At 42.7% G+C, this 72,089-nt stretch overlaps 2 long non-coding RNA genes across 3 annotated transcripts; one reads left to right on the forward strand and one right to left on the reverse strand.

The window, feature by feature from the left end:
* Positions 1–1,106: 1,106 nt before the first annotated feature.
* On the reverse strand, positions 1,107–38,258 carry LOC139036469 (uncharacterized). 2 transcript variants are annotated; one of them, XR_011489222.1, is made up of 4 exons: positions 38,061–38,258; positions 24,283–24,340; positions 23,232–23,401; positions 21,567–21,632 (listed from the first exon to the last, which is right to left on the reverse strand). It is a non-coding gene; the product is annotated as an uncharacterized lncRNA (long non-coding RNA). The 2 variants fall into 2 exon arrangements; XR_011489223.1 differs by lacking the exons at positions 21,567–21,632; positions 23,232–23,401 and adding an exon at positions 1,107–1,355.
* A 17,377-nt stretch (positions 38,259–55,635) lies between these two features.
* LOC139036470 (uncharacterized) lies at positions 55,636–63,990 on the forward strand. Its single transcript, XR_011489224.1, has 3 exons — positions 55,636–55,839; positions 56,219–56,454; positions 62,608–63,990. It is a non-coding gene; the product is annotated as an uncharacterized lncRNA (long non-coding RNA).
* The last annotated feature ends 8,099 nt before the right edge of the window (positions 63,991–72,089 follow it).

The raw sequence follows: 72,089 nt of genomic DNA on the forward strand, positions 1-72,089 counted from the left end.
AATAAATAAATAAATTTATATATATATATATATGTCTTTCACTGTACCTCTTTGAAATAGTATTTTTAAAAACTTAGAATGCTAAAATGCCTTCTTTAAGGCCACACAATATCTCTGTGTTGGATACAGAATAAAAACAGGGCTTTTAGACTCCTATTTCATAGGTCCACTTCCCAAATTATATTTCTGAACTTATTTTCCATGAAATTGGAGTTCTGTACAAGTGTCTACCAAATAAACTCTCTCTCGTTATCATTTGAAGTGATTACCTTGCTGGCTGATGAATAAGAATATTGGCAATTTAAAGAGGCAGAAGTCAAAATAATTATTGACATTAAACTGAAGATTGATAATTATTAATGTAATAACCCTGAAGAATAGAGAGCAAATCAATTTATTAGCACTCATTTTTTTTTGTCTCATGTGTCAATTCTTAATATTTATTTGCTTAGAATTAGTTTCTTATTTTTAGTATTATCTTTTTTGTGTTTATTTTAATAATAAGGTACCTACACATTCATGTTTACCTTTCCATTTTGCCTACTGCTCTAGAGGATCTTCCAAAACATTTATTATTAGCATGGTGACAGATCCTCCTTAAGGTAATGAGGGATCATAATTTAGAGTAAAAATGTAAACAGGGACCCAGTGTCTGAAGAGACAGTTAAAGAACATTTGGGGCATATGAGCAAGTAACAATGCAGCAAAGAGTTTCCTTTTGTTTTACTTAAGGTATATATCCTAATCAAGAGTTTTGTAGGTGATATAAATATTATGAACCCAGAGTGTGTTATTTAGTATTTAGTATTCTGAGCTGTTTTTGTAATAAAATATTCTTTGAGGAGGGAGATCAATTTAATGCAAATATTTCTGACAACTCAAAATATATTGTACCCAGATGATATTATCTGGGTACCTAATCAACCTTATGTGTTGGAGACTTGTAAAGATTTTGTTAAAAGAGACAAATGGTGCTGTTATAATTTAAAGGCATGTTTAAATCATGAAGTTTACTTTATTCCTCATCTGCCAGGTAAATAGAAATATCCATTCACAACATTTTGAGATCTCGATTTATTTAAAAAAAAAAAAAAGACTGAGCTAGGCAGAAGTAGTAGTTCCTTGCAAAGGAGCTTACATACACACACACACACACTCCCCACAGTTATCCACGCATCACTTTAAATAACACGACTCTGATTCACATCCACACTTGTGTGACGATGGAATACATCCCAAGCTGGGTTGACGCATCTCTTCCTTGGCATATTTGCTTTGAAGCAGAGAGAGTCATCGCGGTATCTGTCTTGTGGCTGAAGCTCAGAGGGGTTCATTGTATTTCCTGTCGTGTGGTTCTGCAGAAGGAAGGAGAGAAACAAACTGGATACGCATAGGGGAGAAGAGTGGACAGAGAAAGGGGTCTCGCCTCATCCAGATTCATGCTTCCCGTGTTTCCTGAGGTCCAGCTGCATCCCCATTCTTGGGTTCTGAAATACATATTGACATTCTCATAATATTTTTTCCCTTAAACCATTTTGAGGGTTTATTTTTGTAAGACAAACTTTTTAGGAAAATGTTAGTATGTATTTAGATGTATTTTAGTATATCCAAAATATGTGCTCCAACTGGAAAGACTTGAAGACTTGTCTGAAAGCAGATGAAATGTCAGTTTATTCAGCAGGCAATGTATTTAGAATGCGATTATGAAGTTACCCTATTTTTTTTTAATAAGCCTAATAAACAGTAAAGTGCATTAGAGGCCCTTGTCACAGCTTGGTTGGAAAAGAAGACAGAAAACACGCAAAGGCAGTTAAAAAAGCTGTCACATGGTGGAGGGATTTTCTTCCCTGTGGCATTTTCAAATAATAAAGTGGATGCCTGACATTTGGGAGGAAAATTCACAGGAGATGTATCTAGAAATTCTTCAAATACTCCATTCCTAGAACTCTGCTCTAAAACATACGCTTCCCAGCTTCTTTGTCAATGTAATGGAATTGATGATATCTGTTCCTGGATTTACTGTGTGGACAGAATGAGATTGTGTAGGGAATGGGGTACAAACACACCCAGGGTGGTGGGGACCCCTGGAGACCCGAGGGTCTCCTGCTTCAAATCAAGGCCCTGTCATAGGACAATTAATATTTCCTTCATGTATGGTTCACAAAGAACTGAAGCATGAATGTTCAATCTGCCCCATGATTTTAGCATTTAGGAAGACTCTACATATTCTAAGCGTGGGGACTGACCCACTTGGTGCTGTGTACTGCCTCGCTCTAAGTGGGGGCATTCCCAGACGTGGGGCTGACACAGGTCAGATGCAGTTGACAGGAGTCTGTCTCAGAGCATGGCACTGGGTGCATCGGAGGAGGGCATGGTTCATGGACTGGCATCCGAGGACCACTTAAGAGAACTGCAGTGAAGTGTGTTGAAGGGCTCCATTCTGCTAATATGTATCAGCAGGAAAATCTATGTCCTTATGGCCTTTCCACTTATACACCTCCTTGGATATTTTTATTCATCAACATGTAACCGGATATCCCTTCTACCTCTGCATTCTGAAAGTCAGAAATGGAGAAATTGTTTTCTGGAGTCCACTTTAAGAAATTGTTTATTTATTTGGCTGCACCAGGTCTTAATGTGAGATCTTTCAGTTGCAGTATGTGGCATCAAGTTCCCTGACCAGGGATTGAACCTAGGCCCCTTGTATTGGAAATGTGGAATCGTAGCCACTGGGAAATCCTGGAGTTTACTTTTATAATTATAGTCTTAAGTCCTTTCTGTGTATTGAATGTATGACTTTCCAAAGGGTCCCATATATACATTTAGCTACATCCAGAACCTTGAAAATTATATGGTATGATTTTGTATCTATTTTGTACAAATATTCCATTGGATTTCATTTCCTTCTAAAAGTTCTAAGGTCAAAAGTGTTGCAAAGAGTTTGTTGTTAAGTGTTCTGCAGGTAGAACAAAACTAGATTTCTATTTTGATGCCTTAATCCTTCCACAGCTGTGTGGGACCCAATTTCCAGTAGGGAAAATGTCACATTTAATATTAGAGGATCATAGCTCCCCCTCCTGGAACTGTGAGGTTTTTAAGTCCTGCTTTGTTTTCTATTCTTTTCCTTGCAGCTGATGCTCTGTATCTAAGTTGTGTCCGACTCTTTTGTGACCCCATGGACTGCAGCCTGCCAGGCTCCTCTGTCCGTGGGATTCTCCAGGCAAGAATACTGGAGTGTGTTGCCATTTCCTCCTCCAGGGGATCTTCTGAACCCAGGGATCAAACCCACATCTTCTTCACTGGCAGGTGGATTCTTCACCACTGAGACACCAGGAAAGCCAATTTCCCCTCACTGGGTTAGACTCAACCCCTTGTAATCACGAGGGGAAACCTTCCAGGGGTTCTCAGCCTTCATTCTTTAGGCCATTTCTGATGAACTCGTCAGAGCCAAGAAATTTCACGTGGCATGTGGTCTCCCAGATGTCTGATCTCTGTGATGACCGAAGTGTTCTGTATGTTACTATCTGATGTAATAACCAGTAGTCACTGGGAACAAGTGTGCACTTAATGCTAATCAACTGAGCTGAATGAACTGGTGCAACTGAGGAACTGAATTTTTAGTTCTATTTAATTATAATTGTGCTGTGCTTAATCACTCAGTCGTGTCCACTCTTTGCGATCCCATGGACTGTAGCCCACCAGTCTCCATGGGATTCTCCAGGCAAGAATACTGGAATGGGCTGCCATGCCCTCCTCTAGGGGATTAATTTCACTTTAATCATCTATATGTGGTTAGTGACCACCAGATTAGATAGTACTGTTTGGACACTAATAACGTCTCTCCAGTATTTGCTTACCATCAGCTGGAGAGTTGTCATTTTAACCACACTTAGCAATTTCCCTGACTGGTGGGGACAGGAAGCTTGCACCATGCTCTGCAGAATTACCCTTTATTCTTTCTACTGGATCACTTCACCGCACCTGCCTCCTTAGAGCTCAAGCCACGGCTGGGTGGCACATACAGCTTAGACTTATTTTCTGCCTCATGGCATGGATTTGCCCTGGCATCATTCAAATAACAAGGCCAGGTCTGAATTTCTCAGGTGTTGTTACCTGTAGGAAACTACTGCCCTGGTTTGGGTGACATGTTTCAAGCACAGCCGGATCAGAGAAAACAAGTAGAACATGCGGCAGTGGGCATCTCGACTTTACTGTAGTCTGAACCAACTGGGAGAAACATACACTCTAAGAAAACCCAGTTGCCACACCCTCAGCCTCTCCTCCCAACTAGACTGTTAACCATAAGATCCCTTTATATGAAAATTCTGGAGCTTTCTCAAGTGAGCCTGATTTGCATGAAAATGGTTCACTAGTTTTCCTCTAAATAGAAAGTCCTTCTAAAGCAGAATGATGTAATAGATAACACGACTTTCCAGAGACATAACAATGTAAGAAGTAAGGATGTACCTGCATTTTTATGAAACAGTGACTAATGTCCTAAAATAGACCCAAAGCCCATGATGGCAAAGACTTCCTTCACAGGTGCTTAAAACACGGTAACAGCATTACTTAATATTGAAAATTGTTCTGAGACAGTTCGAATGGAAGACATGGTGCAAAGAAGGTTTATTGCATTATATGGTATTGATCCAGTCTTATTCTATCACACACTGAAATTGTGCATTTGATGAAATAGATACATTGTACTGAGAGATTCAGGAGAGCTGAGAGGTACTTTGTGAACAGATGGACATTTCAAATTCAAACTTTTCCTTTACTCAGATGGAGAAGAAATGGGATCATTTACAGGATGAATAAAAGGAAGCAAAAAAACCAGTGTAAGGCTCTGGGGATTGTCATTACTAGTTTCTGACACAAGAGGGAAGCAGAAATTAACTCAAGATTCTTCTGTATTTGTTATCCAAATTATCCACACATAAGCATTCTTCATATAGTAAAATAGACAAATATAAGTAAGATGGCTCAATGCTCCCATGATGAGAGTTGGTTATTGTTTGAACATCAGAAAGAGAATCTACAATACCTGTTTTTGCTGCCAGGGGGAGATTCTAGAAGGCAATGCACACATACTTATGAGAATAGAAGTCAAACAAATGTGGACTCATCATGGCTCAAGGTCATAGTAACTGGGTGACCTCGGGCAAATTCCAGCTGTTCTGAAATCTGGTTTCTTTACCTGTAAAACTGGGATATATTCACTCTTCCCATAAGCCAGAACTGTTGCAAGAGTTCCATAATATTCTGTAGGTGGGGGGCACAAGTTTCAACACAGGTAAAGTTCCCATAAATGGTAGCTTCTGTATTTCTTTTTTTACAAAGTTCATATTGGTCACCATTCTTGTGAGAATTAAACAAAAGCATTTCTCTAGAAAGTTGGGTTTTTTTTTGGTATTGTGTACAGAAACTGGTTGCTGTCTGTGTGTGTGTGCATGTGTTGGGGGGTACTTCCTGTTTCTGGGGAAATTAACTTTCAACCCTCTCACTTTCCGACACCATTGCCACCTTCACTATTTTCTTCTCTCCTCAGCTGCTGGTAAATGAGAAGAAACCTTTCAATTTCAGGTATGAGTGTTTATGTGTAACCTGGGGGCTGGGGAATCTGGGGGCATAAGTCTCTTAAACATATAAGCCACAATTTGCATCTCAAGGAGGAAGGTGGAAAAATTTGGATTTGGTGACATAGAATGAAAAGAAAGAGATCTGAAGCATTCAGAGTTTAACCAAGTTGAAAACACATTTCACAACTAAACAAAAATGACCAAGCCATACCATTTTAAATGTGAAAATTTTCATGCTAAAATAAACTTTGTCCAGTATTATATCGATATTATTTATGATTATCCTCCCCATTTGAGAAAATTCTCTGTTTACTATAGAGTATAAATCAAATTTGGGCTTCCCTGGTAGCTCAGTCAGTAAAGAATCGTCCTGCAGTACAGGAGACCTGGGTTCGATCCCTGAGTTGGGAAGATCCCCTGGAGAAGGAAATGGCAACCCACTCCAGTATTCTTGCCTGGAGAATCCCATGGACTGAGTGAGGAGCCTGGTGGGCAATAGTCCATGGGGTCACAAAGAGTCGGACATGACTTAACGACTAAACCACCATCAATCAAAAGTGCCAAAAAATCTCCAGAGGCAATGCTTCAAACATGAAAACAGTAATTGTTTTAAAGTACATTAAAGCCTATTCAAACAAAAGATAACTGTGAATAATTATTTTCTCTAGTCATCAGAAGAGACTCTAGAGAGAGCCCATAGTTGGCAAGAGTTGACCCTATATGCCCACAAAGAAACACTGGCTACTTCATGTAATTGCAATGAATTATACTGAACTTCCTTAAAATTCTACCAGGAAGCTTTCTATATTCACCAAGAATTAGTGAGACTTTACTCATATTCATTTGTCCTATGATTTCCTTTGCTTCATATATTCGCACATGAAAAGATAGGACATTTCAGCAAAGAAACAAGATAAAAAATCAACTGGAAGTTGTAGAACTGAAAAAATACAGTAACTATAATGAAAACTTACTGATGGAAGGAGAAGTCAAACTTCCAATCAATGAACTGGAAGATAAAACAGAATAATTGTATAAAAAAAAAAAAAACACAGAGGGAAATGTGACCATAGGTCTGACATTCGTGTCGTCAAAGTCCTAGAAGGAGTGGTGGAGAAACAGAGTGCTGCTGAAAAAGTATTTGAAGAAATAATGGCTTAAATTTTCCCATTTTGGAAAGAGACATAAATCTACAGATTAAACTAGCTGTGTGACTTCCAAACTGGTTAAACCCAACTGAATTCTTGCCCAGATGTGACTGAATTTCTCAAAACTAGAAACAAAGTGAAAATGAAAACAAGGAGAGAGAAATAGCACTTATTAATAGGAAGAAATAATTCAAACAGCAGTGAATTTCTCATCAGAAACATGGAGGCCAGAAGGAAGAGTGCATGATTAGTAAGAGCATTCAGTAAATGTCGGGGGAACGAGGTAAATATACAATGCAGGTTTGGGGTTCAACCCCTGGGTCAGGAAGATCTGAGCATGCACCCACGCGCAGGGGTGGAAAAGAGAGCCATGACATAAAGCTCACATCTTGTACAAGAATTAAGACAAAATGTATCATAAATGCAGATGAAAATGTAACGCTAAAGACATTTAGGAAAAAATATGTGAAAAAAAGACTTTGGGACCTAGGGCTAAGTGAAGACGTCTCAGATACAACACACCAAAAGCACATTCCATAAAAGGGAAAAAAAAGCAAGTTGGGCTTTATCAAAATTAAGTCCTCTTCTGCTCTGCAAATTACCCTGTCAACAGGTAGAAAAAACAAGCCTCAGATTGAGAGAAAATTTTTTCAATTCTCATCTCTAACAGCAGTTTCATATCTAGATCTCTAAACAACAGTACAAACAACCCAAGTAGACAATGGGTAAAAGACATAAAGTGCCATTTCATTGAAGAGGATATAAGGTTGGTAAACATGAATATGAAAAGGTTTTCAAGATGATTAGCCATTAGGGAATGCAAATTTAGACCATGATATCATTAGAAACCCACTAAAAGAGCTTAAAAAAATAGTGACGCACAGAATGCTGGTGAAGATTCAGGTAAACAAGATCTCTCATATGTTCGTTGCTGGTGGAAATGTAAATGGTACAGCCACCTGGGAAATTCTTTGGCAGATTCTTTTTAAGATAAGCATAAGCTTGGCATAAACACCGTAGTTATACTCCTGGACATTGATCTCAGAGAAGACTTACATCTACACAAAAACTTGTGTGCAATTATTCGTAGCAGTTTTATCTTTAACAGCCCACAACTAGAAACAACCTTGATGTCTTTCCACAGGTAAACAACTAAATGAACTGTTTCACCCCCAGGTGAGGCTGAAAGAGGAAAGCAAAAAAGCTGGCTCCAAACTCAACATTCAAAATACTAAGATCATGGCATCTAGTCCCATCACTTTATGGCAAATAGATGGGGAAAAAGTGAAAATACTGGCAGATTTTATTTTCTTGGGCTCCAAAATCACTGCAGACAGTGACTGCAGCAATGTAATTAAAAAGCACTTGCTCCTTGGAAGAAAAGACATGACAAATTTAGTGTATTAAAAAGCAGAGGCATCACTTGTCTGATAAAGATCTATCTAGTCAAAGCCATTGTTTTCTCCTGTAATCATGTAGGAATGTGGGAGTTGGACCACAAAGAAGGCTGAGCACCAAAAGAATTGATGCTTTTGAATTGTGGTGCTAGAGAAGACTCTTGAGAGTCTCTTGGACAGCAAAGAGATCAAATCAGTAAATCCTAATGGAAATCAACCCTGAATACTCATTGAAAGGACTGATGCTGAAGCTGAAGCTCCAGTACTTTGGCCACTGATGCAAAGAGCTGACTCGTTGGAAAAGACTGATGCTGGGAAAGACTGAGGACGGGAGAAGGGGGCAACAGGGAATAAGATGGTTGCATGGCATCACTGACTCAATGGACATGAGACTGAACAAACTGCAGGAGATAGTGAAGGACAGGAAAGCCTGGCATGCTGTAGTCCATGGGGTCTCAAAGAGTTAGACATGACCTTAGCAACTGAGCAACAACAACAACACCCACCACAAGAATACTGCCCAACAGTAAAAGGGGATTAGCTATTGACACACACAGCACTGTGGATGGATCTCATGGGTGTTATGCCAAATGGAAAATAGCAAACTGAAGGTCACAGTCGGTATAATTCCATTTATATAACACTCAAAATGACAAAAATGTAGGGATAACGGCCAAATTAATGGTTTCTAGGGATTAGGGATGATGGGGATCAGGGGCATGTGTTTGACTGTTCAAGCAGGAGAGAGGTCTTTGGGGTGATCTGATCATCCGGAATCTTCATCGTGATGGTGATGTGAACTTATACACCTGATACAACAGCTCAGAATTATACACCCACATTGTTCCAATGTTAACTTCCTTCTTTTGATGTTGTTCTATGGTATGTATGATGTCACTATTGGAAGCAACTGGACAACCCATATAGATAACCTCGATATATACTCTTTGCAACTTCCTAGGAATTTTCAATTATCTCAACATTTTAAAATTAAAAATTTTTTAATATATTATTTTTTAAGAATTTTTAATATATTTTAAAAATTTTTAATGTATTATTTTTTAAGAATCAAGTATTATAGCATATGCTCTTCTGTATTAAGCTTTTAAAAATATGTATTTATGCCTTTATTTGACTGTGTGGGATCTTTAGTTGAGGCATGCGGGATCTAGTTTTCCCTACCAGGGATTGAGCCCTGGCCCCCTTCACTGGGAGCATGGAATCTTAGTACTGGACCACACATGGAAAGCTCTATAAAGTCATTTTTTAATGGTACAAATATTTTTATTTGGGAAGACGGGGAGGGAGGCCCCAAAGAATGGAGCCAAGAGCTCCACTGGGAGCTTCCCATGCCATTCCAGTCTCTGGGTAGAACTTTTCTAGGGACTGCATCTCAAATAAGACTTACCACAAGGTGATAGAACTGAATAGGGCAGCCTGCCACAAAACCTGCCTCACCCCATGTAGGGTGTTGGAGAAAGGAATGGATTCTGAGTGAGCGATCCAGTATTGCCTGGGTGTCAGTGGTCGTGGATGCCACCTGGGTGTATTACAGGGTCTAACCAATGACCTCAAGAACTGCTTTCTCTATGCCCTTATCTCTTGGTTCCCAGCTCACGGCATTCAAGCCAAAAGTGTCCTGGAGGGGAGCTCAGACAAGGTGAAGTGAGTTCCTGGTGTCAATCTACCTTTCATCTGATAGAGCACCAGTATTTGGAGTGGAAAGGGTGGGTGAGCTGGGGGGATGCAGAGACCCATCCAATGCAATGTCCACTGAGTCTCACACTTTGGCTGAGTCTCTTTGCATCTAGAGCAGAACTGGGCTTATCTTCTCGAAGTTCAAGTGGACCTTTGTGCTCACATAGTTTAAACAGAACAGGTCCCGGTCAGAGGGATGGGGGCCGCCATCACTTAGAAAGAAGAGTTGTGTCATTTGTCAATGTCACATTGGTAAAGCAGTGAGAATGTTAACTCTAAACCGCTGGGCAGTCAATCTGGATGTGGAGGGCAAATGCGGTAGAAAGAATGAAGCTCCAGGGGTATCTTCCCGAGGGTGTTCCCTAACCCTTCTCGGCACTTAATCCCAGAGATGGTGGAAAGTAGAGCCTGATGGGGTTGGCGTGCTTTGATGGGGAATTACACTGCTTTCCAGGTAAACAGGCCTGGAAGGAGAAAGGGAAGCAGGGCAGACAGGACTGGTGCAGCAGACTGGCCCGGCTGTGGACCGAGACAGACCGTGTGGGGTCTTCCACGGTCCGGTCCACTTCATGCAGGCGTCTGCACCACGGAGGTCCGGCTGCAAGGTTGAAGAGGCCCGGGACAGTGACACAGCACCCCCCAAAAGGCTTGTCATGATGGGGTGAACCCCTGGGGAGGCAGGAGTCTGGACACTTCTGGACTGGCGTTTGGAGCACGAGCCCCCGCTCGTCTGGAACACTGCTTCCGAGTGCTCCCTGGGGAAACTGAGGCAGAGAACCAGTCCTAGGGGTTAAATTTCTATTCCCAGTCTACGTTCTCATCTTGTTCTTAGTTCAGCGGCAGAGCGCAGGCAATCAACACTGTTAGGGTCTGAGAAACAAGACTTTATGGGCTTTGCTTATCACCATCGGTTATCTCGGTTCTTAGTCATTGTTCAGTTTCCCTCTCCCTTGGGAGAGGGTTTTTTCAACAATATCAAAACACTTCAAATAGATAGAAACACTAGCAGTAAGAATTCCCATCAAATTCCCTTTTTTCTTTCACTCTGGAACTCAGCGTCATCATCTAGTGTAAAAAAATATGCTGGCCCTGCTGTTCTTGCTAGTTATCTCTTCCTTCTACTGCCTCCTGCTCTAAAGAGGAGAAAGAAACGATTCTGGAAACTCTAATTGGATGGTAGGTTCTTTCCAACCCAGGCCAGAGGTAGTCATTAGTTTTAGCGACTTATGGTTCAATAAAAACTATCTGTCGCAATGCAACAAGAAGCTCTCTCTTTCAGGGAACACAATTTTTTTTTTTATTCAAGCTGCATTCTCTTCCAAAATATCATGTCAATAGAAATAAAAGCACATTCCTTAAACAACAAAAGAAATGGTGGGTATATCAAGCTTTTTGCCCTGAGATTTTTGTATTCACTCTCACATTTCTTAGTTGACACACACCCTATTGAGCCAAAAGCCAGAACAAATAGTCCAGAATGATCGTGGAATCAAATCTCAAATGATCTTATGCCTCCACCAAGCACTGTTTAAAGGTTAGTTCTAAAAATATCAGACACTTTGACAGAAGGCGCGTGGGCTAAGTTGTTTCAGTTGTGCCCAGCTCTCTGCGACCCTATGGACTGTAGCCCGCCAGGCTCCTCTGTCCATGGGATTCTCCAGGCAAGATTACTGGAGTGGGTTTCCATGCCCTCCTCCAGGGGATCTTCCTAACCCAGGGATCGAACCCATGTCTCTGACATCTCGTGCATTAGCAGGCAGGTTCTTTATCACTATGCACATCAAACTCCCTCCTCTTCTTGTCTGTCATTCTTTGACTTTTTATATTATACTTAAAACCCTTTTTGTTTTGTATTGGGCTATGGCCAGTTAACAATGTTGTAATATTTTAGGTGAACAGCAAAGAGACTCTGCCACACATATACATGTATCCAGGCTGCCACATAATGCTGAGCAGAGTTCCACGTGCTATACAGAGGTCTTCTGTTGGTTATCCATTTTAAATATGGCAGAGCGTACATGTCGATCCCAAACTCCCTAACTATCCCTTCTTCCCATCCTTCCCACTGGCAACCATAAGTTCATTTTCTATGGAACTCATTATTATCTTGGCTTAGACGCCTGGGAACAGTCAGGATCTGTTTTGTTGCAGAAGGAATAACAGCATAGCGCTATAGAATTGGGTGTTCCTGACCTTTGAAGCAGATTTATGAAACAAAGCAAGCAAAAACTGTAAATATTTAACAGCACATGTTACCAGTTTTTGGAGGGAAAGATGATAAAATCTCTAAGGGGTCATTAGCTTGGGGATGGTCATGACCTTGCGAACTCAGCTCCATCTAGTAAGCGACTACTTGGTAAATTTGTACAGAGAGCCTCCACCTGCCCATATCTGCTCAGTGTCAATTTGATCTTGTCGTGCCTATTTTGTATTCTGCTTCTGGGTTTTAAAAAGTTATTTTAAAAGCACAAACAACAACAATTGCAGCAATTCCTGCTTTTCTTTTTCCTCCCTCTTGCTCCTGACTGGCACCCACCTCGTTGTTGGCTCACGTCTACCTTTTCAATTTCTGGCACATGTGTGTTCTGCTCAGTGCCAGCTTCAGGTCAACAGATGTTGTCATGAAAAACAAGAACTAGAAAATTAGGAAAATCTCCCTGCTTTGCAATGCTTATTAGCAGGAAACAGCAGCAATACGCTTTATATTTTTTTAGTAGCGGGTTCTTGTGGGCATTCTGCTCACAGACTGGTGCATTCTTAAGCTTTCTTTTTTGAGTGTGTTATTTTTGTAATGGAAAAATCATTTAATTTGGAAATCATAATGACCTTTGTATCCGCTTCTCTTTAGCCTGTTCTCTGCGATAAAAGTCTGACACAGCATATGCAAGTGTATAGAAAAGCTATGGCTGTTAACAACAAAAAAAAAAAGCTTTCAGAGAAAACACATTTCTGAAAAATTTTAGCTCTGCAGTTTTGAAAACATCTCAAAAGTCCCCTTTGCTAAACAGAAAATTCTTTGAAAACTGGTTAATGGTCTCAAAACAGTTTCAGACACATTTACAGGAAAAATATTTGGTTCCTACCCTACAATAATTTCTTCATAAATGAAAAGACTGAAACGTTCTTTAAGTCCAGATTCAAATAATTTCAAAAGCAATTATCCTTTTGCTCGGTAAAGGGGATGCTTAAGCTTTTAGAAGAAAGCTTGCCCCAGAAACTTGTGCAACTGTCCTATCCAACTACGAATTTCTAAAAGTAAGATGCCGACCATAAAATATGTCTGATTTTTCAGTGTGAGGCTGATGTTATATAGAGCAATACAGTGTATGGACCACCTGATATCCAGGTCCGCAAAAATAGCACCCAGTTTACAGAGCCGGCCTTGGCCTCTCCCACAGGCATCGCCCCCAATCCCTCGGGGTGTCTCATTTCATGATCCTACTCTCATTCGTTCCTGTTGGACTGTAATAAAAGGAAAACAGATTCCTGGCCCTGGGAAACTATTTCTTGTTTCTTTATCTGCATAATAAGGGGTTTGAGCTAAATCCTTTCCAAGACCCTTACCAGATATAAAATTCTGATGTTCTTATGTTGCAACATATAATTTAGGAATTGTTCAATGATACGCATGCCTTGGAAAGTTCAACAAAACCTTGACACAGAAAGTCAGAATGTGTGGGGGTGTGTGTGTGTATATATATATAAAATGTATATATATATAAATAAAAATGTATTTTTAATATATATGTATATAAAAGATGGCATAGTGAAGGACGGGGAGCCCGGCATAATGCAGTCCATGGGACTGCAAAGAGTCAGACATGACTTAGCAACTGTAAAAAAACAACAAAATGGCATATATATACACACATATATTTTTATATAAAATTTATATAAATATAAATATATTTTGGTCTTCATAGTCCATCTTTACTTATCATTCTATTACTCTCACTAGAAGCTCAATACTGTGGATGAGAAATTATTTGATCTTCCATGCTGTGCTATGCTGTATTTAGTTGCTCAGTTGTGTCTGACTCTTTGCGACCCCCATGGGCTGCAGTCCGCCAGGCTCCTCTGTCCATGGGGATTCTCCAGGCAAGAAAACTGGAGTGGGTTGCCATGCCCTCCTCCAGGGGATCGTCCCAACCCTGGAATTGAACCAGGGTCTCCTGCATTGCAGGTGAGTTCTTTACCAGCTGAGCTACCTGGGAAGCTGGGAGCTACACTGATCTTCCATAACTCACTGAAAATAGTTTTATTAAATTTTCTATATTATTACACATATTTGATTGTTTGTTGTTTTTAACTCTATATTTGAAATTTTTTTTAAATTATACAATTTTTAAAGGTTACTCTCTGCTTACAGGGGCTTCCCAGGTAGTGCAGTGGTAAAGAACCCACCTGTCAATGCAGGAGATGCAAGAGATGCCGGTTCAATCTCTGGATTGGGAATATTCCCTGGAGGAGGAAATGGCAACCCATTCCTGTATTCCTGCCTGGAGAATCCCATGGACAGAGGAGTCTAGTAAGCTACAGTCCTTGTGGAAGCTCCAATACTTTGGCCACCTGATGTGAACAGACAACTCATTGGAAAAGACCCCGATGCTGGGAAAGATTGAGGACAGGAGGAGAAGGGGGCAATGGGGGATGAGATGGTTGGATGGCATCACCAACTCAATGGACATGAGTTTGAGCAAACTCTGGGAGATAGTGAAGGACAGGGAAGCCTGGTGTGCTGCCGTCCATGGGATCGCAAAGAGTCAGACACAACTTATCAGTTGAACAACAGCAACAACAGCAAGTAGCTCAATGGTAAAGAATTCTGTTGCTAATGCAGGAGACCCAAGTTCGAACCCTGGGTCAGGAAGATCCCTTGTAGAAGGAAATGGCAACTCACTCCAGTATTCTTGCCTGGAAAATTCCATGGACAGAGAAGCCTGGTGGGCTACAGTCCATGAAGTTGCAAAGGGTTGGACACAACTGAGTGATAGGACACACACATTCCACTTATAATTATTACAAATTCTTGGCTATATTCCCCTTATTGTATAATACATCCTTGAGCCTATCTTACACCCAACAGTTTGGATATATTGTGAGTGTGGTTGCTCAGTTGCTTCAGTCGTGTCTGACTCTTTGCGACCCTCTGGACTGTAGCCCGCCAGGCTCCTCTGTCCATGGGACTCTCCGAGCAAGAATACTGGAATAGGTTGGCATACCCTTCTCCAGCAGATCTTCCTCACCTGGGGATCGAACCTGTGTCTCCCTGGTCTCCTGCATTGCAGGCAGACTCTTTTACCCACTGAGCCACCTGGAAAGCCCTTGGGTATACTAAATTGTGTATAGTAAATGATGTAGCTTTTATCTTCGGTATTGTTAATGTGAGTAACAATGATAGCAGCAACAATGATAATTACTTTGTTTCTCTAACTTTGTCTTCTACAAATAGGAGATCATTCTCTTGCAGATTTCTGAGGCCTCTTACAACTGTTTGTTTTTACCTTTATGTTTATTTCTCCTTCTTTTTTTCATGGTTCATACTCTTTCTCCTACTTCATTTCCTTTTCTTTATTTTCTCATTTGCTCTCTTTGTTTACTGTGATGTTTTCTCTTTCCTTGGATCCTACTTGAGATTTTGAGAAATCATTTGTGATATATCTTGCAGGGCTCTGTGGGGCTCCTGGCAGAAGGACTCTCTGTGTCCCCAGTTTCTTTGATGATAGGAAACAGCCTTTATTTGGCCTTCATGAATTCAACCTTCCCTGAATCCAAGAGTCAGATTCAAGCAGTTGGTAATTAGGGAAGGAAGGGGCTGGCAGACCAGAAGAAACTGTCAAGAGCAGCCTTGGGGCAAGGTTCTGTTTTCCTATCAAAGGATACACACAATATATTCTGCAGATACTGAACCCACCCCCGCTCCAGGGAGGAGAATTTAATGATTAATGACGAGGTGCTGCCCACAAACATGTAGACCCCAGAGCACATGGACCTGAGGTTGGTGATGCTGATTCCTACTTACCTCACCACCCACCCATCAGAAGACTGTCTACCATCTGATCACACCCTCTGAACAAAAACTATGAAACTTTCCACTCTCTTACCCAAGTTGGGACACACGGTTTTGAAGGCATTTACTCACCTTGCCTGGCAAAGACAATAATACTACTCTTTTCTACTTCACCCAAAACTCTGTCTCTGAGATTTGATTCAGCACCTGTGTACAGAGAAGCTGAGCTTTCAGTATCAGTTGTCCCTTGGATAGAGTAAAAAACTACTCTGAGAGTTCTGGCATTTTGGGGTTTACAGAAGAACACTATTTTCCACAGTGCTAAATTACAGCCACTAAAATGGTTGGTGAATCTGTGCCATCTCCTGCTCATTTAGTTAAAATGCCACCTTAATTGTGCTGGGTTACCATGCATTTTTTCCTTGCTACTCATCTGAGTGTTTATTTTCCTGTCATTTCCCCCTACAAACCTCCTCTTGCAAATAGATTTGACATTTTGTGAGCATTTCATTCTGCTTGAGGCCTGATATTTACAGGAACAAAATGGTGCTTGGAGAAAAGCTTCTTGGGTTTGTAAATGAGTTTATTTATATCGTCAAATCTGGATGACCCAAGGATACATAGTCTGGATTTGGGAAACATTTCACCTTTCACCTTTCTCTCACCCGGTCAAAGCTAGAGGGTTGTTGGGCCATTAGAATGGGTTTGCATTTCATGAATATTCACATGGTTAGTGTCAGGAAATGTAAGCATGGCCAAGGGGGAAGGATAATCTGTCTCTTGGGTGACTCTGGGGAAAACAGCTTGAGATTCCTTTTTTTTTTTTTTTAATGGTGCTCTCTGGGTCTAACAGCTAATTCTGTCATTTAATGAAACAGGCCATCACAAGCCAACAAAAATAGAAAAATAACTGGAAAATGACTAATTTGTGCTTGCATGCTCAGTTGCCCAGTTGAGTCTGAATCTTTGTGACCCCATGGACTATAGCCTGCCAGGCTCCTCTATCCATGGGGTTTTCCAGGCAAGGATACTAGAGTGGTTTGCTGTGCCCTCCTGCAGGGGATCTTCCTGACCCAGGGATCCAATCTGCATTTCCTGCGTCTCCTGCATTGCTGTCAGATTCTTTACTGCTAAGCCACTGGGGAAGTCCCTGGCTAATTAGATGATCTTCTGATTTTTGTAGTTCAACAGTATGAATACAGGGTAGCAATACATAGATTAATTGTATTAGGAAAAGACAGCGAGAAATTTTGACATTCAAAAAAAATCGTGAATAGTTTTTTAGAATAAACTAAAATTGATGTCTAGATGTTCTCTTCTTATATAAGCTGCATCACCGAAAAGAATTTTTAAACTGGACTTTCTTAGAAAATTTCTCAGTAATACACTTGGTAGTAGTGATGGATGGATATGGAGGGGGATAGTAGTGAAAATTTAATAAAAATATATTCATTGGGATCTTCCTTTAAAAAAAACAAGGATCTTCCTTTTTACCTTATGCCTATTAAGAAAATGTTCCGATGCCTAGCAACTAAACAATTACTTTTGTTTTCCAGTCTTGAGATGTATGTTGAAGACTAGTGCCACGATCACACTAAGAAAATAATCTCTCTGAGATAACAAGTATAAGGGACTTCCCTGGTGGGCCAGTGGTTAAGACTTCACCTTTCAATGTAAGGGGTGTGGGTTTGACCCCTGGGAGCTAAGATTCCACAGGCCTCAAGGCCAAAACCCAAAACATAAAACTGAAGCAATATTGTAACAAATTCAATAAAGACCTAAGAAATTTTTTAAAAGGAAATAACAGGTTTAAGATGTTACCCCTCTGACCCTCACCGAACTATGAAACTGAGAAAGTTGTAAGGAATTCTGATACAAGAGGCATACTCTTCTCCAGAGGGTACCACTTCCATCTCACCAGTACAAAGCACTTTTTCAGTTGACTTGTACCTATGACATAAATGTAATAGGTCCTGAAACTATTGGAAACTCAAAGTCAGTATTGACTGCCAAGTTGATTTCAAAATCCCTGGTGATTCCAGGCTTCCCAGGAGGCACTAGTGGTGAAGAACCTGCCTGCCAAAGCAGGAGACTTAAGAAACCTGGGTTCAGTCCTTGGGTTGGCAAGGTCCCCTGGAGAAGGGCATAGTAACCCACTCCAGTATTCTTGCCTGGAGAACCCCATGGACAGAGGAGCCTGGCAGGCTACTGTCCATGGAGTTGCAGAGAGTTGACCACGACTGAAGGAGCTTGGCACACATGCACGCATGCACTGGTGATTCCAGTCTCAGAATGCAAATTGCAGGAGCTGGTTTAACAGTGGATACCTGTGGTTTGTATTGTCGGAAACCTCCTTGGCAGCATCTTGTTGTCATTCAGGCACCAAAGCTCAACTTTATGGGTCTGGAAAGGCCAACTTGCCCCATCCCGTTATCAACTGACACCAACTGCTGTTTAAAGGTTATGAAAAACGACAGAATGGCTTCTTTCTCAATCGTCTCTGGCCTTACTAACACGTCACTCAACCTGAACACTCCTCCCTCAAAATTACACAGAATGTTTGCTGAGTGCCTTGCCTGCCGTCAGGCATTCTTTCCTTGTGAATTTAGCATCGTTTCTGAACCATCGCTGCATCTTGTTTCATTCTCCAATGGAGGAAGGATCCTGGGTCCTCAGAGCACACAGCTTTATCTCACGAAAGGGGAAGGGGAGGTGGGGGGTAGTGCCTCTGGGAGATGCTGCTGTTCTCAGTTAATCTTGAATTGAGAGCAGTTGCCTGGGAAACAAAACCTCAAAAAAAAAAATCTCATTTTTGCATGCAGCTTCAAATCTTCAAATGACAGGATGTGCATTTGTGTTGAAAGGAAATCCTCTAAGTCAAAAGGCTCCTGAAGACCAGGTTTATGATCTGCCCAAGCTGCCTCAGCACAGCATGGATACTATCACACTGCTAATCAAATAGAACACACTTAGGTTAAAAACAGAGATGAAAAGGTTGAGATGCTCTTTTCTGGTCACATGAGCTGAAAGGCATCACAGAGCCACAGAATGGATGCTGCAATGCAGTGAGTGGCCCTGTTTTGGGAACTTACCTCTAACTGGTAATTTATATCCTATCTTAGGGTGTGAGTTTGGACTGTGTGTCATAAACATACCTGCCTCCCAGGCAAAGCTTCTTCAACTGTACAATGGAGGGATGGTCTGGTCATCAAGTTACTACCTTTCCTTACCCCTCCTCCTAGAGCTAATAATTACCTGGACCTGTAAGGTAATTTATGACTAGTTTATGACTGTTGATCAGTGTCTTTTGTGTTTTTTTTGACCAAGCCTTAGTTGTGGCATGCAGGATCTTTAGTTGTGGCATGCAGGCTCTTAGTTTCAACATGTTGGATCTAGTTCCCCAACTAGGGATCAAACCCAGGCCCCTGCATTGGGAGTGCAGAGTCTCAGCCACTGTGCCATCAGGAAAGCCCTTCTCAGTATCTTTCAACAAACATTTACTGAGGATTCATGTCACCAGTGTAGGGTTGGAAGCAAATTTCTGTTACCCTTTTAGGTTCTATCCCTGAGGCCTGTGGATTAAACTCACAGCCTAATGGGAGAAAAGATTTATTTTGTTTGCACATGGGAGCTTCATAGAGAAGAAGTAAAAACCAAAAGAAGCAGATAGGCTGGAAAGTTTATATACCATTTTAACAAAAGGTGATAAATGATAGAGAAGTGACTAGACAAAGGAAGAGGATTTTGGGCTTCTGGGGATAAAACATTGTGAAAAGGTAAATATATGGGGGAAAGTAATGGGAGATGCAAGATGAGATGGTTAGGTAGCATCACCGACTCAGTGGACATGAATCTGAGCAAACTCTGGGAGATAGTGAAGGATAGGGAAGCCTGGAGAGCTGCAGTCCATGGGGTTGCAAAGAGTAGGACATGACTTAGTGACTGAACAACAATGATATTCAAGGACTGTGATTTAAAATTAATAATAATATGATCAGGGACTTTCCTGGTGGTCCAGTTAAGAGTTTGTGCCTTCATTGCAGACGTCCCAGATTCAGATCCTGGTTGGGGAACTAAGATTCCACATGCTATACAGAGTGGTCAAAAATAAGGAAAAAAATTTTAATAAAAATATTTTTGAAAAATTGTCTGGTCAAAGAATATAAGGAGCACAGTCAGTCTCAGGCAACTTGACAAACAGCAAACTGAAACACATAATTTGGTCAAACATGAAATGTGAGTGGTTTCAAGACCATCCTCTGTTTTCAGTTTACTTACTGGCTGCTCTCTGTTACGTGAAAGAATAGGGGTTGACGGTGGTATCTGTGTGCAGTGGGGGACAATCATTGTGGAACTTGGATAAAAGCTCTTTCAAAGGACTTCTTATATTTAGTTGATAAAATAGTTCTAATTTGCCACCATCAATAGTATAATCAAGGATTACCCACACAGAACCTTTCTAGAGAAAGCTGGAGAAGACAGCAGGACATGGAAGACAGCTGATTGTCTGGGCATCTTCACGGATCAACGTTTTGAGCCTCTAAAAAAATAACTGCTGGGAGATTTGCTGACACAAGGGAAAGTAAGGCTCTCATGTGAATGTGAATGGAAAGGGTAAATTTCACGATCATCTTATGGTTGCCAAGAGGAATTAGTCACTCATATGGAGTAACCTGGCTTAAAGGAAGGATTGGCAAATGCCTTTTTAGGTAATAACGAAGTCATCGTGGAGATCTAAAATGAAAAGTAATAAAAATAATAAAAACTGCTGAGTGCAATAACAAGAAAATGTGAAACACGGGTAAAATGTCTCTCATAAAAAGATGCGTAACACTGTACTTCAATAGAATAAAAATTCACTTTGTACAGAAAGCCAAGTTTCATTGCTGCTGTCAAGGGAAGTGACCAAAATATTGGTTTACCAGTTCCCTATGGGTTTTCCTGGTGGCTCAGAGGTAAAGAATCCACCTGCAATCCAAGACCCCTGGGTCAGGAAGATCCCCTAGAGGAGGAAATGGCAACATACTCCAGTATTCTTGCCATGGACAGAGGAGTCTGGCAGGCTACAGTCCATGGAGCAAAGAATCAGATGCAGCTGAGCACGCATGCGCCAGTTCCCCACAGATCAAGAAGGCTTTTTTCCCATAAAAGTGATCCTGGCCCTGAGAAGTTGAATTTGCAAAAATTCTGCAAAAACATTGTCCTGATGTGGGAGAGTTGAGAAATTAGGGGGGTTAAAGTTCTTAAACCCAGCACACTTTCTGGTGAAAACAGATGGGGTCAACACAATCCTCTCTTCCTATCTGTGAAAAATAGTATGAGTTGCAAATTCTACCCCATGTAGGCTACTGGTGACTTTTATGTTAATATTCTTAGTTGTTGTCACGTAGAGTATGGAGGGTTCTGTAACTACAGTGAGTCCACAACCTCTAGGCTTGATCTTCTGTTTTCAGATGGGGTTGCCTTAGGGTCAGAAGGGGCTTCCCCGGTGGCACAGATGGTAAAGAACCTGCCTGCAATGAGAAAGACCTGGGTTCGATCCCTGGGTTGGGAAGATCCCCTGGAGAAGGGAATGGCTACCACCCCAGTATTCTTGTCTGGAGAATCCCATGGACAGAGGAATCTGGTGGGCTACAATCCATGGGGTCACAAAGGACATGACGAAGCAACTTTCACTTTCACTGGGGTTAGAAAGAACTCAGCTAATTGCATAAACTTAAAGTATTATACTTACTACGAAACCACCAGTTACATGTGGCTAGTGAGCATTTGAAATGCAGCTATCCAGAATCGATATGTGCTGTAAGCAAAAAATAAGAAATGTTGAAGGCTTGGTATGAAAAAAAAAAGAAAGAAAATATCTCAACATTTAAAAATATTTGTTGCATGTTGGCAATACTTTGGACATGTTGGATTATATAATGTATTCTTAAAATTAATTTCACTTGTTTTTATAGAAATGTGGGTTTCATAGGTGTGGATTAATTTACAGGAAAACAGAAGCAGAGACAAGTTGCTGGTAGCCAGCGGGATGAACAAACACTTGGGGAGATTGAGCAGGACATCTCCCTAAAACTGAATGTTTCTGTGGCGTTAGACAGAGGGTGAGAAAAGCAATGCCTAGTGCAGTTGAGGGAAGATGACCCAAATCTATACTTTCTCCCTTAGGTGTGATCTCTGGCCTGATTATATAACAGAGTCACTTCTTCATGTTGTAACTTTTATGATGATCAGATAATGTTTGCTAAGCACAGTGAGCTGCTTGGACGGAAATGAGATAGATGCCTTGGAGTGTTGTCCATTGACACGGCGACCAGCCAGCAGGTATGATTCTGTCTCTGTACCAAACCATTTCCATTCAATATAGTGTATTTGGCAACATTTCTGTTTTTTAAACAAATTGGGAGAAAAGCTGGAGTCTAGAATATTTGCCCTGATCTGAAATAAATGAAAATAACACTCAGAAAGTACATTTTCTTTGGTGTGGATAGAGAGTCCTTAATGAGGTGTTTGCTTGTGTCTGATTTCTCTTTGTTTTTTTACTGGGTTCATTTAATTAGAGAGAGCCTCTCAGCCTCAGAGAAGCACCACTGAAATCTTACAAAATCTCATACATCTGTTTAAGGCTGGGTGAGCTGTTTAAACTGAGATGCAGCCTCTGTGCTTATGGTTTTCACTGAACTTGCCTTAGTTAGTCCACGTTGCCATCACAAGATAGCAAAGACATCTATTTTCTTAGAGTTGTCATATGACCAGCAATCCCACTTCTGGGCATATATCTGGACAAAACTATAACTCAAAAAGCTACATGCACCCTTGTGTTTCAAGCAGCACTATTCACAATGGCCATGATACGGAAGCAACCTAAACGTCCATTGACAGCAGAATGAATAAAGAAGATACAGTGCATATACACAAGGGAAAATTATTTAGCCATAAAGACTGAAATAATGTCATTCGCAGCAACATGGATGGACCTAGAGATTATCATACTAAGTGAAGTAAGAAAGAAATAAAAACCATTTCACACTTTTATGTGGAATTTAGAATATGATGCAAATGAACTTATCTATGAAGCAGAAACAGACGCACAGACACAGAGGACAGACTTGCGATTGTCGAGGGGGAGAGGGGGTAGGGGAGGGAAGGACTGGGAGTTTGGGATTAGCAGACGCGAGCTATCACATATATGATGGATAAGCAACAAGGTCTTACAGTCCTAACTGTGTAGCACAGGGAACTATAGCCAGCATCCTGTGATAAACCATAGTGGAAAAGAATATGAAAAGAATGTACTTTTCCTATTATTTTGCCATACAGGAGAAATTAACACAGCATTGTAAATCAACTGCAGTTTAATAAAAGACATTAAAAAAAAAAGAGACAACTCTTTTCTCACAGTTCTGGAGGTTGGAAGTCCAAGATGAAAGTGCTGGCAGGGCTGGCTTCTGGTGAGGTTCCTCTTCCAGGCTTGTAGATGGCTGCGTCTCACTGCATGCTCACGTGGCTTTTCCACTGTGTGAGTGAGAATCCTTGATGCCTCTTCCTCTTCATAGAAGGATGCCAGTCCTATCAGACCAGGGCCCCACTGTTATGGCCTCATGAAACCTTTATTACCTCCCTGAAGGCCCCATCTCCAAATGCAGACATGGGAGGCTTCAACATGTGAATCTGAAGAGGACCCAGTTCAGTCCATACCAGGGCTGTTCACAAATGTTGCATTTCTCCTACTGGGGGTTCGGAAGGATTGCACATCTCTGCTTGCTCTCTTGGATTTTTCTTCTTGATTTCTTTTGTTACGAAACTGAGCTCTTCTACAGCATTTCTGTGATTTTGTAATTCTCTGCCAAGTATTTATTTTTATGCTTCGTATTATGATTATTGGCATGCCTGTCTGTTACCTCTTGCAGAGTACAAATGGTCTTTTGGTTGTTTTATTTAACATTATATGTATGCCCTCTACCTTACAAGTGCTAAATACACATATGAAGAACTATGTTAAATGTGACGTGTTAGTCATAAACTCAACTAATACCTCACTCTGAAATAGATATGGATTTAGAGGTTTATGTATATATACATAAGTATATAAATATTTATATTTACACATATCTTGTATTTGCAGATTCTAAGGTACCAAAAATGATCACGCTTTTCTGGATCATTCAAAGCAACACCATAATTCTGCAGAGAGGCAATTTGCAGAGCCAGCACGCTCTGAAATCCCATTCAGTAAGCCAGGAGGAACCTGTAACTTCCTTTTAAGGAAAGTCCTTGCTCTCACTCCAGTCCACAAAGATGTGGCCCCATTTATCTGACATTGTATATGCTGCTCTACCTAGAGCATCATCATTCCAATATGTCTGTTTTCTGAGTGACCCACCAGCTACAACTCGAAAGATGGGATTTTTGAAAATCAATCCTCAGGGGTAATAAGTGCAAAAACTCACCTGCTCTTGATTGAAGCACATTGGAACAAGGGTTTCCCACACTTCACAGTGCTGTACCCTGAAAAGCCAGAAGGGAAAGTCAGGTGGATAATTTCCATGTCTGTTGCTATGACAACTAACCCAGCCACTTCTGTGAGGATGCGGATGATTATACCAAAGCAGGGATTCTCAACCTCGAGTCCCTGAGTCACGCTGCCAAATAAGCCCTCCAAGTCCCCCTCAGCAACAGGACTAACAAAATCAAGTTCACCAGAATTCCCATCCTGTTCTTTGGAAGCACCTGTAAGAGAAGCCATAAGTGACTCACAGATTAATGCTCAGAATCAGAATAAATTGCCTTGATGCATTATTATGGCAGGAGCCATCTGGAGGGGCCATACGACTCACAAGTCAGGCCCAAGATCACACTTGGGGAGCTGCTGACATTCACAGGAAAAAATGATCACTTTCTCACTTTCTTGGGATCTAAGAGCTCTAGGTGGCATCCAACATTTGGCCGTGGTTGCAGAGAGAGAGTTTAATTTCAGGTGCTGAACGCATGTGGTTCTGCATTTTATCTTCAATGTTAGGATAAGCTTGAAGCCTAAGAATACTGCTGCTTGTGATTCTAATTGCTCTGTGGTCTGATTTCTTAAAATGATGATCGAAGGATTTGAGATTATTGACAGAGTTCTCTTGAGAATTTATTTGGGGTTGAAATGTAATTCCTTCACTGTGTCTTGGTCCTTCATAGGTTAAAAAAAATGCCACCATTTTAATTTTATGAGGTTAGGCAGATCCTACTTTTTCCTCTTATGGAAAAAGCCAGTTGAGAGGAGGAACAGAAGTCACGTACACAATCTGCGAAGAAATGGCTTTCACTTTTACTTTGAAAACAATATTCAATTTTAAATGGAAAGGTTAAAATATTTCTGAAAATTATTTCAGTGTGTGTATGTGTGTGCATGCACACATGTGTGTATAGACAGAGAAAGACAAAAACTGGAATTCTCTGGTAGGTATAAGCACAAAGAATTTGGAACTGATATTTTCTTCTGCTTTCTTTTCCTGAGGTGCCAAATTTTAGCACACAGCTCCTTGCTCCTTAATTAATGATTAAACAAATTCAATTCATGATTTAACTTAATTAAACAACTAATGAATTTGTGTATGCAAGAATCATTACTGTGTGTCTGAGGCAGGCCTCTAGGGCACAATTGCCTAGTTCTCCACAGCTCAGGAAATCGTGTTTAGAGCTGAATTCACAACTCTTTGCTTTAAAAGCCACACCCCTGCCATACAACTTACTCACTCGATTTGGGGTTAGTTATATGTATACATCACTCTTTAAGTATAAAGGTAATCTTTCTGGTACATTTCCTAAGGGGTATCTATTCAGAAATGTATTTTCAATAGTGCGATCAGTTTAGTTTTGCTTTTTTTTTTTTTAAAGCTGTTTAAGCTCCTCATGGAAATGCTCATAGACAACTCATGTTGGAAAGATAAAACATAATCTTGCTATATTTTTAGGTATTCTTATTTATTCTGAAAGTACGGTCACATCTCACAAATCCAACTTAAAAGCCATTCTATGAAATAAAAAATTTAAAAAAAAATAATTTTCATTGTTTTCAAGTGGAGGCCTTACTTGGAACTAACTAGACACTGCTCTCTCTCCTGGGCAGAGGTGCTATTTTAGAGCTAAGAGAAGAGAGAAGAGGGGGAAAGTAACCACCACATATCAGAACTTGGTATCTCTTCGGTGGTTTAGCTCCATTTGCTCATCTGTGATACTTCTGCTTGGTTTTCAAAACCAGGACTTGGGGACTTCCCTGGTGGTCCAGGGGTTAAGAATCTGCCTTGCATATCCAAGCATGTTATTTTGTTTGTTCTAGGGTTTTTGATTCATTCCAGGTGTCTGATTAATAACAATAGAAATGATGATGATGGCAATGATGATGGCCCTGATAACGGTGCTGCCGTCATTTCCATTAGCCTCTGAGAGATCAGACTGTCATCTGAGGTATGTGCTGGGGCAACATGTCAAATGTTACGTGGCTCCTGCAGCTCCTAAGTGCCCCCGCCACCCGCATCCTCTACAATCCCGGTCAGCCAGACGACAATGAGACATCTGTTCATGTGAACTTGTAAATATCAAGGTTGATGCATAACACAAACGCTTCTGAAGCTCCTGTTCCTACACATGTCAGAGGGAAGCAGCCAGCAACTAGGTCAGGCAACAGATATTTTGTAAAAAGAACCTGCATTCCTGGAGGAGATGTACGTGCATTTCCCTGGCAAAGCATCCAGCGTGTTTCTGAACATACTCAAAGAAGGTGATGCCTTTCCCTGGGTGAGGTCAGCTCAGAATGAACAAACCAGGCTAAGACACAGTGGGTATCACATATATTTTTAAATTTTCTAGCAAAACCTACTTGAACCTGAAGTTTTAAGAAATCAATTATAGTCAGAGAAATCTACATCCATGTTGTATGATAAAAGCATGATGCCAGAGAAGGGTTTTTGTCGTAACTCACTCTCTTTCTAGTCTGGGCCCTTTGCACCAGTTGCACTTATTTTATTAAAAGGTGAGTATGTTTAGAAATTGTCAGTATCAAAAATGATAGGTGTAGCAACACCAGCCACTGAACAAGGCAATCTCTTTTTGAATGGATATGTGTATATGTATGGGACTGCCCTGGCTTCCCTGGTAGCTCAGCTGGTAAGGAATCCGCCTGCAATGTAGGAGACCCCGCTTTGATTCCTGGGTTGGGAAGATCCTCTGGAGAAGGGATAAGCTACCCACTCCAGTATTCTTGGGCTTCCCGGGAGGCTCAGACAGTAAAGAATCTGCCTGCAGTGTGGGAGACCTGGGTCCGATCCCTGGGTTGGGAAGGTCCCCTGGAGGAAGGCGTGGCAACCCACTCCAGTATTCTTGCCTGGAGAATCCCCACGGACAGAGGAGCCTGGAAGGCTGCAATCCACAGGGTTGCAAAGAGTCAGACACTGAGTGACTAAGCGCAGCACAGCACATGGGACGTCCCAGGCGGCGCTAGTGGTAACGAACCTGCTTGGCAATGCAGGAGACAGAGGAGACATGGGTTCCATCCCTGGGTCGGGAAGATCCCCTGGAGGAGGGCATGGCAACCCGCTCGTACTCGTGCCTGGAGAATCCCATGGACAGAGGAGCCTGATGGCTACCATCCATGGGGTTGCGGGGAGTCAGACGCGACTGAAGTGCATCAGCGCTCACACGTGTATATCTGAATCACTTTGCTGGGCACCTGAAACTAACACAACATTGTAAATCAACGAAGCTTCAAGATAAACTAAAAAATTAAATTTAACATGTTATGAAGTTCCCACTTAAAAAGAAGACAGTCTGTTTTTCTTGGTAGAATGCCAAAGATACCCCCAGACTCAGGGAGGCGGGTGTGAGAAGTTGCATCCTGTGCAGCCAGCACGTCCTGCAGAAAGAAGATATTCCAGAAACAACTTGAAATCTCTTATTTAACTTCAGAAGGTGTTTGGACATCTTGCACCTCAACATGATAATCTAGTGTGAAATTAAACCCATGTATTTTATCTTAAACTTTTTAATTTTGTATTGGAGTATAGCCAGTTAACAACACTGTGATAGTTTCAGGTGGGCAGCAAAGGGACTCAGCCGTAATATACATACATTCTCCCCCAAGCTCCCCTCCCATCCAGGCTGCCTGAGAATATTGAACAGAGTTCATGGGCTATACAGTGGGTCCTTGTTGGTTATCCATTTTAAATTCAGTAGTGTGTACTTGTCGATCCCAAACTCCCTGAGTATTTAAGATTTTGTTTTTCAGTGTGGACTGCTTTTAAAAAGTCTTTATTGAGTTTTTTTTTTTAATAATGCTTCTCTTTTATGTTTTAGTTTTTTGGCCATAAAGCATGTGGGATCTTGGCTCCTTGACCAGGGATGAAACCTGCACCCCTTGCCCCTTGGGAGGCAAAGTCTAAACTACTGAACCACCAGGGAAGTCCCTAAACCCATGTATTTTAAAGTGAATAGAGCAATCCACAAGTTGACAGGACATTAGAATGGCTATAATGGTGAAAAGAACCATGCAGAAGCCAGAGGTCTATACCACATAACATTCACACTGGCCATAAAACATTCACCCAAAACATTCACATAAAACATTTAAGTATATTACAGAAAACATTTTTTTTCAGAAATATAGCTCTGCGGTTCTCTGACTGTTTCTAAGCCTATTTTACAAACACCAGGTTTAGGTGATACTGTTTCTTTTTTAAGGACCCAGCAAGAGACTAACTACAGGCTGATTTTTACCAGTGGAAGGATGGAAGTACAATTAACCACACACAGGGGAAAATTCAACAGCATTTTAAGCCGAGTGTAGCTAAATTAACTTGGGACAGTGAGGAGAACTCTATTCTGAAAAATGAAGGTTTAGCAGTCAAAATGTTCCTGTTTTTCCTTCTCTTCCTATGATGCAGTTTCTTTCTTTTTTTAAATTTAGTATGTTTGTGTCTTCTTATGGAGATACAGTAAGACTGGCATTTCACATCCATGGCTCAATGTGTTTTGATAAGTACATGCACTTGTATAACTACCATCACATCTAAGATGGTGGGACACATCCATCACTCACCCTCAAATCCCCTCATGCTTATGTCTCTTGTGTCAATCCTCCATTTTTCTACTCTAAACTCTTGGCAAACCCTGCTGGGTTTCCTATCCCTACATTTTTGTCTTTTCCAGACTGTGAGAGAAACAGAATTGTATAGTATTTATGTTTTCTCCTCTTCCACTTAACATATGCCTTTGAGATTCATCCATGCTCTTGCATGTTTTCAAGAGCCATTCTTTTTAAATAGCTTCATAGAAAGTGAAAGTGAAGCCGCTCAGTCGTGTCCGACTCTTCGTGACCCTGTGAACTGTAGCCTACCAGGCTCCTCCATCCATGGGCTTCTCCAGGCAAGAGTGCTGGAGTGGGATGCCATTTCCTTCTCCAGGAGATCTTCCCGACCCAGGGATCAAACCCAGGTCTCGCGCATTGTAGGCAGACACTTTACCGTCTAAGCCACCAGGGAAGTGAATAGCTGCGTAATATCTTATTAAATGGATATACCACGATCTGTTTATCCATTCACCAGTAGATAGATATTTGGGTTGTATCCTGAAGTGTGAGAGGGAATGTTGATTAGCTGGATAGAACTGGTCTTGAAGCCAATGGCTGGGCTCAGGTGCTCCTGGTGTTTCTGCAGTTTGGTAGGCTCTGGATTCTGAGAAGTGCTACAAAAAAGCATCCTTCTTAGGCTCGCTACCACCCTGTGAGAGAGGACACCTAAATCTGCTGTTTCTTTTATACAAGAAAAATGAACATTTCAGTGACCTATTAAGAAAAATAAAGCCACAATCTTGTTTTGCATTTCATGAATTAGAAGTCCAGCGAGGGTGTGCTTCTCATTAGCATTCTACTGTTTCTTTAGAACTTTATTTTAATGAAGGATTTTTAAAAAGTTAGGGCAAGAGTGCTGACTTTTAAACAAACCACCCAGACATTTTTAATTAACTTTTTAAAAAGAAATACAGGAGAAATGACTAGGAAACGTTGGTGCCTGCTTCTGATAACCTGTTCATTTTTTGGATAGCTGTCCTTTGTTTTAATTTTCCAGTTTAAAACAGTGCAAGGAGGGACCAGTATGGGGATGGAGCCTGTGACTTGGGAGTCAGACTGACCAAGGTCAAATCAGATCTTATCAGCTATGTGACCTTGGGCCAGCCAGGCCCATGTCGGCTCTCATCCCACAAGACTGGGTGAGGACAGAAAGCTGGAAAGGTCAGTGCATTTTTTAGCGTAGACAATTTAATTATGAGAAAAAAATCTGCTTGGTCTCTTCCTTTATAGTATTAGGCTTTCGATTTATTGTTATCCCACTGCTTTGGCTAAGATGCATGGGACTATGTCTAAAAACCGTAGTGATGGCAAGCAAAAATCTTACCATTTAAAAGTTTAACAGGAACATGTATTTCACTTTTCAGTACTATAGAAAGATGATTTCTTTTCATTCCTAGCTTGCTGACCATTTTCATCATGGATGGGTACTGAATCTTATCAAATGCTTTTTCAGTATGAGTTGAAAGGATTATGGGAATTTTCTCCCTTAGTTTGTTATTTTGCATCAATTATATTATTAATGTTGTACATTCCTTGCACGCCTAGGATAAACCCAGCTTAGACACAAAGAGGAATGACTTGGTCATTCTTTTAGTAAACCATTAGATTTGATGAGTTCATAGTTTATTTAGGATTTTAGCATCCATGTCCAGATAGAGGCTCATTAAGTATACCAAAGACAAGTCAGCTAGGACACATAGGTGGCAATAATTAGTAGTTGCCCTATAAAAAGATTAATGGCTAAAAAAATACTCAAAAGTTAAATGAATTTGTCACCCTCAGAAGATGCAGACTTGATTTACTGTTGTCTAGAATCTCCAGGGTGTCTCCAAGCATTCTTGGCACAAGTGTGGTTCCCCTTTTGAAATAAGTCCTCACAAAATTTCCTGCGCAGGTTACTGCAAGTCAGCTTTTGACTATCAGTCCAGAAAAGGTCCAAAGATGATTCTGGGGTAAAGGAGCTCTCCTAAAGGCAGACAAAAAGTTAGAGTTCAGCCTGGAAATTAAAAAGATGAATGAGGAGATTATTTTTTAAAATCTAAGAATAGACATGGATCAAGTGAACATGGACTTAGGTATTGGAGCTTTGTAAGGTGGGGGCAGGTGGGCTGGACTTGAATTTAGAACTGGGTTCAGGGACTTCTCTGTCCAGTGGCTAAGACTCTGCCCTCCCAATGCAGGGTGCCAGGGTTCCAATCCTGGTCAGGGAACTAGATCCCACATACCACAACCAAAGATCTCACGTGCCGCAGCTAGGACCTGGAGCAACCAAATACATTAAAAAGAAAAAACAAAAAATGAAGAACTGGTTTCAAATCCTAGGCCTTTCACTTATAGCGATTCTTAAACAGGAGTTCCATAAATGGACCTCAGAGGAGACTGCAGTTCCAGAAATAACATGGAAGGTTATGTGTCTCTGAATTTTTCTGGGATTGGAATATCATTAAAGAGTGAAATGTCTCTGAATTGCTCTTTGTTGGACTTCGAGATTGTAACTCTAATCTTATGAACTTTCAGCTGCCTTGTCTATAAAGGGAGAATCATAGCCCTAATGACTTCAAAGACTAGATATGAGCTCAAATTATAAAAAGTCAAATGTAAATATCTACTGAAGGATATGTTTTGAGAATAAGTAATTTCAGTGTACAATAAAATCTTATGAACCATTTACCCTCAAAGCAAGTTTATAAAATGTTTAGAGAAACTGAAGCATCTCAACTGTGGAAAAGTAGAGTTCTTTCATAAAATTTATATATATATATATGTATATATATATATATATATGTACACACACACACACACACACACACACACAACTCCACTAATACCACCACAATAGAAAGTGAACTGGGGGGCTTCTCTGGTGGTAGAGTGATTAAGACTCCATGCTCCGAATGCAAGGGATGCAGTTTCAATCTCTGTTCAGGGAACTAAGATCCCACATGCTGCTTGGCGTGGGCAAGAAAATATATATATATTTTTTAATGAACTGGGCTGGACTGACCTTATGAAATGTACCTAAAGCAAGCATTTCAGGAAGGTCTCCTGATCTGCTAGAGAGCAGAATAAACAGGCATCCTTATTTAATGGAACATGGGGTAGAGGATGCTGGCCTTGCTGTAAGCAGGGTCAGCAGAAGGTAAGTTTAGTTTAGGGGATGTAGTTGATAGTCTCATTTTCTCTGTCTCCTTCATGCCCTCTCACATCTTTTCTGTTTGATCCAGGTGAAGTGGTTGCTTTAGGCTGTTTTAACTCAGAAGCTCCATCGTTGAAGGGTCAGTTATTTTTCTCTCTTGTCAGATTTTTTAGTTTCCTGTTGAATTGTATAAGGACTAGGTCACTCCACTCTATGATTTGGGAATATCAGATAAAGCAGTCCCCATGTTGTCTTTCATTGCATATAATGAGTTTCCCAAATGAATTCAATTATGAAATCCTGAGTACTCAGAGAGAACTAGCGTGGTGGTGATTATTAATATACCCACTACTTGAGAATTCCCAGGTGGTCCAGTGGTTGGGACGCTATGCTTTCATTGCCGAGGGCCCAGATTGGATCCCTGATTGGAAAACTAGGATCCCATGGACCCTGCAGCATGACCAAAAAATTAAATAAATAATAATATTCACTACTTTTGCATTCTTACTTTACAATTCTTCACACACAATTCCATTTTATAAAATAGTTTCCATTCCACTCCCCAAATAAAATTTACCATAAATGTGTCAAAGTGGAGTCATTTCTCTTATTTAATTATATGACTGAACAAAGGCAAATGAATACTATGTAAATTCTAAGCACAGTGACTATTTCACAAGTAAATTACAGGGTCAATAAAAAGCTGATTAGATATCAAGCCAATAGAAAACATTTTATTAGAATGTTTTATCCCCCCCCCCATTTTATTGTGGGCGTGGCGCACGAAGTTGAAACGTAATTAGTACTGCATTTCTCTGGAGGGAAAAGACCTATTTGTCTTCCAAAAGTTAAGTGGACCTTTGTATATTTGAGTTGGGTATGTGCGATTTGCTAGCATTTGTTGTTTTTCAGTCCCTCAGTCGTGTCCGACTCTTCGCAACCCCATGAACTGCAGCACGCCAGGCTTCCCTGTCCTTTACCATCTCCCAGAGCTTGCTCAAACTCATGTCTATTGAGCCGGTGATGCCATCCAACCAGCTTATCCTCTATCATCCCCTTCTCCTCCTGCCTTCTATCTTTCCCAGCATCAGGGTCTTTTCTAATGAGTTAGCTGTTCACATCAAGTGGCCAAAGTATTAGCCTTTGGCATCAGTCCTTCCAATGAGAATTGAGGATAGATTTCCTTTAGGGTTGACGGGTTGGATCTCCTTGCAGTCCAAGGGACTCTCAAGAGTCTTCTCCAACACCACAGTTCAAAAGCATCAGTTCTTTGGTGCATAGCCTTCTTTATGGTCCAACTCCCACACCCGTACATGACTACTGGAAAAACCATAGCTTTGATTAGACGGACCGTTGTCAAACTAATGTCTCTGCCTTTTAATACACTGTCTAGGTTTGTCATAGCTTTTCTTCCAAGGAGCAAGCATCTTTTAATTTCGTGGCTGCAGTCACCATCTGCAGTGATTTTGGAGCCCAAGAAAATAAAGTCTGCCTCCATTGTTTCTCCAACTACTTGCCATGAAGAGATGGGACCAAACTAGCATTAGGCTAAGTATTAGGCTAAGGATTTTATATAGGTACGTGCTTTAGTTAATCTTCTATTATTGCTCTCATTTTACAAAAAAAGAAACTGATACTTAAGAGAGAGATTTTATAAATTGCCTAAATTTTGCCTAAGAGCAGGACTAGCACTTGGAAGCCAAGGTCAGTTGAGTCCAGATTCTACATTCTGAGACTTTTTCGGAACACAGATACTCTAGTACAAACTCAGGTACCCAAATAAAGGATTTATGTATTAGACCTTCCAGATGCCTGACTTGCTGCAAAAGGAAACTCTAGAAACCACAGACAAAGCAAAACTAGTCTTGGTCTATTTCCTTGAAATTGAGCTCTATGTCTTCACGGAACCCAGTACCTATGTCCTTTCTTGTTCTTATTTCTGGATGAGTGGGAAAAGTCAGCCAATAGTTCACTGTAGCATAGTTACAGGAAATACAGAGCTGGACCCTAAACAACCACCTGACCTGCCGGAGTATTCAGAAACATTTGTTCCTGTGTGAAGCCACCCCAAACACTGATGGCCAAACCTGTGGATGGTTCCAGAACAAAAAGCTTGTGTCATATGACTTTGTTTTTTTAAAAGAAGATTTTCATCAATATCTAGGAAATTTTTGTTTGTGAAATGCATAGATAAAAATGTGTTCATTTCTGGATGGTAAGAACATGAGTCATGCTAAGTTACTTCATTCACGTCTGACTCTTTGTAACCCTTTGGACCATAGCCTGCCAGGCTCTTCTGTCCATGGGACTCTCCAGGCAAGAGTACTGGAGTGGGTTGCCATGCCCTCCTCCAGGGAATCTTCCCCACCCAGGGATCAAACCTGTGTCTCTTATGTCTCCTGCATTGGCAGGTGAGTTCTTTACCACTTGAGCCATCTAAGGGTTTTTTTCTGTTAATCTATATTTTCTGGTTTTTCTTTTTTTCCCAGTTTCAAATTTTCATTTCAAATAAACATGTTGTCCAGTTCTACATGAAGTGATCAACAGATTAAGGCAAGCACAATTGTGACCTATCTGAGACTATCCCCTTTGACAATACTTGAAGTTTGGGTAAATACTCTTCTTATCACTGTGTTTCCTGTGATGCCTGGCAGGACTGAGCTGAAAGATCTGAAATGTGCATTTGTTAAAGACTCTGTTCAGTCCCCATCTTATTTTTAGCTCTATCAGTGTGGAGACCAGAATCTTAATAGCTGACAGTTAGTGAAGTGTTCCAGATAAAGGTCCAATTTCTGAAGTAAGATCTTTGCTAAATGGTCACCGATAGAGCTGTATTTTCTAATTCTCTAATGTTTAAGTAGAGTCTCCCTGATTACTCAGATAGTAAAGAATCTGCCTGTGATACAGGAGGTTGGGTTGGATCCCTGGGTTAGGAAGATTCCCTGGAAAAGGAAATGGCTACCCACCCCAGTATTCCTACCTGGAGAATTCCATGGACAGAAGAGCCTGGTGGGCCACAATCCATGGAGTTGGAGAGAGTCAGACATGACTGAGCAGCTTGCACTTGACTAACCATGTTATGACAATGAAAGTTTAAAAAAAAAAGCCAACAAACAGCTATTCAGGGTCTTCCAGGGGTCATACGTTTCACTGGGCACTGAGAAGACAGATTCAGGCCACGGGGTGTAAACTCCTGTGGGTGCTAGACCCTCGGGTCTTCTTCGTCTCTCTTGACTTGCTGGCCTGGACTGATGGTCACCAGGGCCCGTCAAAACTTGTTCCATATGTGGGATGGAGAGAGACTATCAGCAACTGAGAAGTTAGTACTTTCTAGGTGCCGTGATAGAAATGTACACAGGTCAGAGTGTGTGGCTGGAGTGAAGAGTGGGAAATCCAGCTGGTGGGCGGGTGAGAGGGGATGTCTCAGGACTTGATCATGGAACTGAGTTTTTTTTTAAATCACTATACTTATTTACTTTTCATGGATTGATGATTGCTTTGCAATATTGGTTTGATTTCTGTCTTACATCAGCATGACTTAACCATGGGGGTACATAGGGTCCCTCTCTCTAGAATCTCCCTCCGACCTCCCTCCCATTCCCACCTCTAGGTTATTACAGAGCCCCAGTTTGAGTTCCCTGAGTCATACAACAAATTCCCACTGGCTATCGATTTTACACATTTTAGTGTATATGCCGGAGAAGGCAATGGCACCCCACTCCAGTACTCTTGCCTGGAAAATCCCATGGACGGAGGGGCCTGGTAGGCTGCAGTCCATGGGGTCGCTACGAGTCGGACAAGACTGAGCGACTTCACTTTCACTTTTCACTTTCATGCATTGGAGAAGGAAATGGCAACCCACTCCAGTGTTCTTGCCTGGAGAATCCCAGGGACGGGGGAGCCTGGTGGGCTGCCGTCTATGGGGTCGCACAGAGTCGGACACGACTGAAGCGACTTAGCAGCAGTAGCAGCAGTGTATATGCTTCCACGTTACTCTCTCCATTCATCTCATGTTCTCCTTGCTGAACTGAGTCTTTTTTTAAAAAAATATATATTTTTGATATCTAGATTTAGAATTTTTATTTTTTAATTGGAGGCAGATTGCTTTACAATGTTGTGTTGGGTTCTGCCAAACAACAATGCAAACCAACCATAATTATATGTACATCCCCTCCCTCTGAAGCCTCCCTCCCACCGACCACCCCCCGTCTCATCCCTCTAACTCATTACAGAGCTCCTGGCTAGGCTCCCTATATTATTTGGCAGCTTCTCACCAGCTAGGTATTTTACACAAGGTACTGTATATATGTCAATGCTACTTTCTTCATTTGTCCCACTCTGTCCTTCCCCCTGTTTGTTCACAAATCCAGTTTCTACATCTGCGTCTCCATTCCTTCACTGAAAATAGGTTTATTTATGTACATGTACAATATACAATGGAATATTACCCAGCCATAAAAAAAAACAAATCTGAGTCACTTCTAGTGAGGTGGCTGAACCTAGAGTATGTGATACAGAGTGAAGAAAGTCAGAATGAGGAAGACAAATATCATATATTAATGCATACATAGCATATATATATATGGAGTCTAGAATGGAGAAGGGAATGGCAACCCACTCCAGTATTCTTGCCTGGGAAATCCCATGGACAGAGGAGCCTGGAGGGTTACAGTCCATGGGGTCTCAAGGAGTCAGACACGACTGAGCGACTAACACACACACACACACACACACACACACACGGAATCCAGAAAACTAGCAGTGATGTCTTATACTGAAAAGTGGGTGGGGCAGGAGCACGTGATACCCAGAGGGTGAGGAAGGAAGAATGTAACAGACAAAGGAGCAGCGTGAAGCCTCAAGGGCTGGCCAGCTCAGAGTGGATGGGAAAGAGAAAAATGAGACACAGAAAATCCTAAAAGAAGCCTCTAGGGTAGTAGTAGGAAAAGTTAACTTGGAGTTTCTGCAGATGCAACGACTAAAGATTACATGCCAAAATAATTCTGGGTGCTTAAATAAAGTGGCATGTCGTTGCAGGGCAGGAGACAATCAAGGAACAGAAGAAAATACAGGAAGAAAGGCATTAAAGAGCAAATCCAAATTAGAGGCATTCTTTTAGAAACTCTAATTGAATGCTATTTCTATTTGCATAAAACAACATGTTATTTTAGGGTGGTGAGAGCTTTGAGTGGTTTTAATGGACTTTAACTTATCTATCTTTTTTTTCCTAAATAATTATGCACGATGTCATTGTGTCTTTAATAAAAATGTACTTAAAAAGGACATCAGAAGCTCACTAAATAAGATATATAGTTATACAAGGATTTAGTGACACATTTTTGAAAAGCCGAGATAGGGATTCATTTCTCAATAAATCTTTTTAACATCTGTCTAAAGTGTTAAGTGTTTAGAAAGATGGGTAGATGGAAAGAGAGATAAGAAGAAAGAGAAGAAGGGAGGGGGAGAATAAATTCTCTAGCTCTTGCTGTATAGAGACAATAGACCCCCCACCTATGGGCAGAAGCGAGTTTCAATACTTCTTAAAGAATTCTGTCTCAACAAATATTACTTATATCTGGGTGCAGCCTTGTCACTCATTGAGAAATAACTGAAAGTATGTGTTTAGAGTCAGAAGAGAAAGGGACTGTCTGATGGTGTAACTAACAGGGTCATTGAGAATTGGTTGTCAGTTAGGGTCTCACAAATAACATGTATATCAATAACAACCGTGCATCAGCTCACTGCTAACATGGTGAATAATGTTCCTCACTGGAATGAGAGTTTTACTAGCAAACACTTTTTTCCCCCCAAAAAATGACCTTCACAATACATACAGACTTCCTAAAGCATCTGAGCTATCTCCTCCCTTCTTTGGAGAAAAAAAAATGGTTCAAAGCTATTGGAATTTCATCTTCAGTGTATCTGCTGTAGATTCTAACTTCATATCCTTTTCATCTTAATTACTTTAACCCATAACTACATACTGTGTCAGGAGCCAGAACCTCTTCCGACGACTTCACATGCAGTCTCTTTGGCAAATGCAGAGCGTGTCATTTTCTGGATGAGTAACAGGCACAGAGCGCATTGCAATAGATGATTTTATGCCCCGGCTCCTTGTTTAATCAAATCAAAGCAGATATGGTTGATTACATGGACAAAAAGCTACTGAATAAACACATTTGTTCAAGAGTAACTAAGCATTAGATAATATTATGTAATGTGGAAGTAACTGCCTGGCTTAATGTTATGGTTTCCATGGCAACTACATCTGTGAAGGCTAAAGGGGTTCAGAAATATTGGTTTCTTTCGGCATGTTAAAGGGAAAATCTACATTCATGCAATGTTTTTGGTGTTTTTTAGAAGTCTTCCACTCATCAGAAAGTGATCTTAGGTATTAATAACTAAAAATAGTGGGACTACAATCTTAGGAAGAGGACAGGTTTGCTTCGCTTTCCGGTTCTTTAGGGATAGAAATGATGTTCCAGTTGGTAGAGGGAGAGAGATATGAATTTTACATGGGACCTGCTGTATTCCAAGCTTAGCTGCCCTCACATGTAGGGTCCACGTGCCGTGGATGTCTTTCTCTTTTCCAAAAACAAAGACAGCGATGGCGATAACAAAAGGGAAAGTCCCAGCCAAACGTTGAGCACTGCAGAGGGTGATTCCTGCGGAAAACAGGGAAGATTAATTGTGGGAAGGAGCCGGAGAGCAGGGTGCATTTTGTATTCAGTGGGGCTCCGCAGTAGAGCTCGGCCCCTTTATCTGCTGCAGCGGTGTGATTACCGAGAAGGGAGGAAGCAGGTGCATGGGCGACCGTCAGAGCCCAGCCCTGGCATTGTCCTGATTTTAGTTATTTCGTTTTAATCCCCCTGGGTCAGATGAGGATGAAGTTAAACACACAGATTCTTTTGAATTGCAAGTTACGCATTCATAAAACGTAGAGAAATCCAATTATTTCTTATCCTGGGGTTGAAGGGGAAATCCATTTTGGTGGTCAGAAGGAAGGGCTGGGCGCCAGAAGGGCTGAATTCCATCCTTGTCACATTTACCTGCTGTGTTCAAGCTCCAACGGGCTCCAAATGGCTCAAGTGTGGTTGTTCCCCCAAAGGCTGGACTTTTAATTATAGGAGATTTAGAGGTTTCTTCCTACCTGAAGATGTTCATTTACTATGGACCTTAACTTTTTAATTCCTCTTTGCTATCACACCCCCAAGAAGATTAGTATCTTCCTAAGGTGTGCTCACAGGGCTTCCCTGGGAGCTTGGTGGTGAAGAACCTGCCTGCCAATGCAGGAAACCAAGGTTCGACCCCTGGGTCAGGAAGACCCTTGGAGAAGGAAATAGCAACCAACTCCAGTATTCTCGCTTGGAAAATTCTTTAGACAGAGTAGTATGGCAGGTTACAGTTCATGGGGTCGCAAAAGAGTCAGACACGATTTAGCAACTAAACACCAACCAACCAGTTGTGCTTATAGGGTATGTGATGCTTCCATTTAATAGTTTAACAACTCTGGGAAAGGTGCATAGTTATTCTACACCTCAGATTTCCCTACATATAGAATGAGGGTTGAAACACCTGCCGGGCAGTACTATGAGGATTTACCCTTCTATGTGAAGTATAAAGCATATCTGTACCAAATACTCATTAATTCTTACAGCCCTTCATCATTACCATTGATCAGGAATACACCTTTTTCAGGGGATTCCCAGAGTCCATCAGATCTCAGTGTTTCCCCTCTAGGCTGCCAAGTAATACTGGACTTAGAGCTCAATGGAGAATACAATTAGCAAATTCACCAACATGGATTCTATGTTATCATCATGGTGTAGGGCGCATGTCAGAGAACTATAGCTCTTGAGCCCAAATGGGACCATGGCTTGTTTTATTGAAACACATCCATGCTCATTCATTTATGCTTTGTCTACAGCCTCTTATGTGCTATACAGCAGAGTGAAATAATTGTGATGAAGCCTTGGGTATTTATACTTGCCCCTTTGCAGAAAATTCTTGTGATCCTTGGTATAAGGTAATTATTTCCAAATTTACATGAAAGCGTTGACTTCTGTTGAATCCCTGAGTATGAGATTTATATAATTCAAATATCCCATTTCGTGTATTGTATCCCTCATGAAGCTAGAAGTTCTAGTTTCTAAATATTTTGGAAAAAAAATAGAACCATACATAAGCATAGGTGATGGAACTTGTAGCTGTTCTGCCAACCATTGGGGAAACTCGTTCTTTTTGTGGCAGAATGAACATTAGGCATTCATCATCCTAGCCGAGGGAGCTTAAAATCACCAGAAAGAAGTTGATAGCCTGATACATGCAGGTTTATTGATCTGAGGCAATGAGCCAGCTGGTTGCCTTAGAGGGCATTTTGCCAAATGGAAAAAAAAAAAATATAGAGGCATTTAGGACTCTGGGGAATGGAGGAGTCTCAATGCAATTTGAATGAAGCAGTGTTTTGATAGTCAAGATAGTGTCGTGTGTAGACCAACATCAGGTCTAGACCGAAAAGTGTTTCTGTGGAAACAATAAAGTTAAGGTAGATACAGAGCTTGGCGCATGTAGACCTTTTAATCTGAAGTCCCGCACCTGGCTGGTAAATAGCCACTGCTTCTCTGAATCCAAGAGTAACCAGGTTTTCCAGGCAAAAGTGGGAGCTTTACTCTTCTGATATGATTTGCAACAGTGGGAGGCTCTGTCTGTCCATGATCTTAGAGAACAAAGTGTCTTAGTGAGTCACTCCAAGAAGGAGTTGTAATGACTCATTCAAGTTTCAGTATGTCCTTGGGAAAAATTCTGTTTCCTGTCAACTTTGCAGCTGGTTGTGTCTGTTATAACAGCCTGATGAATGGCCAGCCAGGTTTTTCCTTCCTCAGTTTGTGAACTCTTTCTTATTTTTTCATCAGGGAGGTGATGCTAGTAGATGTGAAAGGTAAGGGGGTGCAGAAAGGAAAGCGAGAAGGAGATAAGGTGAGTCAGAGCCAGAGGAGAGGTCGATTCAAGGCAGATGGCGTCCCAAAGGAAGCATTCCTACAGCCTAGCACAGAGCCTGACGTTCAAAATTAGAAGCTGATACCTGAGAGGACAGTGTTTGAGTGAAGTGTCTTCAGCATAAAGATGTGGGGATATTCTAATGACCCTAATAGTATTAGTTACACTATCACATAGAATTTCATGATGCTCATTTTACACTGAACCAGAAAAGTGAAATGGAAGTGCTGACCGCCAACCGTCAAATGTATTATGAATTCTTCCCTTAGACAGTCACAGATTAATGTCGGGGTCATAATGTCATTAATGTCAATGTCACTTCATAGGAACAACTGTCCGTTGGAAGCCACTGGTCTGAGTAATGCCAGTGTCTCCATGGTTTTGGAGAATGGACTTTAGAACCTAAGAAGGACCCGATTCCTGAGTGTTGGGGTCTATTTTTTAATGTGTTTGTGAAGGACAGGATGTCCTCACTGCTGTGTCAGAAATGAGTCAGGAAACTAACCTTGTGACTCTAGGAACTGAAAGCATTGCTGAACGCAAACATGTTGACCCCTTGAGCCTCTGTTTCCTCCATGTCACCCTTGTGGAAAGGCAGGAAGTGAAACTGGAAGAAGCAGCCCGTCTTCTCCAAGCTCTCAGACCCTCATCCTCCGTAGGTGGTAGTTGGGTGTCTCTCATCTCCTGTAAGCTCGGTGGGTAGGATGGGTGGAGAGAAAGAAGCTTACCAACTTCGCCTGCTCAGAGCACCTCTTCCTTTCAGATCAGAGACTCCTTGTAGCCAGCACAGACTGTTGTTAGCAGATTCTCATTTCTCTGAAGCTCTTGACATTTATGTGCTTACCTTCATGCAATCTTTATTTTTTTAATTTATTTTATTGAAGTATAGTTGATTTATAATGTTGCATTAATTTCTCCTGTATAGCAAAGCAAAATATGTATATATATATATATTCATTTTCATATTTTTCCTTTATAGTCCATCACAAGATATTGAATATAGCTCCCTGTGATATACAGTAGGACCTTGTTATTTATCCATCCTAAATGTGATAGTTATATTTGGAGTTTGGAGAACGAAATGGCAACTCACTCCAGTATTCTTGCCTAGAAAATCCCATGGACAGAGGGGCCTGGCAGACTCCAGTCCATGGGGTCGCAAGAGTCAGACATGACTTAGCGACTAAAGAGAGAGAGAAAAATATAATAGTTTGCATCTGCTAATCCCAAAGGCCCAAAATATCCCTCCCCACACCCTCCCCTCTTGGCAACCACAAGTCTGTCTCTATGTCTGTGAATCTCTTTCTGCTTCATGAATAAGTTCATTCGTGTTATATTTTAGATTCCACATACAAGTGATATCATATAGTATTTGTCTTTCTTTTTCTGGCTTACTTCACTTAGTATGATCATCGCTGGGTGGATCTGTGTTACTACAAGTGACATTATTTTATTCTTTTTATGGCTGAGTAGTATTCCATTGTGTGTGTGTATATATATATATATGCTCTGTGCTTAGTCTCTCAGTCATGTCTAATTTTTTGTGACCCCATGGACTATAGTTCATATATATATGGGCTTCCCTGGTAAAGAAAGGTAAAGGATAAAGAATTCAGCTGGTAAAGAATCTGCCTGCAATGCAGGAGACCCTGGTTCAATTCCTGAGCTGGGCAGATCACCTAGAGAAGGTTTAGGCTGCCCACTCCAGTATTCTTGGGCTTCCCTGTGGCTCAGATGGTAAAGAATCTGCCTGCAATGCAGGAGACCTGGGTTCGATTCCTGAGTTGGGAAGATCCCCTGGAGAAGGGCATGGCAACCCACTCCAGTATTCTTGCCTGGAGAATCTGCACAGACAGAGGAGACTGGTGAGCTGCAGTCCGTGGGGTTGCAAAGAGTCGGACACGACTGAGCAACTAAGCAGAGGACAGCCCGTAAATATATACACCACATCTACTTGGGCTTCCCTGCTGGCTCAGAAGGTAAAGAATCCGCCCGCAATGCGGGAGACCTGGGTTCGATCCCTGGGTTGGGAAGATCCCCTGGAGAAGGAAAAGGCTTCCCACTCCAGTATTCTGGCCTGGAGAACTCCATGGATTGTATAGTCCATGGGCCGCAAAGAGACAGAAACAACTGAGCGACTTTTATTTTATTTCACATCTACTTTATCCATTCATTGCTGATGGACACTTAGGTTGCTTCTATATCTTGGTTATTGTAAATAGTGCTGCTATGAATATTGAGGTGCATGTATCTTTTCAAATTGTCGTTTTGTCCAGATATATGCTCAAAAGTGGGATTGCTGGATTATATGGAAACTCTATTTTTAGTTTTTTGAGGAATCTCCATACTATTTTCCATAGCAGTGTGCAATCTCTCTATTTTTCCAATTTTTCTCCCTCTAGCTTCCACAAGTATGAGTTACCTTCAGTCTGGAATATTCTTTCCAGCCTCTGTTCCCTTCCTCTTGTCCCCCCTCAGTACCACTTCTCCACAAAGGCTCCGGGCTGGCATGAACCTGTCCTGGCAGCATCTCAAGATCCTGAGGATTTTACTTGAATGATCTCCACCTGCAGGTCTCCTTCTGAGGCTGATGAGAAGGCCTGACAAAGGAACAGAGCTGGATGGTAGTTAAAACAGAAGAAACAGATTTTACCCAGGAACTACGACCATAGGGGAAAACAAACCTCAGTACAGAACCTGGGCTCAAGTCCAAGTTCAACAAGGACAGCTGGGGATTTATAGCCAAGGAGCAGTGTAGGGGTCAGGATGGAAAATTATTAAGACAAGACATCAGGGATAAGGAGCAGGGTTATGCTGGCTAAACAGGCAACAGGATTCTTGCTGAAGGCGGCCCAGGGTGATGAGAAGTCTGATCAATATGGTCAGACATGGAGGGTGGAGGATTCTCTGTGAAGCGATTTATCTGGATTCCTGCTCAAGGTGGGCCACCCTGGTCTAACAGGGGTGAGGCATATTTGGGAAAAGCCCTTGAGGAGCCTGACTGCAATCTGGTTAAGGAGGACGACTTTATCACATAGGGAACCAGTCCTCCTCCGGAAAATACTGACCCACGAGGTATCAAGAGAGATGGGCAGAGGAGACTGTGAGTTGCGGGTAAAACAGGTAACTTTACCCTGGGGAACCCAACGCGTGGTCTGTTGGAAAGTGGAGAGGCTTTGAATCTCTAGCACCCTGAGTCATCTTGTTCAATGGGAGTAGTGCGGCCAGCTCTTTGAGACCGGGTGAAGGAATTAGCCATGATTAGAAGCAGCTGGAAGCAGAGCAAAGCCCAGGGGTCCTCAGCGGAAGGAAGAGGCAGTCTTATGAAATAGAGTCCTGTAAGCTCAAGCTCATTGTTTGGCTAAAATAATTGTTTATAGCAGAAGACATCTATTCAGAGGAGGGAAAAAATCCTAACTGATGGAAACTCGTTAGCATCAAGCCAGGGAATAATAATGAAACCCAGGGCCAATAGCTGTGTGGTTTTCCTAGGAACCAATATTGCCAGACAGACTTGATAGTTTGTTTCTTGAAAAGAAATATGTATGTGAACTCTCTCTCTCTCACACACACACACACACACACACACACACACACACACACACCCCTGAATGGTCAAGTAGAACACAGCAGCTGTTACTTATTTGGACCTTACTAAAGCACTTGATAAAAATGTCTCATGAAATTTGACTTGCAAAACAAGTTCAAATTGGCTGGAATAGGAGGATTCCGGTGCAGATTGGACCCTGGCTCCAAAGCCAGAAACCTTGGGTAATGGAATTGATAAATAAGCGGCAGCAGATCTAGTTGCTGGAGAGTGTTTAGCGGATGCCCCAGGGGTTACTGTGAGCACTGAGTTTATTAAAAATCTTTATCAATGAGTTGGAAGAACCCGTGAACAGGATGCACGTGAATTCTGCCAGGAATACTAGGTGGGCAAGTGTTAGAGAAGGCAGGGAAGACCAAGTTCTGGTGCAGAGGGGTCAGCAGGGAACTTAGATGTGTGTATTGGAGGAAAAAGAAAGAAAGAAGATGGGATGCTTATTAACAAGGGGGTTTCATAGGGTTATATTTGGGAGAAGGCAAGAGCCTTAGAGGCATGAAACCACACATTATCTTAACGGCTTAAGGATTAAAAAAAAAAGTTAACAAGCTTGCCAGGACGTTGTAATTTTTTTCATTGCCACATTGTCTGTCAATGGAAGGAATGAGGGGGCCATGGATAAATGAGGATACTTTCATCCAGTGGAACACTCTATATCCTTTAAGAAGATGTTGTTTTTCAGTCACTAAGCAGTGTTTGACTCTTTGCAACCCTATGGGCTGTAGCCCGCCAGGCTCCTCTGTCCATGGGATTTTCTAGGCAAGAATACTGGAGTGGGTTGCCATTTCCTTCTCCAGGGGATCTTCCCAACCCAGGGCTCGAACCCAGGTCTCCTGCATTGCAGGCAGATTCTTTACCACTGAGCCACCAGGAAAGCCCCATTAAGAAGATGGCATACCTGCAATTAATGAGTCACAAGGACATCCACAAGTCGTAAGTGAGCAAGTTGCAGAAAACGATGACAAAAGTGATACAGATTTTGTTTTGAATAGACAAGTGTTGAGCATAGAAAGAGTCATACAAATCTATTAGTAGTGCTTACCTCTGTGTGTCGGAATCAGGGGACAAGGGAGAGAAACTCACTTCATGGATTTATTGCATGCTGGTGCTGCATTTGGGGTGAGAGAGTTGCATTCACACAAGTATGCATTGAATGGCTTCATTAAATAGAAGGCCTTTGAAAACTTAAGATGCCCTATCTAGGAAAGAGTTACTATGATCTTCTGTTGCCAGCTCTTCATATTATGATCTTCTGTTGCCAGCTCTTCAGATCGTTGCTGTCCAGAGAGATGGAAATCAGATGAAAAACGATGTGGCCTGGCGTGTTGAAGTGGTTGAGCTGAAGCTGGTCCAGCCAGAGCTCAGTTTCAGTTCCATTTTCCGAGAAGCTCCGTGACCTTGGTGCACATCTGTCTGACACACCCAAGTAAAGCTGCTTCATCGCAGGGTGTCTTGAGCCCAGTTTGGCTCAGGATGGCATTGAGTGTGTTGTAAGCTATACGCTAAAAGCCGCCTGGGGCTGCTTGAGAGGTGAATCAAGAGAGACAAAGCAAGTAGAAGTATCTAGGAAAGACTTATCTGTGCTGATGAGCTGGGGGTTACTTGGAAGTTTCACTTATTCCACTGAAGGGTTGGTTGCAATCATCTTCCAGTTGGTTGTTACCTTCAAATCTGCAAAATTGCCTTGGACATCACAGGAAAAACAGACTTTGCTCACAGGACCATCATTACATTTTGTTTTCAAAATGAGCTGGAAATGCCCACAGAAAGGCTTTGTCTTGCGATAGTCTGTGTAGTTTTATTCTGTTTGGATTTCCCGTCATCTGTAAAGAAAACAAATAGCTTCCTTGTGAGTAGTGTGTTTGGGGCAGTATAACGATCATCAGCTTCAGTTTCGAATTTCTTCTGCTCATCTTCCATTCCAGCCAGAGGTGCTGGAGGCTGACAGGGCCCTTTTTTTGTATATTGATTTCGATCCATAGCAACTGCCTGGTGAATGTAAAAATCTTGGGTTTATCATTTGCTAGATTTTTGTTGTGATTTTTTTTTTCCTCTACAAGCTGTTCAAGTGTTCCAGCCATAGAGCCCACATGGTCTTCTATCCCCTTGATGTTTCTTTCCTGTGGATGATGGTTTGGAGATGTTCTAAGGGTGTACCAGGATAATATACTTTCTGGAGTTACTCTGTATCATTCCTGCATTGATGCCTTTGCCAGCGAAAAAGAATATCCAATCTATCAATGTCTAAAAACCACTTAAAATAAATGGCCCCTTGTGTTTTGAAGTCATATGGGAAAACCCCAGGTTTCAAGTAACCAATAATAAATAATTACCCCTTTGTTAATGTATCCTGCTGATTCCACAATAAGACAGGGTTGATGGACGACATACCTCTGCTATGGACACGTTCATTAACGTGTGCTTGTCTTGCATTCCCTACAGGCGTAAGCTTCCAGAGGGCACACAAGAAGTGTGTCGTATCAACATCATATGAAGAATCTGGTGGGGCTTCCCTGGTTGCTCGGTGGTAAAGGATGCAGGAGACATATTTTTGATCCCTGATATGGGGTCCCACATGCTGCTGAGCAATTAAGTCTGTGGACCACAACTACTGAGCCTATGCTCAGAGCCCGGAAGCCGCAACTACTAGACTCTAGAGCTGGAAGCCACAACTACTAGACTCCAGAGCTGGAAGCCACAACTACTAGACTCCAGAGCTGGAAGCCACAACTACTAGACTCCAGAGCTGGAAGCCACAACTACTGAGCCCTTTTTCTGAAGCTACTAAAGCCAGCTCGTCCTAGAGCCTGTGCTTTGCAACGAGAGAAGTCACCTCAACTGGAGAGGTTGAGAGCCCTGCTCTGCTCAACTAGAGAAAAGCCTGCAGAGTAACAAAGACCCAGAACAGCCAAAAATAAATAAAATTAAAACAAAGAATTTGGTGGATTAAAAAAAAATTTACAGAAGCAATGCTTTCCCCCATAAACTTTAGCCCAGAGCTTGGTCTATAGATGGCCAATAAATCCTCGCTGAGCAACTCAGGATTTGGGGCTGGTGATGTGGGAGATTCCATTCGACACAGGTGACCGGGAGACCACAACAAACAGCACAAGATGAGGAGCTTCCCGGTGACGCTGATTACACGCGTGGCCCAAGATACCCAGGGGCTGGGGATGAGGCGTTCAGTTGTCAGTAAACAAAAAATAGGCAGCCACATTCTCAGAACAGTGCTTAGCTCCTCTTCACAGGCATCTGCTGGATGCTGAAGACATGTCAAGCCACCCAGGTGAAGGCCACCAGGAACACACCTGTGCTTAGATGAGGGGGGTTAATTACCAGCTTCAGGGAGAGAGACCACACCATGGAGAGCCGGGTGTCCCAGTACAAGAGGGTGTTAGAAAGAGCCTACTGTGAGATTTGGGCTCCTGTTAGGTGATCGAGGGGAGGGTCTGTAGGAACCAGGTTCCTTGTCGTTGCTGTTGGTCAGCTCCTCAGTTGTGTCTGACCCTTTGCAACCCCATGGACTGTAGTACCAGGCTTCCCTGCTGTTCACTGTTTGAGTTTGCTCAAACTCATGTCCACTGAGCTGATGATACCATCCGACCATCTCATCCTCTGCAGTCCCCTTCTCCTCCTGCCCTCAATCTTTCCCAGCACCAGGTTTGCTCTGGCCTGGGTATTACTGTGAAGCAGGGACACTTCTAGGAGTGGGAATCTCAATACACCTTACCTCCATGGAGAGCAGCTTAAAAAGCCAGGAAAAGCTGGAACTGCTCATGATGTACCAGTGACTTATTTGGAAGGACTGTGGGGTTGGCGTGTCCTATGTGATCTAATTTGGGTGGATGATCAGAAGTGGTTTATGACCAACGGGAGGATGCATGGCTGGGCTGGAAGCATCAGGTCAGCTCATGATGAAGCCTGAGGCCAAGATGTAAGATCATCACTAGTTCCCAGTTGCAGTGGGGGTGGGGGTTGCTTGCTTTCTCAGATGTCATCGAAGAAGTCAAGAAAGGAGCTGGAGACTCCTGCCTCCCCATTTTCCCACTCTATCACTCGGGCTGAGGAAGTGACTTAAGCCAGACAGCCCCAAACTCTGAGTCCCATTAGCATTCCCTCCTCCCTTCCACCTGTAAGATGGATGGACCCTCGGTCAAGACTGTTTGTTCCTTTGCACGCTGAAACACTCATCTCCTAGGACTGTCCTTTGTTAGAAGAGAAAAGGTCACTTCTCTAAATGGGTTTACATGAGCTGGCAATAAGAGGACTTTAAGATGTAGGCAAGTAGGTGTATATATTTTAAAAGTGAATCACACTTATGCCAGTTCACGGATACAAAAAGTCTTTTTTCCTTACAGCCACCCATCTATGTATCTTAAATTACTGGATGCCAAATGGGGTCATATAGCATTTCACTCTACAGCTCATTTTCAACTCTAATGTTGAGTGACATGTAAAGAAATTCTGAATGGGAATATATTTGGTGAAAAGAGTTCAAGTATTTTAAATATTGGACTATTTAAATACAGCAAACATCTGTAAATGTAGAGCATATAACAGGCACAGAGCAAAACCTGTGTTCATTGCTTCAGTTAGTCAACATGTTTTCTCCTCTTAGATCAATTACCAGGAAGGAGAGATGAAATAAATAAAAATCACCACCTGGAGACAACCACAGTTGATGATCTGGGTCTTTCATTCATTCAGCAAATACTTAGCAATACCATGTAGTAGATACATGACTAGGCTGGAGAGACACAGGCAAATAAAACAATCTCTGGCCTCAAGAATCTCATAGTTCCATGGGCAAGACAAGTTGAATAAGTAGGGAATTACAATGTAGTTGGTGAGTGCCATGGCAAATGTTGTCATACGGCATTATGGGGACAAGGAGGACACAACTCCCCCCCCCCCCCCATAGATGTGGGTGTGGGACGGGGTGGGGTAGAAAGGAAGCCCTCTTCAAGAGGGAGTTCTTTTTGAACAATCTAGAAATAAAGATAGAAAGAAGGAAAGAGAGAGTACATGATCTCTCCTTCCAAAAGTAACCAGGTGCAGGCATTTTATGGTGATTCTGATTCCATTGCACAGATGTCCTGTTACTGGCTCTGAAAAATTTGCAGGGTCTCTCTGTTGATCAGAATTAGGGATTTCCCAGGAGCACTGTTTCTATGACCCGTGTCCTTATATACTAAGCCGGTACATTGAAGACATAATCGTAATGGTTCATGCTGAGCTATTCAGGAAGAATATTAGGGATCTGGATATGACAAACAAGGGCCTTAGGATTCTGAATTTATTATGTTTTTTTCTAATAGAGCAGTTTGTTGAGTTGCTGGGCTGGGAGAGGAAGGGGAGACAGAAATAGCATGCACACGTTAACACACACACACATACACACACAAGTGACTTCAGAAGAATCCCACCCTCTTGTGTCTTAGGTCCCTTCTGCCCATTGCCCTCTTGCCCTTTTTCTAATTTTGCCTTTATAATTGCCACTGTTCATCAGGGTCCCTTTCCAGGATTCAGTCCCCAGCAGATGCCCTTTGCAGGCAGGTATTCATCGAGCTCCATTTGTCAAGGTGGAGGCAACCTCAGGGAGGCAGTGATTACAAAAGAAACCTGCAGAAGACAAGAGTACATCTTTCCAGTCATTCAGCAAATGTGGTAAGGGAAAGAAATTTCAGCAAAACCAACCATCTCAAAGTATATTCAAACATAGCTCCCTGAAGGCCACTTGTTCTGAGTCCCAGCTAGTTAATATATGGGAGTGGTTTTACTTCAGAGAGATTTCTAGTGAAAAAAATAAAAATAAAACTGAGTTAAATGCCCACATGGACAATCCGGGGCAACCCAGAAGAATGCATCTCTCATCTCTATCAAATATAGGAAGCTGGCAGAAATTCTCCCACTCAGCTCTGTGAGGATGGTGTGGGTTGCTTGCAGCAACTTCAGCTATGCCAATGTTAGACTCGGGTTTCTGGGAACTGAACTGATTACAGGTAGACTAGATGCTCAGAGACAACTCGGAAACCCTCCCATCTCCATTCTGCAATTTCCTATCTTAACGCTGATGACTTGAAGACAGGACAAAAGGAAGCCAAGGGTGCCTGAGACAGAGGGAAGTAGTCAGGAGTGAGCAGTGGTCCAGGCAGCAGAACTTGTCCTGAGATACTTGGTCAAAGGAGGCAGGGGCTGTCCATCTGTGGTTCCCAAATGGTGGTCCCTGGAACAACAGCTGCCATCACCTGAGAATCTAGAGCCCCAGAAATCCTGAGTCAGTGAGGAAGGCCCTGGCCCTGGGAAGCTGCATTCTAAAGAGCTCCCTTTATGATTCTGATGGTTTTTCTGGTTTGGGTACCACTGAGATCTTTGGAAGACTTTGAAAGATGCTCAAAAGAAGCCCTTCCTCATCCAACCTTGCTTCCTGTGCACCTGAAATTTTGCCACCATGACATATCCCACATAGATATCTGTTTGTTCTTGCCATCCTTCATGAAAATGCAAAGTCCCTTGTATATGTATGGCTGAGTCCCTTCTCTGTTCACCGGAAACCAACACAACATCGTTAATTGGCTATATCCCAAAATAAAATAAAAGTTTAAAGTCTGAAACAATTTCAAAGTCCTTCATGATGGATGGATTGGTCCTTTGGTCACTGGTCCTGGGACAAGGGTGGGAGTCACCTGGGGCAGAGTCACCTCCAGCAGCACTCATGCTAAGTCAGAAGACCCCTGCCCATTCACATGCACCTGAGAATAAATTACTGGTGTTTGAAGCCACTGAGTTTTGGGGTGTTTTGTTATGCTGCATCTTCATGGCAATCACTAGCTGATGCAAATGTGTTTGAATTATGGGATATGGGCTCCAAGCAACTCCTGCCACTTGCTAGCTTTGGCCATTGTTGAAGCTTTCTAAGCCACAATGTCTGTCACAAAGATAAAAAAAAGAAAAAATAGAGGTTCAAACCCATAAAAAGTGGCTGTGTTTCTGTGGACTGAATAAAGGAGATCATGCTGGTAAAATGCTCAGTCTAGCCCCTGGCTCGAGACGTATTGTGTTAGCTATTGTCACGGCAGCGCACACCTACTGCAGGGTCTCTGTATCAGATGCTGACACAGAGTGGCAGGTGTGTGTCTGCTGACTGGTTCTGCGATGCTCAGTCTTACAAGTTATCCCGGCAGAGAGCTCACGGATGTACTTGCTCAGGGATCGAGGATCGACTTCCACGTGCAAAGCATCTTAGCCAGAGAGTGCGTGTGTGTGTGTGTGTGTGTGTGTGTGTGTGCACACACATAAGCACACCTCTGCGTGTGCTCGTTCTGGCTGGAATGTGAGCAGAGAAGCGAATATGTCTGCTTCTCCAAGATTCCACATGACGTCTTTATCAAGTTCCCATTCTTGCTGGAATTCTGGCACCACGTTTCTTAGAGCTCCTGATGCTTAAAAGAGGAGAAGGTATTGCAAGACTCTGACACATGCTCCAGCCTTTACTCAGTTGATCAACACACCTTTTCTGAGTTCCTCTGCTTGGAGAATGATGGTTACAGTCTTTCCAGTCCTAGGATGGCAGAGGCTCCAGGACCTCGTCACCCCTGTCCCCTCTGTGAGGTATCGGGCAGTCTCTCTGTGAACAAATAAGTGATGGCACTGTTTCTGGGGCTGAGCCATGTCCTCATTTATGTGGGCCCCTCCCTCAGTGAGCCGCATCACTGCCTGCCAACCTGCAAGCCGCTACAAAGCACGCCCCACTGAGGCAGAGCGAGGAGCCACTGGCATTTACTGAGGCTTATAAAACTGTCAGCAAATCCAGTCCGGGTGATCCAACTCCCGGCCGCTGTTTTACAGTGCTGAAGTCAGCATCTTGATTCAGCTGCATAAATAACTCCTCAGACCTGCAGAGGCTTGGCAAGGAGTGAGGGGTGGGGGGGCCAGGAAAGCTGTCAGGACCAGGATATAAACCCTGGGGAGGGGAGAGACCAGCCCAAGCTTCCACGTCTGCACAGGGAGCTATTTGAATTTTTCTACACAATTTCTAAATCTGGCATTGATTATATCAAATATATAATCAGTCCTTAGCAATTGTTAGCCAAGCGACTAAGGTATTTACTAATAGAAATCTGATTGACTTTGAGACACTTCCCCTTTCTCCCTCCTTCCCTCTGAAAGTTGCCATTTCTCATTTTAATTTCTTTCTCTCTCTCTCTCTCTCAATTTTTTCCCCCATTCTTCTAACCAGATCAGACATTTGACTTTGAAATTGAAGAGTTGCTTTGTATTTTTGGTCAATCCTAAGACACAGCGGCTGGTATGCATTCCCTCACGATGGCGCTAAGTCCAGCCGTCTCAAGGTGCAGGAGGAAAACCCCAAAGGGAACTCAGGAAGGAGCTGGTCAGTGTTCCGAGGTGCCGAGTGCCTGCTCCTGCCGGAGCACGTGAATATGTCTGTGTGGAGGATCCTAAGTCAGATATGGGGCTGCATGCCACCAACCCAGGGCCCTCAAACAGCGCAGCCTTGCCTAAGAAACAGAAGTGTATAGGAAGCTTCTGCAGGAACATCGACATTTTGTCCCCAGAATTAATTCAAACCAATGCTCTGCAACCCATTTGTTGGAATTGGGTCTTGCCATGGTTTTGCTTTTGGTTCCTCTTGTTTTGGTTTCTGCTTTGGATGGAATTGTATCCCACCGAACTTCATACTGAAGCCCAAACCTTGATGTAATGGGGTTTGGAGAGGTAATCTGGATTAGATGAGGACATGAGAAATTTGCTTCTGTGTCCTGATGGGAATAAAAAGAGCTCTGGACTAGAGTGAAGCTCCCTTATTGATGCACTTTCAGTTTTCTTCAATTCATGGCCACTTACAACAAAGTGGCTGTAAATACCCTTCTTCTAATCTGCTTACATCCTGAGATTACATTAGTTACATAATTTTAATTTCAGGGAAGCTAAATGATTTTAGGATAGCATTTTCTTCTTGCTGGAGATTTCGCTCATGTTTGGGCAGGGTTAACTGGGCAGGTCACAGGTGATGTATATTTACAACGGTCAATAAGGTTATAAAATGTAGAAAATTGGAATTCCTTGATAATGGCCATATGCAGCTTGTCCATGAGAGCTTGTGTGTTCTCCTCCTGAATGTGGGAAAGGCTGTCATTGTTCTTCTCACAGACACCTTTCCTGGCTTCCATCACTGACCCTCCTGCAGGGATCCTGCAGAGTCAGGCGAGTTAGCAGCATCGCTGGGGTATGTGGCAGACAATAGCTGCTAACTAGTCCGCTGTCTGGCTGGCTGATTTTGAGATGTGTGACCCAGAGCAAGGGTCCCTGGGTCCTGGACTCCAATCTCCAACTCTTAACAGGGGGAAAGAGAGCAGCAAAAAGCGCCTGGCAGAGACAGGGAAACAGGCAGACAGGGACAGAGAGGAAGACAGAGACTGGGTTTTGGCTCTTTATCTCATCTGTGTAGGCTGCAGGCTGCCTCCAGCTTCCGAGCTCAGAGACATCTCAGAGGTGGAGGATCTGGGCGGTGGTGCTAGCTCTTGACTCAGGCTACACACCATCCATGGTGGTGACTTCACCCCAAGCCCCCACATTATTTTGTAGCTTCTCTGATTTAAAGACAGAACAAAAAGACAGCCAAACAAACAGAACAACACAAAAAGAAAAACTCAGGGCATGAGTTGCCCAATGACACCAAACTAATGATCAGAGTTTACCGTCGAATTAGTGCAGGTTTGCCCGGGAAAGCAGGATGGGGAAAACAATGCTTTTGGTAGTTGCTAACATGCCTCCCAGATTCAGTGGTCCAGAAGGAAGCAGCTTGCCCCTCACTTCTCCCATGACTCCAGACACGGGATGTATGTGTGTGTGTGTGCATGCACACACTTGCAAATGAGTGTTTGTGGTGTGCAGGAAGGAGAGGGGGCTTAGTTAAATGTGTGTAGTGCTTGGTTCGTGGACTTGTCTCAATGAATCGAAGGAATATTAATAGATAGAGAGGTGTTGACCCAAATCCCTGCGGCTCAGAGGAGCCGGGCAAACAGATTACTGACCGTCTCTGGACTCCCAGCAATCCCCTAATTGGCACTGTTTGCCTTGCCTCGATAGGCGCTGCTTTCTCTGCTCGCTCTTGGAAGGAGGGGAGGGACCAGTTTGGTTTCTTCACCAGCACAAATCTCTGTGCAAGCCCCATAAAAGAGGAATGGAGAGGCAGTGATAAAAATCTCCCTTCAACTCACACACTCATTTCTTTTAAGCCTGTTTCACTTCTTGGAAAAGTTGCAGGGAGCTGAACACAGGGGCAGGGGCAGGAGGGTGTCCAGGAGTGGCCAGCCCCTGCCTGGGGCTCTAGATTCTGCACGTGGGACACAGGGGCCCCGAGTCCCTGCAGCCGAGCTCTTGTGGCATACGCATCCCCCATCCCCGGCCCTTCATTCTCACCCTGAAAACTGAGACCCATTGCAATTGCTTAGAAAGAGGCCTCTAGTAGTCCTTTTAAACCTCTTACCCAGAGTTTCAAAAGCCCCCAGCCTCACACGAATCCTTCACGCATTTAGCCACCCCTCCGAGACCTGGCTGTCTCCCTGGGTGAACCCCGGGCTCACATGCATCTGATGTTGTCCGGAAAGCCCAGGGCTAAGCCGGCAGCCTGGGTTTCTGGGCCTGATGTTGCCACCCGTGAGCTTTGGGAGTCTGAGAAAATCATGTGGCCTCTTTGAGACTCAGTCTTTCCACCTCAAAAATAAAGGATTTAGAGAGAATGTCGTAGAAGGTCATTTTCAGCTCGAACGCTCTGTTTTCCTTTCCTTCTGGAGCCCAACCGGGTGTTCGGAAAGTCGTGGGAAACACAGATGGCTTAAGATCCCTGGAGACAGGGCACTTGGTCGCAGCTGGGTGACCATGTGGTCACCGGTCGCAGCGTGGCCATGAAGCGTCTTGTGACAGTGGCAGACACAGCCGCCGCTGAAAGGGCTCATATCGCCAAAGCAGTGGTGTCTCCCTTAGGCTGAAGTTCCAGGATAGAGTGGCTGAAGAATGAAAACAAATGAAAAATAACGCTGAAATCCTCATCCTACCTTGAAATGGACTGGAAAGGGATGAAGACCCATGTCCATTCGCCTCTCCCAAATGCAGCACCATTGTCCCTGCCTTCCAAACAGGTATTACTATGCTGGACTTTTAAAATCAGAGTAAATGGATAATTAAGAGATGAGTTAACAAGTGCTTCCTCAGTAATTTGTGTTCCTGCACTTGAGTCAATAAATGTATGTGATGTGAGACTGCAGATAACAGGTCAGGGTTTCTTGTTTTAATTAATCTTTGAGAAGTGCGTTTTAAGTGTATGTGAGAGATGGTTAGCTGTTTGTGCATTTATATTTATAAACACAGTCTTCTTTCCTTCCCTCCCTCCATCTCGTCTTCCTTCCTTCCTTCTTTCCTGCTCTCCTTCCTTCCCCTCTTCCTTCTTCCCTCTGTTCTCCATCTTTCTACTGAAAATCAAACCACTGCACAAAAACTAATTGATGTCTCTGTCAGCAGCTTTTTGGAAATCTCCTCTCCAAGCATATGAAATCAATGGAAGGAGTGAGTCCCAGCCCCAAGAGACCCTGACCGAGGACCTGTGGACGCGACGCTTCTGCCAATCCCAGGGTCGGCTTTCAGCCACCACCTGCCAGGCTGTTCACAAAGCACCTCTATGCAGCAGATGTGGGCCACCTGCTGCGACTCTCACCCCTCTGCACACTCAGTAACACAAAAGTGACACCATGAGAAAGGTGAGGAAGAAGGGACCTCTCTGTGGAGGGTCTTCCGAGAGGGAAAATGTAATGTTATTCTCTGCATCTCTTCCCAGTGTCTTGGGTTTCTATAGTTCTGATTCTTTCTTTTCACAGAGCTGACTGTCTAATCCTGAAGGCTGGGGAGAAGGAGAGTTTTCTGTAACACAGTTGAGTTCCTAATTTTTGAATGAAAAAGATCACACACTCTTCCTTTTTGTGTTTTGAACAGCTGTGTCCATCAGGGATCTCCAGAGAACCAGAAGCAGTAGGAGAGAGATATCCTGGTATATATTCCTTATAATAAATCATATATATACACATGTATGATTTATTATAAGGAATAATAGTAGTAGTGTTAGTTGCTCAGTTGTGTCTGACTCTTTGCCACCCCATAGACTGTAGCTCACCAGGCTCCTCTGTCCATGGAATTTTCCAGGCAAGAATACTGGAGAGGGTAAGTCATTCCCTTCTCCAGGGAATCTTACCCACCCAGGGATCAACCCAGGTCTCCTGCTTTGCAGGCAGATTCTTTACCGTCTGAGCCAGCAGAGAAGTCCAGACATGGGCAGTGACAAGCCCCAAGCTCAACAGTCAGCAAACTGAGAGCTGATGGTACAGCTCCAGTCAAGAGATTAACAAGCAGGAGACCCAAGAAGGGCCAGGGTTACAGTCTGAGTCTGAACCCAGGCAAATGCTGACCCTCCAGTAAAAGACCCTCAGGCAGAGAGAATTCTTTCCTGCCAGCCCTTTCTCCAGGTCAGGTCTTCATCTGATTGGATGAGGCCCACCCACAGTGGGGAGAGCGATCTGCTTCACTTTGTCTACAGATGTTCCTGTCACCCGGAAACTCTTTCCCAGACTCTCTCAGGGTAACAATTGACTGGTATCTGGGCCCCTGTCGGCCAGCCAAGTTGCACATGCAATTTATCCTCACAGCATCCACCTGTCAGTCAATGAACAGAGGCTGAGAACATATCTTCTTTTTCTCATCATTTTAGTGAATGGTCTTGGATGTGTTGGGGCCTAGGGTTGGATACATGCAAATGTGCTTAGTCACTCAGTTGCGTCCGACTCTTTGTGACCCTATGGACTGTAGCCCAACAGGTTCCTCTGTCCATGGGATTCTTCAGGCAAGAATACTGGAGTGGGTTGCCATGCCCTCCTCCAGAGAATCTTCCTGACCCAGAGATTGAACCCCTATCTCCATCATCTCCTGCATTGCAGGCAGATTCTTCACTGCTGAGCCATCTATTTGGATAAGGGGTATTGAAATGTTCATAAACTCTGAGTCACTGCCTTCTGCAGAACTGTGGGAGTTGCTGAGAAGATGTCTAGGTTACTGGGATTTTTAGGGTGGGAGATGCAGGAGGAGGCCCTGGGCAAAGCCCTGAAAGATTCTTCAGTCCATCTGCTGTTTTTCACTGTGTCCAAACCTACCCTGGGCCAACCCACATCCCTCCTCTACTCCCCTGACCAGCGGTTGCCTTCAGTCCCACCTCTAGACCTCTTGCTGCTCTTAGCTGGGGTCCACTCCCCCCAGGGGTCAGCCAGTCACTCACTCATTGGACTATAAATACCCTTAGAAACCTGATTGCCCCAGAAGTATTGCATCTCAAAGATTGATTCATAACAGAAAAAAATGTTTTGCTTTTTAAAAAATTTTTGGCTATGCTGGGTCTTAGTTGCTGCATTTCTCTAGTTGTGGTGGAAGGATGACTGTTCTCTAGTTGTGGTGCATGGGCTTTGAATCACAGTGGCTTCTCTTATTGCAGTTCACAGGCTCACTAGTGGTGGTACATGGGCTTAGCTGCCCTGCAGCTTGTGGGATCTTCCCAAATCAGGGATCAAACCTATGTCCCCTGCATTGGCAGCTGATTCTTTACCACTGAGTAACCAGGGAAGCCCTTCATTTTTTAAAAGATTTTTTTCCCAGCTTTATTGGCATAAAATAGATAAAAATTGTGTATGTTTAAGGGGTACAATGTGATGATTTGACATACGTGTGCATTGTGAAGTGAGCATCACAAGCAAGCTCATAGAGATGCCCATTATGTCACAGTGTTAACGTTCTCTGTGTGTGTAGTGGCCAATTTTAAGATCTACCCTCTTTGCAGAGTTCAAGTAGACACCATGCTGTATATTAGATCTCTAGAATCTACTCATCCTGTGACATTGAAATATTGTATCCTTTGACCAAACCCTTCCCATTTCTCTCACCCTAAAGGATTGCCCCTTGAATGCCCAAAGTCTTGCATTTCAAAGGAGAGACGACCTAAGATGGAAAGACTATCCACTAAATTCTAATCTGAGGGTTGGATGCCAAGTGTACTGCTAAATTTTCTATTTCAAATTCTGTGCTCACCAAAACCTTTGTCAGTGGCTAATTCTAACAAAATAAGTGTGTGTGTGTGTGCGCGTGCACGCGCACGTAAATGAATATATACTGGTAAAATATCCGAAGTTTTAATTGATTCTTATGGTTTCTTCAAGCCATTTCTCATTTTTATTTACAAATTCAGTTGTCTCCCTTATTTATTTTATTCATTAAAATTAAGTTTACTGTGGCACCAGGACCCACATTTGGGAACATATATCATGATTAAACATCTCCCCCTTTCATCAGTTTTAACTTTCTATATCACACCAAAACACAAATCACCCGGCAGGTAGAAAAGCTGCCGTTATTAGCCTGTGCCAAGTTGGCTCTGCCTCACTGATGATCAAAAAAAAGAAAGAACAAAGCGTGGTGATTTTTAAATCATGTTCTATTATTATTATACCTACTATTATTACTGTTACTATTAACTTTGAAAACACATCTAAAGTGTGGCAAGCACTCAGAAGTGAACAGGTAATGGAATTTCTCATGGCTCCAAAGAGGCAGGCTGAGCATCTTAAACTGTGCTCAGCGGGGATGGGAGGGTGGGCCCAATGTCACGCTTTCCCAGGGTAGGGAGGACAGGAGTCTGCCTCTGATGTCTGAGCCACGTGGCGTGAACAACCCCCAATGTTATTTTTATATTATTAGACACCATTATGGGAAGCCATAAAGAGGGGAAAAGAATACACACTTCTGTATTCAAATGGAAATAAGTGCCTCATTAGTAATAAAAGCTCCAGGTTATGTTACCCGGTAACCTTTTGTTCAAACACGCAGTCTGGAATTTGCATAAGTAGTCAGCTGTGTATATCTCAGGGCTATTGAAATGATGTGACTCACCAATCTAGGCAGCCTCGTAAACAGTGTTTTTCTCCTTTTGTGGCGCCCTTGTTTGCACAGAAACACAGCTGTACAACACCGGTGGAGCGGGGGGAGGCAGAGAGCAGGCAGGGAGGCCCCGACTCCTCCAGGCCCTCCTGGATTAACGGAGCCCCACGGGGCCACGTGAACGAGCAGACGCAAGGCTGCCGTGGGCCGCGTGCATGTCCCACCCCGAGGGGCTGCAGAGAGTCCTGTGAGATGGAGATGGTGCAAGCATGCTGATCAGCCCAGAAGTCCCTGTGAAAACGGGTTGATCCTCTAGGGTGGCCTTGCATCGCCTTTGTGTTGAGCTGGAAAGCCTGGAGGTGGGGACTGGCTCACAAGCCCACTTGGGCTTCCCTGGGACTCACATAATCCTCTTCTGGGCAGTTAAGTATAAATCCATCCATCAGGGAAGTGTGGGATGCCCTTATATGGGGAATCTAAAAAGAAATACTACAAATGAACTTACTTCGACTCACAGACTTAGAGAATGAAATTATGGCTGTGGGCGTGGGGAGGAAGATGGGGGAAGGGATGATTGGGAGTTTGGGATGGACATGTACACACGGCTGCATGTGAAGTGGATAACCAACAAGGACCTACTGCACAGCACATGAGACTCTGCTCAATGTTATGTTGCAGCCTGGATGGGAGGGGAGTTTGGGGGAAAATAGATTCCCGTGTATGGATGGTTACGTCCCTTCGTTGTTCACCTGAAACTGTCCCACATTGTTAATCAGCTATACTCCAGTGTAAAATAAAAAGTTTAAAAAACAGAAACACATGGGATGCATGGCAAAGCATCTAGGGTCCCCATCCTTTCTGAAATCTGGTGTCAAATGAAAATCCTTCACCTGCAAGCAGAGTGAGTGTTGAGAAGCTCCTGGGAGGCTCGTGGAAACTGCCTGGGAGAGTCTGCAGTTGACGCTCCAACTGCAGAGCCAACAGGTGGCCTCCCGACCATGGATGCACCTGAAACACGCTTGCTCTGTGAATTTTGAATATTTCCCCCGAATAAGATGGGGCTGGATGTAAGTGACTTCCAGCAGGTCTAACCTCACAGCCTCTCATGTTTTTGAACTATTTGCCTTTAATTGGAGGATAATTGCTTTACAATACTGTGTTGGTTTCTGATACATATCAACAGGAAACAGCTATAGATATAGCCGTGTCCCCTCCCTCTTAAACCTCCCTCCCACTTCCCACCCCTTCCCATCTCTCTAGGCTTTCACAGAGCATCACATTTGAACTCCCTGCATCATACAGCACATTTCCATCAGCTAATTTTACACATGGTAATGCATAAGTTTCAGCGCTGCTCTCTCAAGTCTTCCCACCCTCTCCGTCCCCCACTATGTCCCCAAGACTCTTCTCTATGTCTGTGCTTCCATTACAGCCTCTCACTTTAAATGGATGAAGAAGGGCCTACAAGGGTAACTGTTTCAAGCATGGTGCTACCCCCAGGGCACCTCTTGATGTTGTTTACTCGCTCCGTCGTATCTGACTTTGCAACCCCATGGACTTCATCATGCCAGGCTTCCCTGTCCATCACCAACTCCCAGAGCTTGCTCAAACTCATGTCCATCAAGTCAGTGATGCCATCCAACCATCTCATCCTCTGTCATTGCCTTCTTCTCCTGCTTTCAATCCTTCCAGCATCAGAGTCTTTTCCAATGAGTCAGCTCTTCACATCAGGTGGCCAAAGTAATTGAGCTTCAGCATCAGTCCTTCCAGTGAATATTCAGGGTTGATTTCCTTTAGGGTTGACTGGTTTGATCTCCTTGCAGACCAAGGGACTCTCAAGAGTCTTCTCCAGCATCACAGTTGAAAAGCATCAATTCTTTGGTGCTCAGCCTCTGTTATGGTCCAACTCTCACATCCATACATGACTATTGGAAAAACCATAGCTTTGACTATACAGACTTTTATTGGCCAAGTGTTGTCTCTGCTTTTTAATATACTGTATAGGTTTGTCATAGCTTTTCTTCCAAGAAGCAAGCATCTTTTAATTTCATAGCTTCAGTCTCCATCTGCAATGATTTCGGAGCTCAAGAAAATAAAGTCTGTCACGGTTTGCATTTTTTTCCCCATCTATATGCCATGAAGTGATGGGACTGGATGCCATGATCTTACCTTTTTGAATGTTGGGTTTTAAGCCAGATTTTGGGCAATCTTGATTCCAGCTTGAGCTTCATCCAGCCTGGCATTTTATCATGTACTCTGCATACAGGGCTTCCCGGGTAGCTCAGCTGGTAAAGAATCTGCCTGCAATGCAGGAGACCCCAGTTAGATTCCTGGGTCAGGAAGACCCCCCTGGAGAAGGGATAGGGTACCTAATCCAATAATCTTGGGCTTCTCTGGTGACTCAGATAGTAAAGAATCTGCCTGTATTGTGGGGGACCTGGGTTTGATCCCTGGGTCGGGAAGATCCCCTGGATTCGGGCATGGCAACCCACTCCAGTATTCTTGCCTGGAGAATCCCCATGGGCAGAGGAGCCTGGCGGGCTACAGTCCAAGGGGTCGAAAAGCATCGGACACGACTGAGTGGCTAAGCACAGCACAGCACAACACAGCACTCTGCATATAAGTTAAATCAGCAGGGTGATGATATACAGCCTTGACATACTCCTTTCCCAATTTTGAACCAGTCCATTTTTCCATGTTCAGTTCTAACTGATGCTTCTTGACCTACATAGAGGTTTTTCGGGTGGGAGGTAAGGTGGTCTGGTATTCCTACCTCTTTAAGAATTTTCCATAGTTCGTTGTGATCCACATGGATTTTAAAAACATTTAATAAGTATCTGATGCAGAGAGGAGACACAAATTCTTGTCCCGTTTCATCACGAACGTGTGTGAACTCAGGTAAGTTGACCCACTTACTCTTGTACTTCCCTGTCCTCCCACAGAATGAAAAGTGTGGAGTCTCTGGTCTCTGGCACTAAATTGAGCCAAGATTTAGTCTCAACTGACCCATACAAGGTGATACTGACATTTGACTCCTGATGGTTTTGACTCCCGAAGCCACCTGGCTGCATGACCCTCTTCTGTTTTGGATGACACAGAGTGGGGACCAGGAGTCTTTGTAGAGAACTTGGGATTATTGGATGGGATGTAAGAGTTGGACTATAAAGAAAGCTGAGCATGGCAGAATTGATACTTTTGAACTGTGGTGTTGGAGAAAACTCTTGAGAGTCCCTTGGACAGCCAGGAGATCCAACCAGTCCATCCTAAAGGAAATCAGTCCTGAATATTCATTGGAAGGACTGATGCTGAAGCTGAAACTCCAATACTTTGGCCACCTGATGCCAAGAACTGACTCCTTGGAAGAGACCCTGATGCTGGGAAAGATTGAAGGCAGGAGGAGAAGGGGACGACAGAAGATGAGATGGTTGGATGGCATCACTGACTCATGGACATGAGTTTGAGCAAGCTCTGAGAGTTGGTGATGGACAGGGAGGCCTGGCATGCTGCAGTCCATGAGGTCACAAAGAGTCGGACATGACTGAGCAACTGAACTGAATAGAACTGATAGGCTGGGAAAGTCTAGCACAGTCAGAATGCACTGTGGTGAAGCTGGGACAAAGAAAACCCACAAATGAGGGCGTAGATGCTCAGGCAAGAGCTGCCCAGTCTTCATAGAGACCCATGGTGACAGGGTTGGGAAAGTATGATGGAGAAACCTCAGCCTTCTGCTCACAGCCCTGGAAACCAGGCAAGAAAAGCAATGTACATTTCAGATGCTGAGAAGGGACAAAGACAAAAATAAGCCACCTCTTTCAATAGGGCACACTGCTTTTTATTTCCTGGGTCAAAAGTTGTTAGAGACTTGCCAAAGAGACAAGTGCAGCTCTGGGCAGCTGAACCATGATGAACTTTCTTCCTGAGATAAAATATATGACTTAGCAGGAATCCCCAAGGCCTTCAATGGAGAACGAAAAACATGCAGTTCATGCACCACCAAGAACGTATGGCTTCAGAACAATGATTTGATCTAGGCTTGGAAGAACGATCAAGCTTTCTTAAGGAATAATTCATCTGTTTAATAGAGCTTCCCTGATGGCTCAGAGGTTAAAGCATCTGCCTCCAATACGGGAGACCCGGGTTCGATCCCTGGGTTGGAACTTGGCTAGAGGCTGTACTGGGGGGTGGGGTGCGGGGGTAAGGAAATAACATGTATTGTTCTGGGGTTGAGGGAGTGGTTTTTAAGTCAAGTTCTTGCCATTCTCTGATTATATGACCTTGAAAATGTCACAGGAGCGTTCTCTACCCAATTGCCTCATTAAATTATAATGAAAGCTCCCACTTATGGCGTGCTTCATGTTATTTTATGTTTACTTTACAAAGTTTAATTCTCATAACAAACCTCTAAGCAGACATTATGATCTCCATTGGCTAGACGGGAAATGAAGGCACAGCACATTGGCCAGAACGTCCCCAAAGTAAGACCGCTTGAGGGGACAGAGCTAGAACTTATATTCTGATCGTTTCAACTCTAAGGCTCATGATCTCAACCGTCATTCAGTGTTACATACTGTCTCCTTCATCATTAAATGGACACAGTGGTATCTGGCGTATGTAGGAGGGTTAACCTAGGTGTCAAGCACCGTGAGTGGTGAAACTCAAGTCACAGTGTCATAAGGATTACGTGAGGTGGGGTTCTTACAGAGAACAATCCTGGGTCAAATGACATTTGTTATTATCTTGATATTGATCATCCCAGTCTAGCAATGTTGAATGTCGTATGACAGAACTGCTCACAGACAATAAGTTGTCAGCTCACTCTCAGGGGTGGAACTCAGCCTTGGCTGGGTTGACAGTCTATGGGGCTCCGTGTTTGGTTGGCATCTGCTAAGACAGGGACAGGCTTTCTCTGTGGAGCTCCCTTCCTAGCGGGTGTGAAATGTCCCAGTCGGCCTCCGTTCAGGGGAGAAGGGACAGGGCCCACCATCCTTTCCCTTCGTGCAACTCCCCTCTCTCCCTCCCAGTGAAAACCGGCATCGTGACCATTTCCCCAGTCTTCTAAGACCAGTGAACCAAACAGGAATCTTGGAACCCATTTTTTTTAAAGACATGAGTGCTCATGATGAACAGTGTAGCTTGCAAGTAACTTGGGCTCCTTGCTGCGTGCAGCCAGATAAAGGTGTGCACGTGACTCTCGGAACACCTCATCCATCACTTCCTGCCTCAGCCCTTCCAGCCACCAGAGCAACTGATTTATTTTAGCCTTGACCACCGTTGTGAGCAGCATTATTCTCAGAGCCCCAAGTCTACCATCTCATTACGTCTTCCACTTAAAGGAGGAAAACGTTATTGCCAAGCCCGAGAGAAAGAGCCTCTGTGTTGCCGCTGGTCCCAGGAGATGGCTCTCAGACCCTGGCAGTCACGGTGGGCACAGAAATAGCATTTGCAGTAGGCCATTTGGCCAATATGGACTTTAGAGTCTTAAAATGGGTGATACCCTCCCACCTAGCAAATTCACTTCTGAGAATGTGTCTTAAGAAAATAGTCAGGGATCTATACTCCATGGGTGTCCCTGACCTAATTTATAGCACGATGTTCCTCACAGGGAAAAAAAAAAATCAGAGACAACCCACTAAAAAGGATTGGATAAATTAATTGTGGTGCAACTATTCTGATGGATTGCTAAGTAGCCCTGACATAAAAAGACAAGCTACAAACCAGGAAAGAGTGACTTCCAGACTTGTAATAATAAGATAGATAGATGCTTAAACAGGCAAAATATTTTGGTTTCCCCCTGAGTTGCGGAAGTATGTAAAGCTTTTAATTTCTTCCATGTATTTTTCTATATTGTTGAAACATTTTTTATCACAAATATGCATTAACAAGCAATCCAAAAGGAAACAAATGTCATTATTAAGAAAATAAAGAGAAAGTTTATTAGACTCCTGGGCTTCTGTTCTGTTGACTTCAGATGTGTGACCAGGGGCAAACCACCTGATAACTCAGTCCTGCCTCAGTTACCTCATCTGTAAAGTGGGAACAAAATATAGGTCTGTCCAGCAATATAGGGTTGTTGTTAGTCTCAAGAGGAAAGTCAAGGCACATATGTAGTATATGTGTATAGTGTCTTTATTATGAGAGAGAGCACTGAAGTACAATGGTAGAATTAAGATTAATGAACCAAAACTATTTCTCCTACATGATGGCATTATCCTGTGAGAATCCCTGTAATGGTTCAGAATACATAAGCTATAAATTTGTTTCATATTTCCAGACAAAAACGAAATCCCCTCTCTTTGAATGAGATGGGCTTCCTCTCTTTTAATCACAAAACTGAGGCAGGCATTTCCTCTTCTAATGAAAAAATGTGCATTAAAGAAGAGTGTCGATTTTCTTCATCTTCAGTGGAGTTTTCTTTTTTATTCTGACTTTTTTATCGGTGTACAATTGCTTTATGATGTTGTGTTATTTTTTGCTGTGCAGTGTGAATCAGTTATATATCAGCTCCCTCTTGAGCCTCCCTTCCCTTCCCCCGATCCCACCCACCTAGGTCATCTCAGAGCTCCTTGCGCCTGACAGCAGCTTCGCTCTAGCTGTCTATTTCACACACAACAGTGTATATATGCCGATGCTACTGTCTCAATTCATCCCACCCTCCCCTTCTCCCCACCCCTGTGTCCACATGCCCACTCTCTACATCCGTATCTCTAATCCTGCCCTGCAAATAGGTACATCTGTACCATTTTCCTCAATTCTATATAGATACATTAATATATAATATTTGTCTTTCTCTTTCTAACTTCTTATTCAATATTCTACCAATTAGATGAATGGGAATGTTTTGAAAGGCTGCAAGTTTTCTTTTTTTTGGAGCTGTCCATGTTTAGAGGATAATTTGGTTAGTCTTAGAGCATAAGGGAGCATAAATTGTAACCAAAATAGGACCACTGCAGAATATGAAGGAAACTGCTATTATTTAAAAAACAAACTGAGAGGGAGAGGCGTTTGGGGAATGGAAATCAAGGGAGGTTTTGAAATATTTCCAACCTATTTACTACCATCTGTTAGGACTCGGTGTTGCTAGAAATTTATTGTTTCCTATCCCTGAAATCTTCTGGCTGTGGAAGACAAATTTGGCAAAAGATAGTTAAAATTCCTTTTCAAACGATAAAGACATAAAGCAAAGGTGTGGTATAACAGGCTTGGAGTCAAAATCATGGGTTTATCTGTTAAGCAATGTCCCGACTCCACGTTTTTTAAAACGTAGGGCCTTTAGAAGCTCATTTTTGTCCTGAAGTTTGTTCTACCATGCTGCCCTTTCCCCTAGGAGGGATATTTAGCTGATCATATAACTTTTGCAAAGATTAGACAACAAGAAATGAGTTCTATGAAGTCATTTGCTCAGGGAAGTCTTCAAGGTCAGTTGATGCTGAAGGTTCCCTGAGATTCCAAAAATGAAGTCTGTTTAGCATTTGGATCCATTTCTCAGATTGCAGAGTGTAAAAAACCTACAAACAGAATGAACCTGATTATGTTGTGAGAATGGAAATCCAGCAGTGAGTGAGCACTATTTTGCAGTAAAATAATGTTTTGCTTGGGTCCTAGAGATTAATGAGTGAATTTATAAAGACAACTCATGTTAACATAGTACCTCTGCACTCCCAAAGCCCCAGCTAAACTGAACTGGAGATTCTCATCCAGATTCCCAAGTCCCGCTCTTCTTGCACTCATAATTCTCCTGTTCTCAATCCTCCATTAATTTCCCATCTCACCTAGAATCAGTTTGACGCTCTCTCTGGCATCCTGTAGGACTCTCTCTGAACTCACCCTACTCTAGACATATTTGGCTGCCCTGATATTCCTTAAAGATGCAAGCTGGTTACCTCCCCAACACCTTTTTCCTGGCTATTTCTTCAGGCTGGAAAACTCTTTTGACAGATGGCTAATCCTCTCAACTTCTTTTGATCTGATCCTAAGAAAACCGTCCTGACCACCTACAAAGTAAGGATTCCCCATTCCCGTGAGAGCAAGCACTGTCTCATTTTGTATGTATTTATTGACCACCTTCTCCGCCCTGTAAAATGGAAGCCCCGTGATGGCACAGTTAGCTTTGTTCACCATTGTGTTCCCAGATGAGAGAGACTACAGCATTAATGGTTCAGCAAATAGTCATTCCCTCCCTTGCCTTTAGAAAATGACTCTGCCATACTGATGGCGGCTTGGCTATGCCATTCATTTTGACCTCATGGGGTATGAGAAATATTTTTCCTTCCCCTTGATCTGGGTGTTGACCATAATACTTGCTTCGGCTGATGCAGTTTTAGAGAACATGAACAGGTGGAACCTCCAACCACCCTTGCCTTCCTGCCGCAACTCAGGAAACTGCTGATGCTGGGATAATGACAAACATGTGGGGCCCACTTGGGCCCAGCTCATGGCCTAAATCCAATATCAGCTGAGTCTACCCTAAATCATCTGGGCTCCAGTCGATGGAACGACACATGAGGAAATAAACACGTCACTGAGGCATTGGTTTTTTACAAGCAAAAGCCAACAGATTTGAAGACCAAAATGCTTTTTGAATGAAATCATAGTTAAGATTTTAGTGTTTAAAAATTCTATCCTATGAATGTATAATGAAATATTTACATCTTAAAAATTTATATGAAATCACACAAAAACCAAAGGATGGGGAATGTGATTTGATTCCAGAAAATGTGTTACCTTGAGATGAATGTTAGACAACACACTCTTTTTTCAATGAGGTTTGTCTGATTTAGGGGAAAGGAATAATGAAGTATACCCTAGTTCTGGTGCTACAATGCTAGCAATTAAAGTAAAGTTTAATTTACTTTATATCCAGCAGGTTTCATGTTTTCTTTTGAATAGTGTTTAGATGTGTGTGTGTGTGTGTGTGTGTGTGTGTGTGTGTATGTGGAGTAAAGACAGTGGAACGCAGTAGGTTGGAAGGAAAAGAGAAATCTCCAAATTGAAAAACTACTTTTCAATACCCTAAGCTGAGTTATATTACTATGATATAGATATTGGTAGAGGTAGATGTACTGATACATTTTCAATGTAGGTGACTACTTCATTTACAAATATATTTTTCTTTGCTTTTAAAGATTTTTTTATGTGGATCATTTTTAAAGTTTTATTGAAATTGATACAATATTGTTTCTGTTTTCTGTTTTTGTTTTTTGGCTGTGAGGCTTGTGGGATCTCTGCTCCCTAACCAAGGATCAAACCCATGCTCCCTCCATTGGAAGGCAAAGTCTTAACCACTGGACAATAGACTAATTTTGCATTCAGAATTCTTAAAAAAGCAATGTTTCCTTGTAAGTAGATGCAATAATGCATTTTCAAAGCACTCAGCAATGCATATTACCTATTTTTCAATAAAAACAGCTCCTGGGAATTCCCTGACAGTCCAGTGATGTGGACTTGGCACTCTCACGCTGGGTGTGTGCGTGCTAAGTCACTTCAGCCACGTCTGACTCTTTGAGACCTGTGGACTCTACCCCACCAGGCTCCTCTGTCCATGGGATTCTCCAGGCAAGAATACTGGGGTGGATTGCCATGCCCTCCTCCAAGGGATCCTCCCAACCCAGGGATCAAACCCACGTCTGTTGTCTCCTGCATCGGCAAGTGGATTCTTTACCACTGAGCTACTAAGGGAGCCCTTCACTGTTGGGGCCTGGGTTAAAATCCCTGGTTGAGAAACTAAAGATTCTGTAAGTCTTGCAGTGTGGCCAAAAGAAAAAAAAAAATCTTTCCTTAAATTAGTGAGAACACCTTCTTTGTATTTTAAGGGAATTTTCAGGAAACTTCCCTAAGAACATCTTGTGTAGCTATTTTTATAAATGATCGTGCTATTCAGTATTTTTTATGGACCATAAAAAAAAGAGAAGCCAGAAATAAGGAAACATTGCTTTTTTAAGAATTCTGAATGCAAAACTAGTCTATTGTCCAAGTGACTCCACTGTTTCACTGACAGTAAAATTCCTAGGCGAATACAATGTTAGTAAAGTTTGGGTTTGTGGGTTTTCCAGTGAATGGTGTTTTGGAGGCCCGCAACCCACTCCAGTACTCTTGCCTGGAAAATCCCATGGATGGAGGAGCCTGGTAGGCTGCAGTCCATGGGGTCTCTAGGCGTCGGACACGACTGAGTGACTTCATCTTCACTTTTCACTTTCATGCACTGGAGAAGGAAATGGCAACCCACGCCAGTATTCTTGCATGGAGAATCCCAGGGACGGGGGAGCCTGGTGGGCTGCCTTCTATGGGGTCGCACAGAGTCAGACACGACTGAAGCGACTTAGCAGCAGCAGCAGTACAGAGTATAGGATATGTGTGTGATATGTGAAAGTTGCTCAGTTGTGTCCAACTCTTTGTGATCCCATGGACTACACAGTCCTTGGAATTCTCCAGATCAGAATACTGGAGTGGGTAGCCATTCCCTTCTCCAGGGGATCTTCCCAACCCAGGGATCGAACCCAGGTCTCCCACATTGCAGGCAGATTCTTTGAGCCACCAGGGAAGCCCACAGAGTGTAGGGTTTTGCCAACTGTGAAATATAGTGAGACATAATATGACACCACTGCTATTGAATCAACAGAAATAGGAATCAGACAGTGAGCCAGAGAATGATGGACTGTGGGTGCCAATTTCTGAAAACCCATAAGTCTTGGAGTACCCCTAAAATGTATTCAGTTTCTTAAGGAAGAGTTAATGCATGTTTGCCAAATCTGCCTTCTGCTTTACGAAGTCTTCATTGGAAGATATCATCAGCAGAAACAAAAAATCCAAACTCGTTTGACTGTATCCATGAACGCTTCTGCAAACTGAACATCATTTTGCCATTATGGTAATCAGATAAGTGTGTTTTGTTTTGTTCAGAAGGATTTGAGAATTTTTTACCTAATTATGGAATTTTCATTTTAAATCTGAAACACATGGTATCATATTCAGGTATGCCATAACATCCTCAAATGTGTAAGCAGAAACATCCTGACAGACGTTCAGAATGGACTGAGTATAGAAGAAATATCAGGTGTGATTTAAGTGATGGCAGAGCAGCTAGAATTTAACTTTATTGCCAAAGAAAGGAAGAAAACTTAACTTCTGCATTACCTCTGCCTGATCATCGCATTTCTCAAATGCACTTTCCTCCAAAGATGTATTTTTCCTGCCAAGGCTGACCTTATGAGTAGCCAGAACAGATTGGTTTCAGGACTTAATGTATTTTGCTGCAATGCTTGCATATCTGTAGAGCCAGTAAAACAAACCAGACAAACCAGTGAACGCTACTTACTCCAAGGCTAACGATTAAAATCCTCCCATCCTTTTTTGGGGCTCTGGTCCCTGTTATAAAAAAAATTCCTCAAAAAGCTATCCTTTAATGTCTTTTCTGACTCTTCACACTTAGTGTAACTGAGGAAGCTTGGTGATTAAATGTGTGACAGCATATAGCCCTAGGTAAGGTTACCGCGGCTTTGCAGGACTCAGCCAAAAATTAAGAGCCACCCTAAATGACTGGCAACGGGGCATCAATAAAATAAATCAGGCTACTTCCACCTAATGGCAGAGCTGCTGAAAGTAATGCTAAAGCAGGATTATTATGTAATGAGGAAATATTCACCACGAGCAGAGTGAAAGAAAGCAGTTCATAAAACCATGTAAAAATAATCCATATATTTGAGGAGATATGTTGTAGATATGTGACTCTGAAACTCCATTTTATCTCTGAGGCGGAAGCCCTTATGTTATATTTACTTGGTGTTTTGATTAAAAGGTATGAAGTGCCTCTAGCTTTCGGTATAACAAAACTGTGGGTTACCATTTATTCCAAGTCTTTACTTGGAACGCTTCAAACTGGACAACATAATTGCTTCCACAGACATGCGTGTAAGGAAATGACACTCTGCTCTCCGTTGGGCTCTAGCCCGGTTTCGGTCATTTCTGGTGTCAGTTTACCAGTAAATTCTCGTCTGCGTGCCCCGGCCCAAGGGAGCGACGTGTGCGGATCACGTCGTCACACGGACACGTCCTCTGGGCAAGCTGGGGGCCGTTCAGCTGTGCCAGCATCTTGCCGGGCTACAGACGGGCTCCCCATTCAGCGCCTGTGGGTTCTGATTCATAACACGCTTTTGTTACACATTTTGATACAAATAAGTCTAATTTTTTAAATCTGCAAAATAGAAACAAATGTGCAGGAGGACGGGGTGGGGGGATGGGGATAATCTCAGGTAGTTTTAATCCTGGTAATTCTGTTTTACTGTTGTAACCATTCAACTCGGTAGATGACCTATCTATTTTTCACCCCATTATCTCGGGAAAGACCATGGCTGATTCATGTCAATGTATGACAAAACCCACTGAAATGGTGTGACGTAATTAGCCTCCAACTAATAAAAATAAATGAAAA

Source organism: Odocoileus virginianus, chromosome 9 (genome assembly GCF_023699985.2).
Source record: "Odocoileus virginianus isolate 20LAN1187 ecotype Illinois chromosome 9, Ovbor_1.2, whole genome shotgun sequence".
NCBI lineage: Eukaryota > Metazoa > Chordata > Mammalia > Artiodactyla > Cervidae > Odocoileus > Odocoileus virginianus.